The sequence below is a fragment of the Blennius ocellaris genome (assembly GCF_963422515.1).
Source record: "Blennius ocellaris genome assembly, chromosome: 20".
In the NCBI taxonomy this organism is placed as follows: domain Eukaryota; kingdom Metazoa; phylum Chordata; class Actinopteri; order Blenniiformes; family Blenniidae; genus Blennius; species Blennius ocellaris.
This window is the reverse complement of record NC_137669.1, coordinates 9,306,283-9,357,566: the sequence shown is the minus strand read 5'-3', so window position 1 is coordinate 9,357,566 and position 51,284 is coordinate 9,306,283. Positions and strand designations below refer to the sequence as shown.

At 40.6% G+C, this 51,284-nt stretch overlaps 1 protein-coding gene across 1 annotated transcript; it reads left to right on the top strand.

The window, feature by feature from the left end:
• Window positions 1–10,655: 10,655 nt before the first annotated feature.
• On the top strand, window positions 10,656–32,640 carry angpt2b (angiopoietin 2b; the record flags this gene model as incomplete). Its single annotated transcript, XM_080515657.1, has 9 exons — window positions 10,656–10,973; window positions 17,828–17,983; window positions 18,794–18,915; window positions 21,209–21,441; window positions 21,770–21,894; window positions 25,267–25,368; window positions 28,921–29,087; window positions 32,084–32,214; window positions 32,480–32,640. 9 exons carry the CDS (start codon window positions 10,656–10,658, stop codon window positions 32,638–32,640), a joined length of 1,515 nt encoding a protein of 504 aa, XP_080371783.1.
• Window positions 32,641–51,284: the final 18,644 nt, after the last annotated feature.

Sequence of the window (51,284 nt, the reverse complement as noted above, 5' to 3'; positions counted from 1 at the left end):
CAACCGATGCTTTTAGATTAAAAATGATAAAGTGTAATTATCTGAACAGATGGTTTTGATGGTAATTATAAAGGTATTGACTAATATGAAAATAATACTTTTGTGAGACCTATACTAAGTATTTTTAGTTAGCAATTTTATTCATTCTTATGTACAGTCTACATTATTTAATCTATTCTGTGACTGAGGCTTGTCAAGTTTTGAAGACAACGGTGCGAGGAGTCACCGAAAATGCACCTTTTTGAAAATGTTTCCCAAGGTAGAACTTTTCGAAGAAGCTCCGTCTTTGTGTAAGCGGGGGAATAGGCAACTTTACGAGCATGTTTCAATTCCATCTCCATGGAAATATGACAGTGTTTTCTGCATTTCTGTCGCCTTTGTCTAAAGAGACGTTGTCATAATGCAATCTTGTAAATGCAAAAACAATGCAGTTCTGCACTTGAAAGGCTGTTGTGTAAATATGTCCTGAATATACAAACAAATTGAATGAATATATAAATAATTCAATCTGAATTATTTTCGTCTTTTTTAATTTTTAAATTCCTGCCATAGTGTTAATTCATTTCAAATTATTATTAGTCTGAGAAACATATATATTCAAGTATAAATTCAGGTAAATACAGGTAAATGAAATGAAATGTCTATTATTCAGAGTGTGATTTAATGCAAAGTAACTATTATTTTGAGTAGTTAATACATTAAAAAAAAAAAAAAAAAAAAAAAAAAACAGCAGTACTTTCTTGTATCACTCATTTGTTTCACTGATTTCACCAGTATAACAGTAATACTAGTATTATATAAATCTTCACAAGTCTAACAGGTTTTGCTAATTGACCGTGTTAGACAATGAAACTGCCACATCACGAAAACATCAACGGATGCACACAAGAACACACACATACACACAAAACAATGAATGCAACATCTCAAGCTCTGTGACAGGCTGCACACTAATGAGATCTAATTAGGTGACCATGTTAACACTTCCAGAGCCAGACACTTGGGTCCAAAACTATATGCATTCACCACATCTGTATACACAAAGGATAACCCCCGGGGTGCAAAAGTGTAAAGTGGAAAACTGCACCCAGGTGCTCATGTCAGGAAAAGGAAACAGACTACTGAGTGTGTTCGGGGTCAGAGATCAGATTACATGTGTTCCATGTGGACGCTAATGTAAGTACAGCCACGCAAAGCCATATGTGGGGATTGCTAGGCTGCTGACATATTTCTCTGCTTCTCTCCCAAACACACCCGGACATTAATAACTAATCATTTCACCGAGCAGGGACATGTGTGTGTGTGTGTGTGTGTGAGTGTGTGAATGTGTGTTTGTGTTTGTGTTTGTGTTTGTGTTTGTGTGTCTGCATGCGACTGCCACACAATGAAACATTCGGTGTCTTTACACTGCCATCATCTCAAAAGAACTCACTCTCAATAACGTTCAGTAAACTAATTCACGCTCACAGAAGTGCAACTATATCTTTTTTTCATTAGCTTGGAAGGTAGCAGCGCCGGGGCAGACTTCCTGAAACTCACAGCACTGAACAAAGGCAATGCAAAAACAGCTGGGGTAAAGCAGCTGCTTCCAATATGCGTTTCATCCATAAAATGCTGTGTATTACCTAATCTCGCTGCAAAACAAGGCTGGTGCCTCCTAATCGTGCACACATCCCACACACACACACACACACACACACACACACACACACACACACACACACACACACACACACACACACACACACACACACACACACACACACACACACACACACACACACACACACACACACACACACACACGCACACACTGCACATTGCAATCGCATATGTAGCGCATTACAGTTCTTTATAGTCAAATAATTGAGAGCTTGTCCAACCTGAGACAGAATGGAAACATGCATTTGAAAGCTGACATGAACTGTGACTTGATAGAGCAGAAGTCTTACCAACGGCAGATAGTCCAGCTTTGTTTAATATTTGTTCATGAGCTCATTCACTGCAATCATCACGCAAGAGTTCCAAGTCATGTTGTTGAAATTGTCTTGAAATTCATCACTGGGCAGGAATCTTTGGTAGTAAATATGCACCCCAATACAACCTAGTCATCATCTGCCTATATTTTACAATTAACTGAGCCGAGGCGTCGAACGGGTTCTTGTGGCGTTTTACAAGAGACAGCTTGAGATGAATAATGGTCTCTGGGCGATGTGTCAGGCGGCTCGCACATAGCATAATATATGTGTCACAGATGGATAGAAATAGCAACTTTAAAGGTAAAATTAATCAAGACAGAGCTGCAGCGGAGCTGAATCACAGAATCTGAGGCATTCATTCAGAGGCGGATCAAACAAGCAATGGGGTTCAATGAGAGACAGACGTGGGTCTGGAGTTGCTTTGTATAATGTTCCTGTTTTTATGTGGGCTATTATATCGTCTGTGTTCGGCTCTTGGCATGTTTGTATACATGAGTGCTACAGTCTCAGAACACTTTACCTTGTCTACTTTTAGCATCTTGCTGAATTTTACAGTTGGATTGATAAACTGTTACTTCTCAAGTGCTCGTTTTTCAATGTCATTATTTTCTGTTCGACGGCATCAAACTCAATCAATTACACACAGCTACATTTCATGGTTGTTTTTTCGTTGTTGTTTTTTTTTCTAATTGCAGTGAGTCGAGTAATGGATTTCTCTTGCCAGTGCAGTCATTTTCTCCTTGGAATTGCCTGGCAGCTTTGATCGGCAGGTCAGCAGAGGTAAAAGTCTCCCGTGTCGTGAAAGAGGACACTGACAGCTCTATTTTGTTTAGTCTCCATGGAAATGAATACAAATCAGTGTGTACAAAATCGAAAGGGTGTGCGGGTGAATCACTCTCCGTGGCATCCGAGTTTCAATTGAAGCTCCGGCTTTTCAACATGGGGCTTTGTTTTCTCTGGACCTGACAGTTCGCGATTATGTCATCATCACGCACCTTTTTGCACAGGGGTTGCGCGGGGGGGAGGGAGGGGGGGGGGGATTTGAATTGAAACTGAGTGAACACATCAGCCCTTTGATTTAGCTGCACCTCATGTCCGAAATGAACATCAACAAAAATATTTTTCCAGCCTTTGGCTTGTCGGACGCAGTTCATTCCAGTACACGTTCTATCCAGCTCACATTAGCAGGGCTAAACTTTGTTTTCTCTTCAGAACGGCTCCCCTGGGTCTGCTGTTGCCTAGTTGCCTTGTTCTTCCAGAAACAGCATGACGGGAGGCAGCCAAACTATGCTAACATCATTATTGCTATCCCACTTTTTCATTACACTGCTGCAGATAGTGACAGGCTGGTCGGAAATGGGTACTTCTCAGATTGTTTCTTTGTTTCCTCACACGTCTTAAACAGCAAAGGTTTTGTGAGTAACACAGAGTGGAGCTCAGATTGGATGAGGGTGTTAAGTGTTTCAGGGAGGCTTTAAAAAGGTGAAACTTTTAAGGGGAATCTGGAGCATTTCTGTTCTTACTCTGGCCTTTCCTCCCTGCCCAGGAGAAAGGTTTAGATTGCTATGTGGAGTGATGGGTCCCACTGCGCAAGGCTGTACCACAGGGCAGATACTCCCCACCTCTCCACAAGAATAACATCGCCTTCAACATAGAAAATATTCTCTACATTTAAAATCAAACAAAAAAAACCCCAATAACAATATAGCTCTTTTTTATTTATTTGCACTTGTTTTTGTCACTATCACTGTCTCTTGGGACAGAGTGAGGTGACAAGTAGTGCAGCTGTGAAAGAAACACAGTCTCCAGGCTAAGAGCAAAGAAAAAGTGGGGTGGTATGGTGAATGTCACCTTCAAATCCAGCAGGCAGATTGATTCAGGGTCCGCAGGGAGCAGTGGGAAATACCTTGGCCTGACAGGAGACACTAAACCAAACAACCGGTGATCTCCCGGGAATGCACTTAACTGCAGTGGATGTCATGAGTGATGGGCCCATGGTGATTTCCTTTTACACCAAACTTTATTTTATGTGGCAGAAAATGTGTTTGTCTTTGAAATGTAGATTTGAATAAACAAGGCACTTAACCTCAAGCATGATATGTTTCCTGGTGTTTCAACATTTATTTGAGAAAGTCTGAGAATTGTGAAAATGACTGATGCAGTATAAATATCCACAATGGCTTTTACTGAAACGTATAAGTCATCACGTAACAAATATGTAATTATATCTGGTAATGCTTATATAGATTTTTTTTTTTTTTTTAAACCAATGTTTTACTAGATTGCAATCTATTAAAAAAATGGAAAGGGAGCATTATTGATGATGGGGGCTGGATATACATTATTGTTTCAACATGACTTCATTTGCAGAATTAAAAAAGAAAAAAGGAAAATCCTATCAGAGGCTTTGTATTTACTCAGTCACAATGACTAACATTTTAATAGCATCTCAGGTTTTGATCCAGCAGGTTCTCTTCCAACTGATGTGGAAAGATGAATGATTCAATAAATACATTTACATATGTTTAAACAATGTCATGTTTGTTCACATCCTTTTACGTGTATTCTAATATCAACAATATCGTTTTGTTTAGGTGTAACATTAGAAAAAACAATATTAGCTTGTGTTTTGGTCTATATATTTAGCATTGATGTGATAATTGAATTGTTTTGGTAATTTGTAAATTCCTTCTTGAGAGTTTTTCAAAATTAAGCTTTCATTCCAAGGGACTAAATGTCATGTTCTCCTTTGTTTCAAGCATCACACTTGTTAATGTGTAAGCGTTGTGATTATCTGTTATAAAGGAGGATGAGGAATTGGCTTGTAATCTGCCACTTTACTATAATAAACAATTGGTTATTTTTGTCTGTAGCCACATTTTACTGTTTTGCCAGTGTCAATGCACTTTAAATTATCAATCACAATCACAACCTCACTCTCATACACCAGTGGTAACAACTGCAATGCAAGGTGCTCGTACTAGATTAGGAGCAACTTGGGGTTCTATGTCTTGCCCAAGGACACTATGACACATGGCTGTGTTGCAATGGTGGACTGAAAGACTGTGCCATCTTTATTTCCCATCAAACCTTGTCAGGTGGGATCGCCTGTCAGCGGCCAAAGAGGGCAGTGAAACACAGGAGTGAATAAAGCATGAGAGAAGGGACTGATTGGATATGAGAAAATGAATAAAAAAACAAAACCAAAATAACAAGGCAAATATGAGACCGTGTATTTATAGTGTCTGCCTGGGCATAAACAGTGTTTGGGAGATAATAATTATGTAACCTTTTAATTTGAATGACCTTGCTGGGTCAGTATGTGTCATAAAAAATAAAAAAAATAAAAAAAAATAAAACCCAATGTTGTGTTTTACTTTTGATAGAATTGCAAAATAATATTAGTATTTGAGAAGGTACACTTCTCTTACATGTTTCAATAAGGGGTGGAGGTTTGGTTTATGAACATATATTTGTTTTATGGCCGAATACTGGAAATCAGTCAAATTCCTCTCATCACCCTCCAATCACCGCTTCTCATATTTGCTTTCATTCAATTGCGTATCTGAAAACCGATTCAAATATCAATATCAAAGATCAAATATGTACTGCTGCGCTGTAACTGAGCCCTGGAAATGTTGAGATGATGCATAACGTATATCTGGACCCATAATAGACCTGAAGCGCTCGTTTGAGCCATCTCCATAAATAATCGCATTGGTGTATTGCTCTCCAGTGTGTCTCACTTACTCTCCCTGTCACTTGGTTTATTACCCCGCTGTCCCATCGTCTGCCAAATAGATTTAATCCCATCTTCATCGTCATTCAGTCTTTATACGAAAAAACTAAGTGCAATGACATTGTTTTTTTGTTTTTTGTTTATTTAATCTCCAGATCGAGGCCACAATGGAAACAACTTTTTGAGTGTTCCCTCTGCATACTGCAGTGTCAGTGAGTTTGCATGAGCTCATTACTCTGTTAGGTATTGCCATGTCTTTTCTTTATTTCGCGACGAGTCTCATGTGTAGCATGTTTTTGCACGTATACACAGCAGCATGTATTTTCTGGTATATAAATCATTTCAGAAAGACAGCCCCAACCTCATTTTCACAATTCTGGAACAGCACTGAACATGAAGTGACATCTTATTATTATCGTTGGCAGAAAGAACAACTGCAGGGAGTTCTTCCTCCTGTGAACAGTAGTTGGAAGTCTTTTTAATTAAATCAACACGCAGGTCAATTTGATGTCCGACCAATATGTGAAACACTGCACGGAATAAAACAGCACTGCATGAGGGAGGTTGAGGATGAAGTAAAACATTCCATGTTTTTCTAGTTTTCCACAGGAGAACATCTCACTCTGACCGCTTTGAATATGAATTAAGCTTAAACATTTATGCAGAGGCAAATTTATTTTCAGCTGGATATAAGCAGACCCACAAATCTAAAGATCAGACACCAGATTAATGCGTTATCCCTTTTACACAAGCCAGGTGCTTGGCCAGGTCTGGCGCTAAAGCTCATTCTTATTTGGCTCAAATAGCAACTTTTGTAAACCATGGAAAAAATATAGAGGTTTATATTTGGCTGATGGTTCATTTTGTTGTGTTTGTTGTATACTTTTGTTTCCAAAGCTGCGCTATTGATAAGGAACATGCAAAGTTGAGTTGAGGCACTTAATGGATTGAATTTTGATGTCTGAAAAAATTAGGCATGTTTTCAATTTAACAAACTGAAGTTACTCCAGTAAGGGAGATGTAGCCCGCAACAATCACACTCTAAGATTTTCTGAGTAGCAATCAGCAGAGCTTTTCCAGTTGTTCTCCAAGCTTTGAACCTATGATCCAAGTGCTATTGGCATAATCTGGACTAGTTTCTGGATGTTCCAATCATCCATATGTTCATGTTCCAGTGCCTGTATTGCTGACACTAAAGCAGATGGGGCCTCCATGGCAAGCCTATGAGTTTGGAGAAAGGCTGTGTGAAGTCTGTTCCGGATTCTCTGGGCAGACAGTCGTCAGCCATATTGTCCTCCAAACCTCGACTGTATATATCCGATAAGGGTTGCCCATGGCTCCTAAGTGCTGATAGCATGAGGAAAATCACTTATTGGGATGTCATTGACTGCCATTTTCCAGCCTAACTCCAAAGTATGAATTTTGGCCTTCCATTTTCAGGTGGTATTGTGAGTCACTGGAAGGAATGACACAACTTCAATCTGGGGAATATCAGCTGGAAGTTGTCCACTCACATGGGGGCAGGCTGATTGTCACTCCTAAGTGCTATCAATCCAGTGCCAGTTAGGGACCTGATTTGGAGGGTTAATAATTAAAAAGGCCAACAGTAACATTTGACATTTATTGTATAGACACTTGTTTCCTGCCAGCTCATAACGAGTTGGTACTTTTAGCTGTTGTCATGATGTGGGACTGTTCTTGTACCATCCAAATTCTTAGAACTGTTTCCAAAATTGTCACAAGGCCAGAACCAGCCACTACTTCTTGCTTTTCTTTCTTTTTTTTTGTACAGTTACTTTGTGAATAACTTACTTGAAGAAGTTTCACCTCTGGTCAATCAAATGCATGAGTATGTTATGAGTAAAAGACCCTCTGGCGTTTCTCACACCATCCACCAACACACAAGGTTATGACCAAGTCTTGTTTAAATTCAATCAATGACTTTTTCAAGGGGGCTGCTGTATATACAGCGTGAACATGACTGAGATGAATATGTGGAAGTGAACCGCTACAGATTCAAGTTATCGGTACACTGAGTGATGTGGCCACACACTGCGCTTTATAGCCGCTCGGTCATTAAGCGTCCACACAACAGTGGCGGTGTGGAATGCTCCTCATGCTTGGAAGATAAGGGTCTAGAGTCTACGGCCCATAAAAAGTATATACAAAATTAAGACTTTCATACTGTCCACTGGTTTTCTCATATAACATGGGAAAAACATTCTGACGAAAAAAGAAGAAAGGGGAAAAAAAGTGAATTCATTGATCACAGGAAGCAAACAACAACCTTCATGTTGGATAAGTGAAAGAACAACTTTCTCCTGCCTTGTGCCTGGAGGGAGAGATTTGTTTTTCTTATTTGAGGGAGTAATGCTTGATAAATGTCAAAAGAAAATATAGAGAAAAAGAAAACCAGAATTTTCCCAAAAAATAATTTGGTGCCTTGTTGTGAGTTTGTCCATTTGGGCTCTTCTAAAAGGATGAGCAGTGGAGATGAGGCTTTGGGAAATAGCAAGAACATGAATGAAGCCGTAGTTCTGTAGATGTTGAAGGTTGAAGGTGACGGATGGCCGATTTGGCACAAGAGAGGGAAAGAAGGAAGGAGAGACAGAGAGCGCTATGGACGGTGTGTGATATATCTGACGCAGAAAACTCAACAAACGGTGATTGCCAAAGCCAAATTAAGCCAATTTCTGTGAGAGCAATAAAATTCTATGAACAATTAAACAGCATTGAGCCTGTTTGCAGCCCTTTGTCACCTACAATGAAGTGAAATTAGAATCTATTGTAGCTAAGGATCTGTTTTTTAGTTTATATTGGTTTATGCAGTTTTTAATGTACACTTTCCAATGGGGAAATGTTGGTACTTTAACAGGACAATAACAAAGAGCCCCAGGACTGATTTTGTCATCCTTGTTATATCTTATTACTTCAGCATGTCTGGAGTTTTGTTCAAATGTGAAAGTGAGACAGCAAAGAGACTTCTCATTTTGACCACAATATAGGACAAACAGTGTGCAGGAGTAATGACGCCAAAATAGAAAAAAAATTAAAAATGCCAGATTTCAAGAACACACAATATGCTATACACAAACTGACATTCCCAGAGCTGCTTTAATGTGCTTTTGAGTTAATACTATTTTCTTATATTACACTTTTTATGAACACCCACCCTGGGACATATACAGTCCAGCTCAGAATGACTTAATCGAATCTCAGAACTATATTTCTTCATTTCCCAAAGCTGTTATTTCACTCTGTCATCAGCTTTGCTATATCTGTTTTAAATCACATCATCAGGCATTGCAAGTGCCAAACAGACTTTTGTGGCAACTATCTTCACTTAAAACGTTCATGAGCTGCTCCAGCACAAACAATTCAATTACTGTGAACAATTTGATTTCTTATAAGAATATGAAATTGAATTGAATTATACAGGACGTAATCCAGTATAACTTCTAACTGTAGAATCTCCACAATCTACAATAGTCCAACCTCTCCAGTCCAAAATACTATAGATATGCAAATGAACAAGAAATAGAAACTGTATTTAACATCTCCTCGAACTGCAGCGGCACATCATTGATGCCCTGAGTAACTGTGAGCTGGTATTAACTAATTAAAGTCATCACTTTGTCTGGACTTGCCCATCTCCAATGAACATGAGTAATTTAATACGAATAATTGCTTCCAATTTTTTCAATGGACAAACAACGTTGAATTTTGGTTTTCCTATTGTCTTACATATTACAGCAAAAACGACCAACCTGTTCAATGCTCGTTTAATACTTTGGAGCCTCTACTGAGCAAGACTTTAAATCTGTCAGGCTTCATCTTGAATAGTAGAAAGAAGCTGTCATTTTTTAGAGAGTTTGCCGGTAACTAATAAAAGTAAACGGTTTTGAAACTCGACTCACAACTAGAACATGCATTCTCTAATTCTATACTAAATGCCTGCCAAACCTTTCAAACCTGCCAACTCAACAAAAGACCGATTTAAAAGGCTACATTTAAACTGACTGAGTATGAGTTGTTTCATGTTTTGGCAAAACAGAATTCATTTATGTTGAATCAGATAAACACAAAGTGGAAAAGAAAGTGAGAACAGGAATAATAACCATGAGCACAAAGTTGTGGAAGAGAAAGTTCCCAGTTGTTGCTCTTGTGGTGAGCATTGAGTGTTTTTTGTTGCTTCCTCCTCTAACCCCCGCAAACAGAAGTATGGTTAGAGGGAGGGAGAAAGTAAAAGAGGGACGGGTGGTTGACTGACTATGTGTGAGGAGGAGTGTGTGTGTGGAGAGGTATGTGCCACTCAGTCAGTCTCTCTCTCTCTCTCTCTCAGTCTCTCTCTCTCTCTCTCTCTCTCTCTCTTTCTCTCTCTGCACTTCAAGAGCTTTACCGCCTCAGCCGATATCCTGAAGCAGGCCACTCTGCTCTCCCCTCTCTTACAGATCAACACTGGGACCCCAACCGCTCAAAGCGACGGCAACGAGGGAAGCAACTTTTCAGAAGAGAGATAAGTGGCAGGAGGGAGGTCTGCTTTTGGCTTCCTGGGCTGAGCTGCACCCGCTGGCTGAGTGTTGGAGTTACAATAGTAAAAACAATCCCCTTTTTCCTGTGTGTGTGTGTGTGTGTGTGTGTGTTTTCTGTCCACACTCACAAAAAAAACAGCAGGAGTACAGACAAGGCTGAAGAAGGCTTCTGGATGCTACAACAAGCTGGAGGATTGGTCAAAAGAGGACAAAACGATAAAACAGAGGGTGCAACAGCAGGGATTGGACTGAAAATTAAGGAGGACTACAGTCAGCGTCTTGAGAGATATAACACAAGACAGAAGAAAAAGATCCTATGAACAACTAATCAACTCTTGCAGCTGGTTTAAGCGCCTTCCTACCTCTCTTCCCTCCCTCCCCTTTCCCTCTGCTTTTAACCCTGACATGGGACGCCTGCTGGCCCTGGTCCTCGTCTACCTGGCTCACCTGTGGGCCACCGCCGTCGGCTCAGAGCGCCAGCAGCACCACGTGCAGCACGGCCTCTGCAGCTACACCTTCATCCTCCCTGAGGTGGAGAACTGTGATCCTCTCAAGGACTTCCAGGTCACCAACACCCTTCAGAGGGACGCCCCACCTGAGGCCGAATTGGATACAAGCCAATCAAAACAACGCACGGTCCAGGAGGAAAGGCCTTCCTGGCAGGAGAGGAAGCTGGAGAGTCTAGAGAGTGCCATGGAGAACAACACTCAGTGGCTGCAGAAGGTAAGAACACAAACAAAACCTCCTGCTCATCCTGTCAGTTTACTACTAGTGGTCTTTATAGATGCTAGCCTGCAACCTTGAAAACAAAAACGCTGTACAACAAAGTGCAGGATGTCTGAGAAGCCCAATACCTGATAACATCTGTTGACAAGCTTTCATTATTGATAAGTCCAGAGCTTAGCTGGGATTTCCTTGATGCTCGGTGTGTGCATGTCAGGCTGCATGACAGACATTGTTTGAGTGTGCGTCTGCATTCAGGACCGCTGGGATGCCTGGACCCACTGTTCCATGCAAGAGCAGAAAGACAAGATTGAATAAGTTTACTAATATCAAGTTGTGCCAAATACGTCTGAAACTGTTAAACCTTCGAAACGAGCCCGCTTTCACCACCACAGACAAACGCGTACAGACAACAAGTGAACTAAAACTTCATGTCAGACTCATGTTTTAAGTCAGTTTGATGAGCCAGAGTCATTTCAAAGTTTCCGGTGCAAACCTCACTCAAAATATAATGTGATGTTTATGTGGTTATGACATTTTTATCTGCGGGAGACACATTTCAGAATCACTCCTCGCTGAATAGTTGGTCTTTCCAGCTCCATTTAGTTGAGCTCACGACTGAAATGATGCGATTAAAAGTGGCTTTACAATAGAGTTTCAATTGCTAAGGTCATCTGGGTGCAGAATCAGTGTCGAGCCATTGTCTGGGAAAGACTGAGTGACTGACGTGACGCCCACACCCCACCCGTCTCGCTATTATTGTCTGCATCCATCTCTGAATATTTATGGTGTACACTAATCCTTATGCTGATTATGAATATTTGTGTTTGGATTGGCCAACTGAGAGCAAACAAGTTGAATCTATTTCAAGATTTGCAAATGGAGCAATATGAATGCCAAAATTCCTCCTGTGCTCCTGTCACTTTCTACTCACGCAACAAATTCTCCCTCATTTATATGTTTACTATCTGTTTGGTTTCCGTCTCACAGCTCTTCTCGATTCATCTCAGTCAGGTGTATCTGCTCCATTGTGCTGTGCCAGGATGATGAATGAATCTTATCGACCAGCTGATCTCAAAATCTTTGTCTATCCTGCTCACGCTCACCTGACATGCAGTCGCAAACACATAAAAATACACTCAAATCCCCCAATGTGCACACTGCTGCTCAGTCTATGAACCAGAGGCCTTGGTTCCATGCGATGAATCCCACGAGATGCCCAGTGTGTGTGTGTGTGTGTGTGTGTGTGTGTGTGTGTGTGTGTACATGAGTGCCAGAAAGATACAGAAGCAATGAGGAAGTGCAGAGAAACAGGTTTCCTCACGCGTCTGGTACATTATTCATGCATACAGTTTGAAAAGCACAAGCTAAACTGTGGAATATAAATCACAAGTAGTCTTCCCGGGCACGTCCCCACTGTAGACTCTCACCTCCACTGGAGAGGCAATATAGCCAGCTGTAAAGGAGATGCTGTTTAAATCACCCACACATCGACAGAGGAAAAACTTGGCTGACACACATCTCGCTCCGTTGCCAACTTTCTCTACATAACATGTGGAATGAACACAAAGATCTAACTTTTCAACAAGTAAACCCCGCCAGGCTAACGCCATGCATTAATGATTACACTGTAGGTGGGATTTCCACATAAATACAGCATGACCCCAGGGAGCCTCTTTCAGTTATGTGATTTGGTACAGTACCCCTTTGACCCCAGATGGCAAAGCCTTTTCACCACCTTGTGGAGCTCATTATACCTTATCTGCATAAGTTTTGGGAGGACTTATGGGTGTGCATGTAAAAGACCTTCAGGCATGTGTGTGTCGGCGGTTTCTGTGAAACTTTGCACGATCCCACTGCAAGCTCCCCCGGGACGCCTCGACCCTGTCTGTGAGCCTTCCAACCAAACCCCTTGAAACAAAACACACACCCACACAACCAGAATCAGGAGCGAACACACTTCATGCTGCACAGAGGGGAGCGCAAAGTGGATGAACGCAACACGGTCATATTAATGCCAGGGATTGATTTGCTGGTGCGTCTAAGAAGAAACTGGTGTTGGGTTTTCTTTGGACTGACCCCCCCCCACACCCCCAGCACAACCCCTTGCCCTCTTTTCTCTCTGTTTCCCTGAGGCTTTTGCAAAAGGGATGTGAGCGTGCTTTTTTGTTAGTGATTTTACAAAGCTGCTCGGATTATGCTAATGCTGATATATTGCATGGAGATCAAGGTAGCTCAGGTACCCCCGTTGACCTGATTTTTTTTTTAGCCCCATAATACTTAATTAAAACTAACACTGAAGCATGTCCCCCACATTAGTCACATTATTCAGAGGATCTACATTCTTGTTCCAAGACATACAGACTTGACACATGGTAAACTATATATAGTGCTATATAAATAAAGTTGACTTGAATGAAACTTGACTAGACTTATATTTTGTCTATCTCATGCATGCTTTCTCTTTTCTGCACTTAAATATGATTATAATGAGCTGGTTACACGTGATCACATCAATGATTCTCCCTGATGCCACTGTTGCTGTTGTAGCTATAAACAAATAAAATGGTTTTTAAAATCATAGACGGTGCTTTTTGCTTGGGTCGGATAAAGGAACTCTCCCAAAACTACTCTGTGTGTTCCATCTTCTCCTCTTCTACTTTATTTTTTAGTATGGGGCACATTAAATGCATCTCCGCTAATGAGACAAACATGTCAAATAAAAGTGTTTTAGAACATAAATTAAACACAATATCAGTCATTGTTTAGTCTTACAGAAACACAAAGTTGTACTCTGTTTTTTTTTAAATGTATATCATTTATAAACTGTATTTATTGCAAAAATTTTGAAAATGGACTGCAAGATACTACCAGTAAAACAATTTGACTGAATCGTCATGGTACAAACAGTTTTTCATCAGGCTTGTACACCATTCGAGAAGAGAATTTAAAAATAAAATGTTCTGCTATTTTGAAGTTCCTTAGTGGGATAGCACTATATTAGTGAGGATAGCAGATATCACACAAAACACACACAAACACAAAACTGCCAGCTGGGAGGCCAGTGAACGCTGACTAGTCGTGAAGTAGCATTTGCATCATAGCCAAACTGTGAAGCTAAATTGTTTAAGACAAGCATGATAAAGATACATAAAGGTACATAAATTATACAGCCTAACAATAAAATGATCTCATGCCACATGCCTGAAGAAAAACCCACAGTGGCATTGCTAAATTTTCACAGATTTGTCAAATAAAGTACTATTTAATTTGTTTGCTGCATTTTGGATGAAAAGAAAAAAAAAGAAAATAATACCTTCACATGGAGGTCAGCATTTTTGACCTCAGTTTCTTCAAAGATTTTGACTTGCACATTTGTTAAGCATTAAATCAAACATAGGCTTTTTCAAGATGTATCCATGCTTCCATACAACAATTTAAAGAAAGACTTTCAAACGTTGCTGGTATTTGTAGGTTGATTTATTTTTACTGGTCCAGTCAACTCACTATTGGATTTTGCCGCCTGGCCTCTAAAAACGACGGTTTAACATCCCTGAATTGAAGTTTAACATCACAAATGTATGCATTTATTTCCCTGACAAGAATAAGAATATCGCACTTCACAGAAATGCTTTTTTTAATTATAAAAAAGTAAAATATGGAAAAGAAATTACCTGATATTGATAAACTCAATTGTTGCCATTCAAGGACAGAAAATGTTTTGTTATTGTGAATTTTAAACTTGCAGTATGACACTTTTGCATAAAAATCAAACAGCTTCAATTCATAACCTAACATTCGTATTTGTGACCTGATTGCCTTTTTAGCAGTTGGGCAGGCTGAGAAAAATGTGCACTTCACGCATACCCTATGGAAAAATGTTCAAATTCTCAATGATTTTGTTTTTGTGGACCTTAATATGACATTGAAGAAAATAAACTCCAAACACGTCAGCAGATCTGGCCGGTATAAGCCGGTACAAAGTGAATCTGTTCACCATTAAGAGTTTTGCATGTTATGATGTTGACCTTGGCAAGCCAGTGCTTCACACAAAGTACAGATAAGGATGATGAGGAATGTGATAAGTTTGCCCATAAAGCAATATAACCAGAAAAGCTGAAATTTGGATTTGATGGGACAAAATAAAACAGTAGCTGTCGGCCACACCAACTTCGATAATTCAGATAAAGAGGAGAGGATGGATTAATGGATTGGGTAAATATGGAGAAATGCAGGATCCAGGATTATGACAGTTGATTCTAAAGGCTACATGAATTTTTAGAGGAATTTGTTGTAAGCAGTATTTCTAGTTCACACCAATCTAGTAATCCAGTGTGGAAAATCTAATTAGATGCTCTGGAATATTTCATTACGCCATCATGTGCAACATTTTGTATTGGTGGCACGAAAGAAATACAAACAAATTAAATCCCAATATTGTTTAAACAGTGGCAGCTGGCCTATAGAGGGCGCCAGGGCACCCCGAGCTCCGTGATTGGCTTAAAGTCAGCTCTGGTTTGTTCTGTCTGCTTAGAGATGTTGAGATGAAGATAACAAGCTGTGACTCCCTGATTATTGACTCTGTTACATCTCTTCTAATTTACTGTTTGAAAGCAGAAGTTTGGCTGAAAGGTTACAGGTCAAGTTACAGGTCAGGTTACAGGTCAGGTTCAACTTTCTCCATTGTAGTTATTTTTAAATGCACACAGATGTATTCAGAATTTTGCAAATGTATTCTTGTTTGGTAATGTTTATACATGTTAGATAGACTCATATTTATGAAAGATTGAAAATCCAAGAGCTAAAAAAACAGTTTATTTAGCAATTCTTTTTGAGGTTCCTTTCAAAGCATTCTAACATGCTTTGAAAGCTGGATTGGTGTATTGTTTGAAAATATACCTGTTATACCTTTTGTTTTCCCTCAACTCAAACTAACTGTAATTTCAAGTAAACCAGCCCCAAAATCATTTTCTAAAAATGACTAATGAAGCATCTGCTTGTATGTTTAGAAATATATTAATAAAAGAGTCATCTTAATAAGTGCTCTCTATTCACAAGCCATTTAAAAGTACAATAATTTTCATAACTAGGGGCCTCACTCAACCTAAAAAAGGCAAGATTGTTATAATAATGGTTTACAAATGCAATTTATTTAAGTCAAGTTAAAACTGGCTGATATTAAATAACAATGAAGACATTTACCACCAGCCACCACTGTATTTAAAAATATTAAGCAAATGGGTAAAATAGTTAATGTATCTCGGGAGACAGAACTGTAGCTGCATTAACACCCATAAATCCATCAGAATATTCATCCAGTCATCGCTATCATTTGCGCTAACAAACTGCAGTGATAACTGAGAAGAAATGCATGGATTGGCTCAATAATTAAGATATCAAGTGACACAACTCCCCTGATTTTCTCAGCCCTGATCCTTGCTCTGCCCCTCTTATACACAGTAAAACGGAATTATGCTACATCCCCATAGCGACTTATCTGGCTGCATGCTAAAGCATGTGACAGACAATTAATGCAATTGGCACTGGGAGACGGAGTGTAGCAAGACTTCTGGATTGAGCTCTGGCACAAAAAGCTGTAATAGGAACGCTTTGGACAGGCGGGTGATAGCAGCTTGAATGTGTAAGGCTGATTATGATGCCGGGATCTTTGGTTCTTCCTTTGCGGTTGGCTTTAATCCGCTTGGTAATCTCTTCATAAACTTTGTTCTGAAGAGAATTTTTTACATTTTTTTTCTGCTGTCTCACTCTTCCTAAAGGAGCAGGATGTGAGAGCTGGATTTGCAAAGTAAGAACGGGGGACACTTTTAAAAGAGGGAGTTATGAAGAAGGTTTAAGAGGATCAAAGAGACAAAGAAAGGAAGATTACTGGCAGGCGAACAATTTAATTGCAGCCTCATCTCTATTAGACCACTCTGTATTTTTGAACCTCATTTAAGAATACGGGAAAAAAAAGGACATCATCTCTTGTGGCAAATAATTATCATAACCTAATTTTTCCCTGAATTGTTCTATTGAAACAATAAAAACAAAAGCCAAAAACAGACAATTGTCATCGGATTTTGAATTCTCCTTGATTTTTGCAGATAGCCACTCATTACCAGACTAATTCTGACGGCTCGCTCCTGAGAGTTCATTTTTCAGTTGTGTGGTTTAATGAGTAGAGTCTGATCTCCCTGGAAAAAGTCATAAATATTAATGTCACGTTATTACAAAGGCCCAGGCCATTGCCCATTAAACATCAAACTGAGTAGTATTGTTTGCGGCCCTGAAATGCAGGATTTGACTTCCAGATGGCATTTCCTCAGACAGTCCACCTTTATAAGAAATTCCATTTATTGGAACAAGATGGATGCCGTCCTATTTTTACTCCTGGCGTAACAGTTGATGTTTTTTTTTTTGCTAATGCTTATTTCTTGGGGCTTGTGATTGATTACACAGCATTGGCGACTGTCCCTGAAGTTCTGCACATGAATACCGCGACGTCAAACTCCAAGTATATACTTTCTCTGCTGTTTCTGAATACCCAGAGAAATGATTCTGTATTTCATCATTTTATTAATGTAACGGGCAGTATTTGCCTGAGGTAGACCTGCAGATGGATAGATAAATGCGTGGCAAGACACATGAAATGCCCTGGGGATACTAAATCCAGTGACTCTATCACAGTGCCGGTGAAGACTGAGGTGAAAAAGACAGATCACTTGAAGGTTGCCTCTTTCACACCACATCACTACACGGGGACGCCACCTGCTAAAATATGATCATCACAACAATGCAGGCAGAGAAACTGACTGACCTGAATGCAACTCTGACTTTGCCTATCCTCCCGCCAGCTGGAGAACTTCATCCAGGAGAATGTGCGCTCAGGGATGGAGGAAATAAAGCGAACAGCAGTGCACACCCAGACCGCCGCCATGTTGGAGATGGGAACCAATCTCCTCAGCCAATCAGCGGAGCAGACTCGCAAACTGACCGACGTGGAGACCCAGGTGAGGGCGGACATGAACCGGTCCTGGGGAAACACATTTACAGCCAATCTTAGACAAAGTTTCAATTGAAGAGCCCTCCATTTCCAAGTTGCATTTTGGAAAGCTGCTTTGAAAATCGTGAATTTACAGTAGCTCCGTTGTCATTTAAATGGACACCCAAAACGCAACAAAAGCTTTGTGTTTTCACCTGAAAACACAGTATAAACAGGGCCTGTTTGCAAAAACAAATAAAAGAGCAGGAATAGATAAATAAATGTAATTTAGATGGATCCCGCTGAGAAGCTGTGCCCAAAAGGTGGCAGTGAGCTCTTTTAAACAGCTGGTATTTGGTTCTACAGACTGATCGACACAATGAGCGGAGCTTGGTGTCTGAGGACAAGCCAATTAAAACATAAAGCTCAGCAGCCCAACACAGATGTGTCTTCAATTATGCCACAAAGTTGTTATTACAGACCGGTCCGTCATGCTTTCTTTTTGTCTTATCACCGCCGATAGAGGAAAAACTGCAACCTGTGCAAATATCCAAGCTGCTTTTTTTAAGCCTTTGTTTCATCGCTGACTTGAAAACATGTCACAGGTGTGGATGGAATCATCCAGTTTTAATTGGAGAATCAAAGGAGGTAAATGATGAGCTATGTGATGTGCTGCACGACACTGTTTATCTCCAAGGGGCCTTTTTATGGATTCATCTGGTGGACACCCTTTTTTTTTTTTTTATTCCCCCACTTTTTAATATCTCTCCTAAGTCTTATCTATCCTTTCATCTGTGCTCGCTAAGATGATTATTCTTTAGTTTTTATTGATCCGTAGGTGTTAAACCAGACAAGCCGCCTGGAGATACAGCTGCTGGAATACTCGCTGTTCACTAACCGGCTGGAGAAACACATTCTCCTGCAGACTCAGGAGATCTCACGCCTCAGTGATAAAAACAGGTGAGAACACACACACACGCACACGCACAGGCACAGGCACAGGCACAGGCACAGGCACAGGCACAGGCACAGGCACAGGCACACGCACACGCACACGCACACGCACGCACACACACACACACACACACACACACACACACACACACACACACACACACACACACACACACACACACACACACACACACACACACTTCAAAGGACCATTGGACCATTCAGGCAAGTTTATTTTTTAAGCACCACACGACTTCCAGTGTGTGACTGTCGGAGGGACTTTCAACAAAGTGCAGCCACTTCATTTTCACATCCATTATGTTAGTTTAAGTGCGAGAACAGCGATTAAGGTAAAGGTTAGTCACAAGGTTAGTCTTGCAAATCACAAGATCTTGCCATGCAATTATTGCCGTGATTGTTTTCTCTCCTCACTTCCTAGAATCACCATTCTGTGTAAAAGTGCACCTACTCTAATAGGTTTTTGCCGCCTTTCTCTTTATTTTCATTAGAGAGGCTTTACTTACCGATGTTGGTGCCATTTTATTCACCCTCTCTGCATTTGCTTTACTAATGAAATGAGCAGCTGTGGGGAACATAAAATGCACAAGAGTGCTTTCTCGGGAATTAAAAAAGAAAATGCTGCTTCACACTGAGCGGCAACAAAAAAAAATCCTTTTCATAGTGCATTGTGCTGTGTATGCACAAACACAAAAGTAACCCATCAGATACAATAATTGAAAAATAGTATGACAAATGACCTCAGCGGATTAAAACAACAAGGCATTTAATGATGAAATAATGTGTATTGTGAGGGCCCGTGTGTGTGTTTGCCAGTCGACTGGGCAGAGTCCGCTAGGAGGGGTTTCCCATTCTTCTCTCGAGGAACACGGGGTCAAATAGAGGCTAGGGGAGGGTTAAGGACTGGGCTCTGTTTGGTGTTAGAAAAAAACAAATAAAAAGGGGCAAATTGTTTTCTTTCTCTCTCTGTATCTGGTTGTTTATGGTTCCATCTGTCAGCACCAGGCATGGTCAACAGAGTGCACAGTGGCTCAGCACAAACACCTGTTACACATCTGTCCCGATTGGGCCCCACTCTGCCCCGTAAGTCCCCCTTTCATGGAGGCAACAAGGGCAAATAATTATATGCTAACAAGGATATACTTCCAGAGTGGATATGTGACATTAGGAGTGTAGCAGCCGCTACCGAGGCTGTGAGATGAGAGTGAAACAGGGACTACAGAGGTTGTGGGAGGCAACTGCTGCTGTGCCTCGAGGGCATGAAGCCAGTTTTTTGAATGGCCGCCAACCCTTAAAAAAAAAGGGCAGAGTGGCTTGTTTGTTTTCATAAAGATTACATGTAAAATACGATTGGCAGAAAGCTGAGCACACTGTGGCGAGAGCGAGAGCAGACGAACAGCAACATACTTGTTACAATGATAATAAATAACACAGTGTCACAAGCATAGAGATTTAATTTTCCAGGATGTAATGTGATCTTAAATGCTGTATTTGTTCTGTCATCTCTCCTCGCCGTTCAAACATTACACGGCTGGTTCCACGTCACGTTCGATTCTTTGACTGTTCTCCAAAATAAAAAAAACAAAACAACCAAACCACTCAATAGGGAGCAATTTGTTAGTTCGCTTTGCCACTTTTAGCAAGTGTTTCCACGTAAGGCAAATTTGAAATTGAAGTGATATGAAAGAGAGAAAAAAAGATTTAGATCGATTGAGTTTTCTTTCTATGGAGGCCACATAGTGAGCCGCGAACTCAAGTGGGGAGAACGAGGATCCATCTTTAGTTTAGTGGCTGTGCGCACGTCGAGCTCAGAAGTAGCTTGTTCAATCTGGGTTGCTGGATTGTTTCAATAAATAACTGCTGCGGAGTCATTAGTCAAAGCCATAAAAATCAAGCTGCAGGGATTTATGATCTTCATTTGGAGGCGGGGGTGTGCCACTTGTGCAGGCACATGCACACACAGTCAGGTTGTTGCGTCACAGTGATGATGGAGCGGCTGAGCATGAAGGGCCATCTGTGAGTGCTGCTGTGATACAGGTGTTTATATGATGTTTGCCCAATGAGACTGTTGCGCCGATGTCTATGAATCATCTTTGTGAGAACGTGCACGTTTGTGCAACCTCCGCTGCGAAAACGAAATGCTGAATGGATGATTCTGCTCCTGCATCCACCATAATTAGAATTTTACAACGCTTTAGGATTTTTTTTTTTTTTTACATTTTTCATTCTCAACTGCACCAAAGAGGAACGATTTTTGTGTTGCTTTGTTTGTTGTTGACAGCTTTTTGGAACAGAGACTCCTCGCTCTGGAGGCTCGGTATGGGAAGGAGTTGCAGGGCCTGCAGAGTGAAAAACAGCAGCTTCAAGACGTTCTGGGGAAGCAGAGTGAACTGGTCAGCCAGCTTCAGGGTGAACTGGGCAGCTCCACTCTCAACAGCACCTTGCTGCAGAGACAGCAGGCCGTGCTCACAGACACTGTGCAGCAGCTGCTGGCTGTGGTCAGTCACTGCAATGGTGAGGCTCTGTAAGTTTATTGTGTTTGGCTCCCCCCCCAAAATAATTGTACTGTCAGATCTGGTTATCTTAAACAAAATGCACAAGTTTACATAAGACAGTACTGTTACATCAATAAGAAACACAAAGGGATTGTATTCAAGCAAAAGGCAGACTGCAACAACAAACAGCCTCGAGGAGGTCGTCATTTTATTCCCAGACCCGCTACATGCATGCTTACGCTGCAGACACCCCGGGCTTAACACCGAACACTGCAACACATTTCACATAAGGGGTTGGGAGCCCATAAGGTTGCCATCTGTAAACACACGCTTCTATGTTTTTGCAGAAATCTCCAGTACACCGAAGAAGGAGCCACTTAGTTTCAGGGACTGTGCGGAGATCCTGCGAGCCGGAGTGAAAGAGAGTGGAATCTACAGCATACGTCCTCACAACTCCACCCAGACTGTCAAGGTAGTGCGGCTTTAAAGATTATTGGCCTTTTCTCGTAAATATCCCCAAACTCAGTCCGACGTGAAAAAAAAAAAAAAAAGGTTTTCCCTTTTGTGAGACACTTCATTTATTTGTCTGCCACTATTTAGCAATGGAATCAGTTTCTCTTGCATTAACTTTACAGGCTTTTCCCAGACTGTGTAAGATCTCACACACACATACATACACAATAATGAAATTCAGTGGGCTTATTATTTTGTGTGCTGCATATAAATATTGGAAGGACAAACTGCTCTGATGTCATGATAATTTGTTGGGGCTTTGGTGGAGTGGTTGATGGAGATGCCATGCTGTGTTACTAAAAGCTACGATAATAAACAGCTGAAGCATTTGGCCCTGCGAGCTTCATGATGATTGAATGTGTGCTGCTAAATGCAAAGTCAGAAAAGCTTAGACAGCGCCACCACCGATGTTAAATGTGCAGTATATGCAAATGAGACGTGGCACACACCAGGAGCCGATCCCTCCTTTGAGTCGCTTCGAGCCTTCCGAGTTGGAGTCGTTGCTCTTAGAAAACAGTGAAACAGTTTTCTGTTATTCATTACTTAAAGTCTAGTTTGCTGTTGGCACTGTCTCCTATTGCCTTTGTTCTTCATTTCCTATGGGCAAGGCAGCCAGGTGTTAGGCACTGGTGCCATGTGTTACTTGCCAACTGGGGCCAACGTACGTTTCCACCGATACAAGTTAGTACTCCCCCAATCATAGCTGCTTTCAATCTTTGCCATCTAATTCCGATGTGGCTCGCAAGCCGGGTGGCTGCATGAAAGTGGGGCAGATACAAATTGCCCCATTTTCTAAGCAGAGAGCGGTTTTTCTCACTTGGATCAGAGACAAAAGGCATGTGTGCTTAGTGCAGATACTGGCTGCACATACAGCCCATACATCCGTCTCGCTCACACTCTGAATAATAATGGCAATGATGATGATTACCCAGCAAATAATTCTTTGCTTGAATCAGCTTCTTTTTAAATTTTTTCATAACTCTGTTATGGATATTTTTTGAGAGCACAAAAGCACACTGCTCATCAAGTTAAACCCATTAGAGGTTTTGTTGTAATACACGGGGTATATATATATATTATCACCTCAAATCTCTGAAAATTCTAGTATTCTTGACTTTTGGCCTTTTCAAAGGTCATAATAATTTCTACATTGTTCACATTTTATTGCAATGTTTCTAAACTAAAATACTATTTTGTCTAAAAGGTGAATTTAGGCCCTTAAGTGTGGATCTGGTCTGAATCAGAATAACCGCTGCATTTAGAAAATGGCTTAAAATGAGAACTTCTATTTTGAGAGCCTGTTTTAGTATTCAGCGTGATGCCTTTAAGGCCAGAACATTGGCTGAATGTGCCAGAGGATAATCGCAGCATATTTGCCAGTCTGTTTTGTTTTGGTTAGAAAAAAAAAAAGAAATCAGTGCCTTTTGACCTTGATTTAGCTTTGCTTTTTGGGGGAAAGTGCTGAAAAGTCATGTTTAGTTTCTAACAACACACAACAACTAGCCAGTTGAGTCTGTGGAAAAAAAAAACCTTTAGAATAAGGAGAGAAAATCGACATCTATACACCATGTTTCTTGACACAATAACAATTTATATGGAGGATAACATTGAAGCCACCAGCTATGCAGATTCTGTTTTATTGTGCAGTATTCAGATTCAAGGTTGTGAAAGTAGTGTTCGAGGCACGAGAAACGGTATTTGACATCTAAGGCGGCAACATTGAGCAGGTTTTCAAAAATAATGTGCAAGAAAATGGACAACCTATCTTCAAACTCAACAGAAAGGAAACATCTAATCATCAATTATGAACCGTAAGGAGACTGGAGCCACTTTAACATCATTGATGCCTGAAAACAAGTCCCCTAACAAGTCTAGATTTCAAAATCTGTCACGAGACGAGTCAGGATTTATTCTTCCAAATCTATCTACATATGACAGAATGTGCAGCCAAGGAAGGGAAAAAAAAAACCAAGACTGTGTAACCAAAAACTCAGAAGCCTCCTACTCAAGCCCCCTCAGGGGATGAGAGCACATGCTGAGATGTTAGCTTTTCCTCCCCACCTGGGTCATATCATTGCATTACACCCTGAAATTCAGGGTTATCCCTATTCTTCAGCCTTTAAAGACATCCTTACAAAAAATTAAGAAAAGAAAACAGAAATTGTATCAGGTGTTTTATTTCTTTATGTCATTCCATGTTAATTCACTTTATAGGAGGGGGTTTCAAACACAAAATCAATCACATTATATTTATCTATACGCAAGGCTAATTATACTTTGCTGTAAAACAGCACAGCATGAAATGAATGGCTGAATGCCCTCAATGAGAGCTAATTACTACTGCCAAGATGTCTCAAAATCAAAATATCAACAGTGGTGTGCATAAAAATTCCGATCGTTTTCCCAGCAGCCGGTGGACAATACCAAACTAACATTCACTATGCGGTTTGAAAAGAGACTCCACATCAAATTCTAAGTGATTGCGTGAGGATCATGTGATATAAACTATTGGATGTAAAACATTCTTAAATTGTAGAAAAAAAAACATACATACAGTCTGAATGCCAAAGAATGTAGGGATGTATATTTTTCTTGATGATACATGAGTACACAGCCATACATAGCAACAATTCTGGATTATGAAACAGAAACAAGAGAGGGTGAATATATATTACTGTGACCTATACCTGTTATACACACTTAGAATATAAGTACTTGTTTAAAATTTAGGGATAAAAAATAATTTTGAGATGAATGCCTCTTTTAAAATTAGAATATGAGTTATTGAATCCAGGATAAAGGTTGTAATTTGGCAAATGGTAGTTATGGTAGAGACAAAAAATTTATGCTGGAAGTCAATGCAAATTATTTTCGAGTGATGAAAACAGAGGTATGTCCGTGTGTACATGAATACATTATGGTTGAGGACACTTCAACATATTTTATAGGAACAAAAAATAAATAAAACAGGTACCATTAGAGCAAATGTGAATTGTTTAGTAAAGAGTTGTTGACGGGGTAGAAATAAATGTAAGTCAATGCAATGAACACATAGGATGCTGTCTCGTGGTGAGCAGCTTAAAGTCAGATAAGGAACTAGTGTATTTGTTTGCGAGTTAGAAAGGCATCAGGATGAGACAGGTGGTGAATTGAGTCAGCCGACCCTTGGGGGGGCTTTATACTGCAATCATTCGGCACTTTGTGTGTACTCTGAAAGCTGCTAGTGAGTACATTGTCTTTTTGATACACACGCTGTACTCGTAACATATTGATTTTTGTCACCCAGCCCTGAGGAGTAAAAAGTTTTGTTGCGGATGTCCTCTGTTTCCAGGTGTTTTGCGACATGAAGACCAGAGGCGGCGGGTGGACGGTGCTGCAGCACCGCAGAAATGGCTCCGTTGACTTTCACCGCGGGTGGAGAGAATACAAGATAGTACGTTCTGCACCGCATTAGGTTTCGTGGTGGAATGCCACATCAGAATAGGTCGCATGGATCAGCGCTGCAGGACTGAACAGGAGGTTTCAATAACTGTCCATGGGTGGTTTGGCACAGGGAGGCGTGGGAGACCGGCCTGCCTGTGATCCCAGGTGACCTGCGGTTGTTGTATTTGGCTGCCCTCATGTTCTCTATCACCCCCTCCCGTGTTATTGCACCTGCTCTGGCTCCCTCTCACACCCCGAGCACACTCCCACGCACCCAAATACACACAATTATGCACAACTGCAGTCATGTACCTCAATGACTCACATTGCACTACTCGCTGTATCCATCCTCAAGATATAATAGCTTTTCTCCAAAATAATGACAGTAATAGTATCTCCTGCAAGCAAGCCCTCAAAACAAAACAGGAGATAATGCAGTTGTACACAAGAGATGATGAAGACGCCTCAGCACTTCACTCACATCCAGCATGCTTCAACACCTTTGGCTTATGTTTTGTTTGGAATTTAAATAACACTTTTTAAAAATCTCATCACACGTTTTCTCAGTAGAAGCAATACTCTGTTTGTGGGAGCAAAAAAAAAACAACGGAGAAATGAACAATGCTTGCAAACCTTTTTGACTCCCAAATTACACACAGAACAAATGAGGAAGGCTGGTTTGGGTTTTTGATTGAGCAGAGTAGCAATTCGTCTCTCACCCACGCCAGCAAAATCAATTGCCACGACTTGGTTTGGAAACAAAATGCAGGGGACTGTGACTGCAAACAGAAAAGAGGGACAATGAGACACACGCACACACACACACACACACACACACACACACACACACACACACACACACACACACACACACACACACACACACACACACACACACACACACACACACACACACACACACACACACACACACACACACACACACACACACACACACACACACACACAAAGCTTAAAAAAAAAAACCCAACTCTTTCAAAGACAATATTTTTTCAAGTGGATGATAAATATTTGGCTCCAGTTGGGGTGTGGGAGCACAGGGGCCCTGTAGATGGCAGATAACATATGCACTAAAATGAGTCAGTGCACTGGTCCACTCTTCATATTGAGAGTTGATCAAATGTCGCAGATGGGCCTGCTGATTGGATGATGAATGTTTCACTAGTGTCACTATATATGTGGCTTTTTGTTTAAAGCGGAAGAAAATAAATTATCCCTGGATAATTAGATTCTCCTGCTTTTGAAATACAAATAATTAGTCCTAATGAGGAAAGTTTGCGACAAATAGAATAGAAATGCTTTATTAATCCCAGAGGGAAATTCTTTAAAATGCATTTCAGCTCAGGCTGGTCTTGAACCAGCGGCGCCATTTGGCTGAGAACGCCACTGGACTACTAAGGCAGCGCAAAGTGATCAAGTGTGTGCATCCTGACAGGTGATCACCCTGAATTCCAGTCATAAATCATCAAGTCATCTGCACCTAGTCATATCTGTTATTGACACACGCAGCAAACACAAAACAAGTTAAATATCTCCCAATACTTTGAAAGTTTCTATATTTCTTTCAGCAATGACAAATCATAAGGAGCTATGTGTTTGAAGTCCACCGCATACTAAATAGGACTAAAAATCAAATATACATATGAACACAAACACTGCATGTTTTTGTAAATGAGACTAAATTACTACAGTCTGTATTTATTAAAGGGACATAACTAGGCTTGAAAACACAACCTTCTTTTACTGTCTCGGAGCAGCTGCCGGGTGATTCCTTGCTTCCTCGCCTGAAGCAGAAAGGTCAAGAAGATGTATCCCTCATTAGATGATATCAGGCATAATATAAATTGATCCCATTAGGTCTCTGCAGAGCTGCATGTTTAATCGTATTTTAAATACGTTTCCCATTCATTCCTCTATGTGATCACATTGTTAAATCACAATAGCCCTGACACATTTTCCCTGTAGAGACATTGGCTGCATCAAAACAAGCGCTCCTACTTTCAACTCAGCATTACACAATGCGATATAAGACATCAGAAACTGTCAGTAAAGAAGGGCTGCTTCATATTTATTTTATGTGGGACAATTGGGCAGAGGGACATTGTAATGATGGCATATTTTGTGTTTCAGATTGGTGGGTAGAGAGTCCTTTCTGTAATCATGTTTACTGGCTCGAATTCTACCAATAGGCATCCATTCTGGTTAACATCCTGAAACTAGGGAACACATGGCATTGGTTTTATTCTCATCAAATCATTGGCTGTGTGGAGGCATCTGCCTGCTTGTCTCTTTAAATAGTCAAAACTAAAATATCTCTTAAATATAGATTGCAGTCAGCAAAGTTGATACCGAGTATACAAATGAATGGATCTCACCAAAAATTATAATACATTTTTCCCAGATTAGCTACTTATTAGTGACGTTTGCTTAATGAAACAAGACATTTGGTTACACAGTGTTTGCACAGTGTATTCTGCTTGAAAGCAAAGTGTAAAATCCCCAGGAAAGAGTAAAAATAACCTACATGGCATGAGTGAAACCCACCCAGCTTCAAATGAACATATGAAACATGAAAAATATGGGACAAACCTAAACCCATGTGTTGATAAAATGTTTGTTGTCGCCCAGAGACAATTTCTTTAAAGAATACGACACAAACTGTAGAAATACAATTATCCATGGTTGATGGGAAACTTTGAGTCACAGGGAAAGCAATGAATCCTTCACCATGTCAACAACAAATCAATAGAGCAATAACCAAGTGATAATAAAATTTCCCAACAGGAAAATGGCTACTCAGTCCAGATTTGAACAGTAAAATAATGTGGTAGGCGATTATAAGCAAGGGAGACCTTTAAATCTAGCATCTGAAGGCACTTGACATGGTCAAAAAGTTCATCTGATGTTAGAGGATGGTTAACAGTAATTAAATTTCAATGCAAGGTAAATTCTGCTAAAATATACAATATTGGTTTTTGAGGGTTTGTGTTGTTACATTTTCTATACATGCTTCTCTTGCACAATAACTTCATACTTTACTGTGTTGTGGTGGGTTTTTATTGAAAACACATTCATTATTAGGCAGTTTCAAGGAGGATCAAAAGTTGTCTGATGCATGTGTCCATTTTCACACAACTGAGTGTTGAGCTAAACCCTATTGGTCATATTTGCTTACCTTTACCAGAAAGGAGAAAGGAAACCAATGTCCCTGTTCACTTCTGAAGTGGGATCAGTTCACAGAACCAGCTGTTATTTCAGCTTTCAATTTATGGAAGTGTTGCAGGTCCTGGTGGAGCAGCGGTAGGATACCGGGGTAAATTAAAGTCTCCATTGAATGGACCTCAGCTTTGGGAGTGGAGTGTTTCACTTCCTCAACTCAGTGAACTGTCTTAACCCATCAGAATGATAAATGTGACTCCTTAAATTGAGGTCCATTTTCATATTAACTCCCCAAAATACTTGGCAGGTCGCTGGTAAAATCATCCCCCTTGTTAGAATATTTTCCTCTGCTATTGTTTTTCTGTCTTTGTGTCTAATCCAGGGCTTTGGAGAGCCGTCAGGGGAGCACTGGCTGGGGAATGATATCATCCACAAGCTGACCAGCTCCCAGGAATACAGCCTGCACGTCCAGCTAAGAGACAGAGAGGGGAATGAAGCCTTCTCGCAATACGACCGCTTCTACATCGACGGGGAGGACAACAACTACAGGTAACGCAACGGCATTAAATATCTTTGGCACATAAATTGATATATATTCAGGCTCTGAGTATATTTTTCACATCACAGCTCCCTGTTTGAATTAATAAATCATCCAGTTACAAAGAGTGTTTTGTAATTTCCACACGTCAGGACAAGATATGACAGCACGCTAAAGTAAAACACTTATTATGCACTCAGGTTTAAAATTTTATTCTTTCACTTTTTCAGAAATGTGACATGAATAGGACTATAATGAAGGTGCTTCATTTCAGAACTCAGTCTAAGTGTTTTATTAAGAGCTTTCTATTGTAAAAGGCATAATTGCAATGCAGTAACACCCTCTCTATCGGTACCTTCCCTCTGGATGTAAGAGTGTCAGATTAGAAAATGTTATCACCAGTTCGAATTCTGCTCTATTTTCTCGTTTTCTAAGCTTTCTTATCCTTAGGGGCTGAAGTTAAGGCACCACTTGGACCATTTTTAAGAATGTCATTCAAGATGAGCTAAGTGGAGGGCACGCAGGCGCTTTTGCCTGCCTCCATTTTTCTTTTCCCATCACTGTGGCTACTGCTGCCCCCTGAAATTCCCCAAGGGGAGCCACATCCACTGGAGTATAACAGGGATGCTCTGCAAATACCTGCCCCTGCCAGAAACTGACAACTCAAACAAAGCTCCCCCCCAGTAACCCTGCAATCACTAACAAGATTATGTGTGGGTGTGCTGAAGCCACGTTTCCTCCAAAACATGTCAGAGATAAAATACAAACCAAGACAGTTCAGATTAGATTTCATATAAAATCATTGGAATCTGAGCTTGTTTTAGAAAAGTGCTGAAAAACTGATGACAATTCACAATAACATGTTCCAAGATAATAGTGCAACCCCCCCACACCACAAAATTAGAGCAATAAAACATTTCACAATCTGGCTGGAGGCTACACTGTGTGAGGTGAAGCACCTGAGTGAATACAGCTCTTCTGTAGCTAAATCTGAGATCATGTTCTTCCTAACTAGTTCAATATGAAGCAGATTCACTGCGAAGAAGTGGAGACGCTGTCCGAGTCTGTGGATTTATATTGGAGCTCCCAAACAGGATCAGCTGGTCCACCCGAGCAATTCTCATCCTCAACTGCATCCAGCGCAGTCCCCCGAGGAACACAAGGGTCTTCACACTAAACTCAGTAATAAGACTCATGCATTAATCATCCACATGACAGACCACCTTCTCTTCCGAGGAAGCCAAGAATAGTAGCTCTTACAGTTGAGAGTAATGGAAATTCTTCTAATGTAACTATATCTTTGTCATGAGAACATGCAATAACAACAGAAGAAGACAAGTCACCTTGACACGGGTTAGCTTGTGGTCTGTGGTATTAATGGGATAGCTGAATAAACACATCTGGAAGCCACAGCCAAGGCAAATAGCTTGAGGAGTTTGAGAAGCTGGCACCTTCAATCCCCCCATTAGGATATCCCGTGGCCTGTGGTTGCCTTCCTGTCTAACTTAATAATTTCACATTTTCCTCACATCGCCGATCCATCATGAGCAGAAAAGTTAAGTTGCCTTATGAAACACCCCCCCCCCCCCCGTTGCTATTTCTGTTGCGACTCCCGTCCCCTGCACCGCTGTCATTTTCAACTCTCCCTCTTACATCTCTCTATAATGTGTTGTCCTGCTCTGTGAACTTACAAATTCAGGAGGAGAACTCTTCATTTAGTCATTACAGACGGCGTGCCCCCCGGGCTACAGGGGGAGGAGGAGGGTCACATAACTGAGGGGAGACTGTGGCACTAACTAGACAAAATGACAGGGCAGAGGAGAGGCCAGACAGCCCGACTGACCTCCTCAGGCCACTCGACTCCAACCAGTGCTGACACACACACACACACACACACACACACACACACACACACACACACACACACACACACACACACACACACACACACACACACACACACACACACACACACACACACACACACACACACACACACACACACACACACACACACACACACACACACACACACACACACACACACACTATTGTTGGGTCTGCTGTATGAAATTGGAGAATTCAATATATAAAGATTTCTTCCAGGCTGTTTCCACAAAGTACAGTACTGCAGGATCATTTTTGTATCGATGTCTTGCTATGAGAACCGGTGAGCAGCCATTATATTGTATACATACTAAAAAGGCTATGATATCCTTTAGGGCAGGGGTAGGGAATCCCGGTCCTCGAGAGCCGCATCCCTGTATGTTTTAGATGTTTCCCTGCTCACACCCGAATTATCTTGATCAGGGTCTGCAGAAAGGTTGACAATGAGCCACTATTTGCTTTCAGCTGTGTTGATGTGAGGACACATTAAAAACGTGCAGGACTACGGCTCTCGAGGACCAAGGTTCCCTACCCCTGCTTGAGGGGTTCATGCAAGTGCAACATTATAATTTGTGTTGATTTATCACCTAATTGTTGTGAAATTCTATGTGTAAAGTCATTTGAATTTGATACAGCACTAGACAAAAGTTTTTTCCCTTGATCACCCCCCACCCACATCACCTATTCTAAGTGACAAAAATGAGCTGAAAAAGAGAGGAGCACTGGATTGTGCCCTATTTAAGATGCTGTCATTTGCTTTGTTTGCCAAAATGAGTTTGTAAAGTCAGATGTGCCCCTTGGAAACTGACAAATCAAATAAAGAGGAGGAAATTAAAAGTGAGAGGTAAAAGCAGAATGCATGTCTTGATAAGCCTCGTGCATCATATTATAGAACAGACAAGGCAGTTTGGTAAACATGAACATACTGTGTTCAGTTAACCGACATGTTATTGGAAGATTTTAGAGATGTTGGGTTGTTTTCAGGCAGCATTCACTCTCTGCCATTTGCAACTTGCCAACAAGTTGCCCAACACAGCTGTAAATAATAAATAGCGGTGCCTGCGGCTGAGCTTTTCTCTCAAACTCCACACTCTCTCTCTCTCCACCCCATGAACTGCAGCCTGCATGCCGAGGGCTTCAGTGGCACAGCTGGACGGACCAGCAGCCTCACCCACAGCGGCAGCCAGTTCAGCACCAAGGACAGAGACAATGACCGCTGCACCTGCAAGTGTGCACAGCTTGCGTCGGGAGGTACACCAAGTCTGACCGCTGCTTCTCATCCTCCCCCGCCGCAATCCGTCTCTCCTTATAATCCATCCTGTTAAACATCTCTATCCACTCCTCTCTTGTAAATGTCCCAAAGTGCATTTCATTTTCCCTCTGCACCAATATAAAGTTACTGCATGACATACAGCTGCACGTTTGGGTGTTACATTTCATGAGCTTGAATTTGATGAATTCTGACTTCTTTTTTTTTTTTGTTTCCCTTGAACTCTTTTGCACACTTCATCTGCAGGATGGTGGTTTGACGCTTGTGGTCCGTCCAACCTGAATGGCATATATTACCCCGCCTCGTCCAGTGTGGTTCGCTACAACGGTATTAAGTGGTACTACTGGAAGGGTCCAAATCTCATGGCTACCATGACCACCATGATGGTGCGCCCTGCTAACTTCTGATGGCTTGCCCTCGATGGATGTCACTGCAAAGTAATAAAATGAACGATACCCAGGAAATGGGAGGATTTGGGCGAGGAAACTCTAAGAAGACTGTTGTTTTACAGCTTCTGGACATGTTGGAGGGGTGCGTTAGTAATTGCCCAAATACATATTCAGACTCTCAGCAAATGACTCTGGTTTCATCGAATTCCTGAATGAGGAAATACACTCACCCAGTTAATTCACAAAGGTACCGAGGCTATATATTAATAAGGACAGTTCCGTTGCAGGAGGAAGGAGGTGGAGGATATGAGCTCTGCTCAAAAACACAACACAAACCTGAAATTATGTAGCAACACAACTCAAACCTTAAACCACTTTATAACTCAACATTCCATTAAAAACAATATTCCCAAAAATCATATTCTGTGTAGATAAGTTGTCAATCAGTTTTCAATATTAATATGTTCGGCACAACAGAGAAGTAGCAAGTTTAAAATGTATACAATGTCATGTAATATTAAACTGAAAAACATGTAAAAGTGACACATTGTAATTAGCATGGACTGTGTTCACATGTGTTTTACCACTCTGGTCCAAATGCCACGCCAACTGGTGGAGCGTAACGTTTCCATGACTACTGAGCAAGAGGATATGGTGAGCACCATGTTTATGTAGCTGCCACCTGGAAAATTAACAAAAGAGACAGGAGTAAGACAGTTCAGTGGTGCTTTATTATATTGTTGTAGATGTTTCCCAAGGAAGTACTGCAGTTTTTTGATGAAATTAAGTTGAAACGCTGCAGACACCAAGTGATGATATCAGCTCAAATGAGGAGGAGTAGATTAATCCTCCTTAACCATGAAATCTTCATCAGAGGGAGAGAGTGACAAATGATGAGGTAAGTACAGGGTTTAAAGCTCTTTTTAAAAGGGGATGGAACATTCCCTCGTATCTGATATCAACCGGGCTTAGATTAGCGACATAATGACCTATGAATAACCGAGAAAGTCTGCGACTATGACTAAAATACTGTATTTCCAAGACACACTGGAAGATAAGATGCACCTTTAAATAAGTGGCTCATGAAGAGGAAACAAAAAAAACCCATCTGGATTGGACCCCTCAGATGGGCCTGTTCTGATCAATGGGCCATATGTTTGACGCCCCCACTGCTTCAACTCATCTGACTATACAAAGCTCAAACTTGTGGAGTAAGTCAGCTGTTTCACACCCTGGTGTAGCCTTTTCTTTCGGGAGAATATTTGTTGTATTTGAAAGTCATGGCCAGTCCACCCTTTATGCCCACATACAAGAAAAAAAAACTCTTGTTTTTGTGCTTTAGAAAAAAACCAAAAAAAATGTTGAATATGTTTTTAAAACCTTATGTATAATACATTGACAACTTGCTTGTGTTAACCATGGATTTAAAATTGTAATGCAACTCAGAAGTTCAGCTTGAATAGGATTATCTATTCTTGTCAAATGGGTGTTCGTAATATAATGTGGGAATATCCAACAATAAAGCTCATGTTGTTTATTCAGAACATATACATATATTCCCTAACACTAAAGCCACAAGCTTTGGTCCATTGAGATTTGCTCATGTGTAAAGTTTACGTGCAGTTCAGTATGATCATTACACAGAGTATAATCTAGATTTGCTTCAGTTGTTTACCATCATTTATAAATATGCCCCATGAAGATCGTGACTGTGTTTTCCTATTCAGTGTGAAATATCCCACTTTCTTCTCAATCACACCCCTGATAAAATGCTCTTTTTGTGAGAGACCTTGTTTATAAAGTGCACATTGCATGCTTTCACTGGTTCACTTTCAGACATAAAACATTTGCAATAACATCTGGAAACAAAGCTCTGAATTCAAGAGTGATTTTGTTAAAGTGATAAAGCGAAACGCAGTTTGAGGCGATTATAACCCAGAGTGCCAGGTGCTCGTCTCCATGAACCACGCATGCTGCGCTCGTCGAGTTAGATGAGGACTGCTGTGCACCATTGATCTGATGCATCATCCAATAACAGATCCCTGTGGTACCCATTAGAAAGTGGACGGGTTTCACCTGGACTAACACTAACCTGCATCTGCTGACGCTCGGTGGGGACGGCTGCTGCAGTGGGAGATGACTCACGAGGATGTCCGCTGGCCAAAACTACAATGTCTGCTAATTCCTGTGCTTCATTTGCCGAAGGACAGAAAGAGCACACTTGAACATATAATCGTTCTTGCTTTTGCTACTTCTGAATCAGATTCATTACTGAGCACTGACGATTAAATACAGTTGTACAAATGAGATATCAGTTCAGTTGGGTCACCGTGTTCTGACATGTGCTGATTATTAAAATAAGTAGGTATTCTGTTTTCTTTTAATATAAATATTTATACTAAACAAAAGAGGAAATCATCGATTTTCATAAATAAATAGCTTTTCTGTTTGGCTTCACTGAACCTGCTAAAGGATTCACACAAGCTCAACTACCTTTGATTTACTACTCTATTAGAAAAGAGATAACAGCAGCGCTACTGTGTCTGACCATATCTTAAATGTGTGCGTATAAATATATGATGCCACCATGCAGTAATCTTAGGGGAAACTACAAATATCATTACAAGAGGACCGTCAGCAACAGATATACGACCGCATATAGCCCACTTGTGATGATGGACCTGAGCCACAAGCAGGAAAGCGCCGCTGCCGCCCCATGCGAGCACGCACGCCAACATGCACATGGACGCACGCACTCTGCTTCCATGTAGTGACCCCATTGCTAAACAAGTTTATCACAACCTCCAAGGGCTGGACAGGCGATAGATCACAGTGGGGGAGGCCAGAGGTGAATCCATCAAAGCGACTTTAATAAAGACCACTTGATTTGGCCTGCTGGCTCAACAGATGAAATGGTTGTGTTCAGGTCCAGTGAAGCAGGGTGGAGTCTGGGAAGCATTGCTTGCCTACTTGTCCCAGTCCCAGTTTATGACATAGGTGATTTGTTGGGAGAGAGCAGGGGGATATGGGGAGACAGAAATGCAGCTAATATAGTGATACCTTTTCACAAGCTGGAGTCTGTTTACCATGTTTACTACTGTGAGAGATTTTTTTTTAAACAACCTTTAATAGGTCTCCATACATGTGCTCTCATTTTCAAAAACTGTAAATATGCTGTACAGCCACAGTGCTGTGATTAAAGATGTATGCAAATGGCATAACAAACCTTCATTTGTTCTGAATTGTCTCACAAAATGTTGTTTTTGTTTATTTTAAATTAGATTCACATGTTTAGAATTATGTTTATTAATCTCCAACAGCCAATATAAAAATGTAATTCTCGTATGTATACAGTTCATTAGCTTCTAGAAATAAGAATCGAAAAATGTGAATAGATAAACATGCTAAAACAAAAAATGATAACGCAGTATGAATATTCTGTCATCTATTCTGTCTTTCTTTGTTTATTTCAGTCTCTTTTCTCCAAATCAGAATCATTTTTTTCTGATGTATACAATTGCCAATGAAGTATCTCAGTTCAACTAAAATAAAATGGAAAGAAATGAAGAAAAATGTGTTTGTGGGTGGGTGGACAGACAGGGAGCAGACTGGGCGTGCAGGTATTCTCATATATGTTGACCTGCTGTGTATATTAACCTATGTGAAGAGAGCGTAGCCCGGGCAGTTTCTGCTCTGCTGATGCCTTAAAGTCAGCTGAGGATTTATCATCCAACCCAGCAAGACAGCTAGATGCAGAAGAGGAGGGAGGAGGGAAAAAGTACAGACAGCAAGGGAAAAAGAGAGAGACAAAGAAAAGAGAAACTGGGGAGGCAGAGCCAAGTGCTTGTAAGTCTTTGTCTCTCTCTTATGCTCCAGTGTCTTTGATTCATAAGGGGCAAGACAGCAGACCAGGGCATGGCATTTTTGGCAGGTGGGAGAAAAAGAGGAAAGGCCGGGGACTAATTTGTAATAGTCGTCCTTGCTGTGTGGTTTACTGTGTCAGCATGCACCCGGCTCAACAGTGGTCAACGGAAAAAGCAATACCACCTGTATATCAGCTTGTCACGTGCAATACATCAGCTCTGATGTCCCTTTGGTTGCTCTTCATAGGAGAAAAAAAAAAAAAAAACAGCAGTCACGCATTACATGGGAAAAAGGAGGGAGGAGGGGTAATACCGTTTCGGACCACTTGGGGGCACTGGTGGTATAAATAACCCCCCCTATCTTTCTACTCTCTTACATGGAGTGTCAAGCAGTGTGAATCTTTCTCCTCCACCACAGGTCCGTATTATATAACTATGCATTCATTAACACATCTTCTGCCATGTGCTCCCTTCCAAGCAGATGGTTAACTGAAGGCTACACAAGACATTAGAGAAGAGAAGGCAGGAGGAGACCTCAAGAAAATCACATTACAAACCCTCACAAGGAAAAGCACATTGAATCAACTGGTGACTTTGAAAAGGGTGAAAATACATGTTCAATAAAGTATTTTGATGCTGCTATGAAGACATAAAAAAAAATCATTGCTGACTACTACCTAATGAGGTACACAGCTGAATAACTTTGTCAGGTTTTTTCCGCTTTAAAATAAACATAGTAAGAGTGTGGAATCCAATTATAAGTATAAAAAAGGGATTCCAGTAGAACTGTCTGGCATTTCTGTTGTTGTATGAGCTTGCAGGCTCGCTCTCCCTCTGTTTTTGTCTGTCTGCATCTCTAACTTTCTTCCAAAAAAAGCAAAAACCTCACACTTCATGCCATACTTTTATGCAAACAGCTTGCCTTTCCATACTGAGTGATGTGTAAATAAGACATAAGGCAGGCAGACAGAGTGGAGAGGCTCAGTTGCTGTTCAGCTAAATGTCAGAATGGAAGAGACATGAGATGTGAATATGGTATGATCATTACAGACGCGTTGGTTCCAGTATCTGACAATCAGCCATCACAATGGGGCAAATCTGCATCACTGGATTTAGTGAGGGTGGCGGCGCAAACAGTGGAAAAACAAACACAGTGACAGCGGAGGCCATTCCTGGGACAAAAATGCATCATAGACGAAAGAGGTCAGGGGGAGAGCAGCAAGATGTGCTCATGCTAGATGACAGTCCATAAATGCAAAGTGATTTTGAGTAGCAGTATTCAGCCGAAAGATGCCTCAGAACAAAAACACGCACGCAAATACATTACACTGCAGGCTCCTCTTCCAAGGACTTAAAAACTTACAGATAACTTAAAGATAAACTCACAGTGGTTACCTGAACCCCACTAAGCAGAGAGTGGAAAACCCTCATTTCCGTCGCATAGTGCCGACCGAGCATCATCTGAAGTCTGCAGTCCACTCGCAGATTACTGTTGAGCAAGTTCAACCATTTATCACCACTGTCTGGGCTCTTTTTTCTTTTCATTTTTTTTTCTTTTTCGAATGAATGCTTCCAGCGGCATAATGTGCCATCAGATGCATTAATGTGGCCCCGGAATATCTTTGGGAAATGTGTGACCGTGTGATGCTATCAAGTCAGCAGGGGCCAAGAGTCCTTTCCAGTATCTCGTTGAGTCTGTGCTTGAAGCATTCAGGGTTGTTGTTTTTTTTTTTTTTGGGGGGGGGGGGGGATGCAGCACTGAATTTCAAGAGAAACTTCTCGAGAAAAGAGCTCTCAAAAAGTCGAGAACCAATAACGGATAACATGCACTGGCAGAAAGCTGTGTGTTTATCCTGCAGTATAGCAAATCTATCTGTATGGTTTCACTTTTGATTACCCTGAACAAATACAGCCGTGAAATATAAGATTAGTCTCGCACTCTCTTCTGGCAGCAAGACCATCCAGGTCAGGCTTGGTAGCTTTTCTAAGGTTCTATGTTCTGTCGGGGCGTGTGCTCATTTTCCCTCGGTGGAGGCCTGTTCAGGGTGTACCGACAACCACGTAGGATAACGTGGGATATAGAAGATGGATGAACATATGAGCATGGTCTCAGTAATTCCCAGAGTTTGGATGTCCTTTGTCATCCAAAGACATACATGCTATCTTACAGGTGACTCTACAGTGGATCATTATCTATTTGCATTAGTCGAGTGACTTTCAGCCTGACATGTGTCCATCCTGCCTTTTAAATGGTGATGGCTGTAATTATCTCTAGCTGATGCAACCCCTCTCTGGATATATCATTGGTTGAATTTGAGAAGTTTTAATGCATTCCACACTATTTTCTTGTAACTCCCAACCTCCTTGTCAGATTTGATCTTCCTCATGGCCATACCATTTCAAGTTTACATTTCAAAATGGATGGCCCCGAAACAAAAGTGGGCTTTTCCTCTAGCTCTTTCTGAATAAATGAAGACACCTTGACTGCAATGGCTGCAACTGTTCTGATTCATGCTACAAATGCATCAAAATCAATTCCCAATGCTGTGCAACAGCAGGGGGTTAAATTAGGCCCAATGGGTTGCATGGCTTTCAATACCCCAGTGGCAGAAATCCTGGATGCTCGATGTCTATTGTCAACACTGCTGCACATCAGCTGCCTATAGTTATTATACAAGTGCCTGGTTTATTTTATTATTTATTTATTTCCAGCCCTGTCATACCATATTTCACCCTGGTACAGTCAAAACAGGATCAGTGTTCTCTCGACCCTTGGGTCCCTGTGTGATTTATGGAACAAGACTGGGAGAAATGCAAACTTTAAGGTAATGATTTAATAATTTATAGGAGCTGTCAGTATCTTTAAGCCAAGTATGCGCTACTTCTTGCGGCGCTGCTCCTGTGGGACTACAGCCCTGCATGTTTTCACTGTCTCCCAGGACCAATGCACCTGATTCAAATGAACGGCTCATTATCAGGCTTCTGCCGAGCTTGATCACGAGCCATTCATTCGAATCAGGTGCGCTGGCACAGGGAGACATCTAAAACATACGGGGCAGGAGTCCCCCTGGGACCAGAATAGGGAAATACTAACTTACAAAATCATACAGAAAGCGATAAGGAATAGAATATTTTCAACTTGGGAGGGTGGGGGTATCTGCAGTCTTTCCAAATGCTCTTTCCTGTGTCTCTACACAGAGTTATGTATTGTTACTGATGCATATTTCCATATGACTGTGTTGGTGTACATGCACTTTATTTTCTTGAGGATGTATTTTTAGGTTTATGACAACAGCAGCTTGTCTCTCGGGCAGTGTGTGTCTGGCTGGGGCCTCTTGTATGTGGGTAGAAAACAGAGGAGCTACTCTTTGGAGCCCTGACAGTAACAAGTAGGAAACACTTCACTGTGAAATAACAATGTTTGCGGATGTATACAAACATCCCTATAGCACTCGTCAGGCACTCACTGTGTGTCCCACTGACAGTTTCCTATTCCTCATAATGAACGTTTACATGTATACTTCACTGACTACACAGCTTCTATTGGGAGACAGATGTGTATATGTTTTACGTAAAGACTTAATTGTACAGGGGTGTAGTACTTCATCTTGCCGGCTGTTGAAAAGTTGACTTTTGAAGTTTACTTTTGAAAAATGTTTTCCTTAAGATTTTAAAACCAACGTACCTCACTTCTTTTCAAAATGAAAGATAATAAAAGCAACAATGACAACGGTAATGATAATAATAATAATAATAATAATAATAATATTAATAATAATAATAATAATAATAATAATGCACTTTATTTGTCATGCACTTTACATCATTGAATCTCAAAGTAAGCAACAAAATAAAACACTTTCAAAAGAGCAATAAAAAGTCTGTGAACTAAGAACTGTGAAACAATTTAGTCCGTGTTTTAAATCAATCAGCTGTCTGTGGAGCCCTCAGATAGCTTTCAACTAGCATGGCTCAGGCCCCACTTACATGACGTTTCAACTGAGTTTTCTCGCATTTACACAGAGATAGAGTTTGGATGTTTTAGAAAGGTTCCACCTTGGGAGCCTTTTTCAAGAAGTTGCATTTTTACAGGCTCCAACTGCCACCAAAAAAGGCAACAAAAAGTTTGGCTTTTCGGAGCAGGAGTAAGCAACCTCAAGTATGAAAGCCACAGTTGGCACCAGTGTTGGGAAAGTTCAGTTTCTACATGAAGTTCAGTTCACAAATTTTAAAATGAACTTGTTTAATTCATCCTCCAAAACATGCTGCTTGAATGGTCTTTTTTAAAGAGGAATTATTAAAAAAATTAAAATGGACAGTAGTCCTTAAGGTGCAAATTAAACTATACCAGGCAGGTTCTACAAACAAATTAGAAGTTAAAATAGTAAAACCCTCAAGGAGACCATTGTGAACTGCAGTATACTGTTAACAACAAAGCCCAAAAGATGTGTCGACATAATTTTTGTACTAACACAAACACAATCTGAAGTAGGAGCCAGGCTGAGGTAAGAAACTTCAGCTGTACCTGAATGTGCAAAATTGAAAGTGCAAAATATTTGAACACTATTTATCTATGCCACTTTTCAGTTTTTAGTGAATCGATTTTTCCTGACTTATTTGCCCAAAGAAAAGTTCTAGAACTTGGGTCATAAAAGTGTAATATTCAGATCATTATTGGCTCGCCATTGCCGTGTCTTTTGATGTTTTAGTTTCTCCACACACCTTGAAAGGCTTGCCGGGTGCTTTAGTTCAATGAGCCGTCTCAGGTTTGCTGTTGATGTTGTTGATGTAAGGAGTTTCTTCTTGAAACCTCGTGGGCAAAATTTATACAAAAAGGTACGATTTTTTCCCACCTGGATCATCACTGACCTTTTCAATAATTCTTTTAAGTAATCATACGAAGATGAAGTATTAACCATGGAGGCAGAGCCTGAGGTAGCACTGCTGTCTTCTATTTGATGTTTCCACGACGCGTCACTTTTTGATGACGCATGTGGCGGTGCATCTCCGTGATGGCTGCTGTTGCCAGTTTGGCTATTTTCCCCCTACATGTTAAGGTTTACGGTGTGCTTTAGCTGGATTTTCTAATGGAAGGCTCTGTAAATCTGGCAACCCTCTTAAACAACATTAAACTGTGAGAGCGCTGGTCACAAACGCCAGAATGACCCCGTTCACAGTATCGTTCATCAGGCGGCAATACAGTACGTTCAGTTCACGTTCGCCCAAAACATGAACAAGTTCAGGCACACTGGCAGAAGCCTACTGTTGAAAATTAGTTATCATCACATGAACCACCTTTCACAAAAACAAGATTTTCATCTTAAACCCAAATTGAAACAGACAAGAAAATTTTGTCTACAATCGTTGAGTGTGCTCTAAATAGGTTTCTGTTTACAAGTTAATGCAGCTGTTTCATAATAAAGGCATTGTGAAGAAGAAGTGTCTCTTTTTTATAGTTTCTTTCAGTGAAAACGTGTTTTTAAGCAGTTACTGAAAGCAGTAATTCATTTTTTACCCCCGGAAATTTCTATTGATTAAAAAACACTTTGTTCTGAATAATGATTGATCTATTTCTTGTTTCTTCACTCTAATAGAAGGGCTTTTTTTTTAGACTTCAAACTGTCAGTCTACATTTAAATAGTTGAAGACCCCTGTTGAAGACATACGTATAGGATGTGTTTTGTCCAGCAAATGGGAAAGTAGTAGGAGGAACTTTAATGATTGTCAGGGGTGAATAGATTTTAACACATCATTAAAAATGGGGGAAAAAAATGAAAATGTAGTAATTGCACCATGCTACGTGCTCAGGGCAGTTTAAGAGCATTGTCATGGTTCTCTTGTTTTGCTCAACCCTTTGACATGAAGTTTCACCATATCAGCCATCCTCCAACATATCATCTGATAAATCTAAATATTGTATGCATTTGGGGGAATCTGTTGAAAGGAACAACTTTTTTATTGAAATATCTTTAAACTGAATGGCCTACACATTACCACTCAGTCTATGGTAACATCCACAAGTGCAGCAGATAACTGCAAAATACCCCAGAATACTTCGGTTTGTGATGCAAGCATGAAATTTGGCCACTTTTTGTAAAAAAGGCGTTAGCCACGCAAAATTCCAAGATGGCGAACATTTTTCAAGATGGCAAGTCTTGCTCTTGATCGAAAAGGTCAATTTTCAAGCCAAGCCAAGTATTTGAATGAAAGATTATATTTTGCATGTATATCTAGGTTTTATGGACTAAAGTATCTAAAAGAAAGGTTTTCTGGACTAGAGTACCTAATCAAATGATCAAAGCAATGTTGGCGTCCAAGATGGCTGCCATGAAATCTATGTCTTAACAACTGTGCTGAAGCTACTTCCTATATGCCTTTTGTTCTGTACCACCCTAAATGTCCTGTGGTCTGTAACAGCGGTACTGGTTGTGTACCCTGTGAGGGCTCTGCATGGCAGGAGTCAAGCCCCAGTGTGTGCTGAACATGGCAGGGACACATAGAAATCCAATCCTGATTACGCAGAGTCGTGTGATGTTTGTGGCATACGCGAATAAGACCTGAGACAAATTCTGAATTTTCCACATTGCCATTACCACAGCAACCCCACCGTAGGCCAACTGACCATACGCATATGTTTGTAGGCTTGTGTCACGTTCTGTCATGGGCCAGAACAGTCGCACCATGCACTTTAATTCCATGAGCCGGTACAAACACAGTGCAGACTATATTATCACAAATTGGTGAAAACCATATCAAGTTAGCAAATCATACAAACCCTAATTTAGTTCCAATTGCTAGTTCATGAACAATGGTTTATGGCTATTGTAACAGCCATATTGGACTGCATCATGTTTCAGCAATACACATGATAACTAGGAATCTAGAATGGTGTCCATCTAATGCATTGATCCCCAAAACCTAGTGATAGATCAAAAATGACTATTCTATGTCTATTATTTCCTGAAGTATGAGCATTTTTGGGTTTTGTGGCAAACATTTTGGACGCCATCTTTGTTACAACTATGCTGTGTGGTGTTACATAACAAAAAATAATCCGGCTAAAATGTTAGACACTAGAATCTTTGGTTTTTACCCTTAACGTTGCATTGTGTTTCAAATATTTTGCTGCAGAAGACGAATTTATGGTGCACATGGCGGCCATCTTGAAAAATGGTCACCATCTTGGAATTTTGCATGGCTAATGCCTTTTTTTTTTTTTTTTACAAAAAGTGGACCTCAAAGAGTATTTGTGCCAAATGTCATGCTTGCATCAGAAACTGAAGTATTTTGCAGTTATCTGCTGCACTATACAAAGTCTCCCCACACTTTTCCTCTTTATCCCTTCATTTTATCATGTTATGTCCAGCCTGTCGCTTGTCTTCCCTTATTTAATTGGCAGTAAAATAGCAACTGCCGGTCTCTTCTATGTGTCTGTAGCTCTCTCCACAACAATACAAACACAGGTTGCTTCGCTGGAATGGATGTTTATTGCTACCTCTATTGTCCTCTGACCAGCAGTGAGCCTTTGTGTCTTCCGGTGTCTTACGATCTGAGAATTGTTCAGAAAAAGGTTTTTTTCTTTCAGACAAAGTTCAAAAATGTACACCCTGTGGAAATAATACAAGACTGCCCTTGGCAATAGGAAACACACTTAAACAAGATACCCCGTTGGCCACTTGTTGTGGATTGAAGCTCTTAAGTCCATACAGTCCTATTTTTGATCTGTTTAGTTACAATAACTTTGATCACATGGCAATCGCAAATCACTCTCTTACTGTTAGTGAATGATTGAATGAATGATTAAATGAACGAACGAACGAACGGACTTGCTTAGTGGTGTGTCTCATGTAATGAAATCCTGTTCTTGTAAGAAGAACAAGTTCACATTCTTCAGATCATGGATGTCAAATACATTTACTTTCAATCAATTCTATCAAGTTTCATATCTTACATTTAAATTATTCAATTGGTTATCAAAATGTTGCATTTTTAACACTTAACAAGGTGATACTTATGCAGCAGCACTCACAGTGTCTTTGTTGTTCAGTTTATGTAATATTAATGCACCCTGCACTGTTTGTTCTCCCTCCTTGTTCATATGTAGACACACACTTGTAATTCATGCACCAGAAAGGAGAAAGAAGATGTGAAAAGTTTTAGACTCCTATCAAGTTTTGAATAAAAAGACTGATTAGGGTTTTCATACCTAATTAAATTTGAGGAGGAGTTGTTCCTTTATGAGTACAGATTTGAAATTTGGGTTTGATGTTTAATCCTTTTTTCTTCCAACATACAAAAATTCTCCAATTTGATATTTAACATAAATGGATATCTTCCAAATGAGTCTAATTCTGTCGCATTCCGTTCATTACCTGGCCAAACCAATCAGAACAGGTTTCTCTCCTCATAAGGCCAAATGCCAAGAGCCCTGCAATTACTGCTGTAATTGGCTTGAATTGCCCATTAGAACTCAGCTTGAGCCAGTGTCCAAAACACACATTAGGTGACAGATGTGAATTCAATCAATCAACCTCAGTCCTTCACTAATGCACTGACAAAACCTTTTTTTTTCTTTCTTTTTTTCACTTCACAGGGACTGAAATAGCGCTTTTCTATTCTATCAATTCCTGGATAAAAAAAAATCTGCCTACTACAGAAGCAGTGGTGACTTGTGTCACTTTAACTGTCAGAAATATTTTAAAATTGAATAATGGGGTAGCTACAAAACATGTCCTGACAATCGAGATAGAAGGACAAGGGAATGTTGGTTGTTGATTTCATTCATGTATACTGCCAAATGTTGTTATGAATCCTTGACACTGTTCATAACAGCTAGTTGTTGTAAACACCACGGTTGGGTGTAAATGTGTTGAGAATAGTTGTCAGGGTGAATGGACACACAACAAAAATCCTGAGGTAGACAAGGATCAAACATCAACTTAAACAGAAAAAGGCAACCAAAACCCAAGAGCTAAATAGATGGACTCAAACCAAATCTGTTGATTCATAAAACTAAACTAGACATGGAGGCTATACATAAACACACAGACACTGATACATGGATAGACTAAGACTATTCTACAGAAACAAGGAGTTAAAGCTTAATAGGACATAGATGTCAACAACCGAGGGCAACATGGAAGTGAAAGACATACAGTGTGGACCAACAAGTTGCTCGACCCAAAGGAGGAGCTCATGCACATGAACAAACACCACAGAGAATGGAACAGACATAAATGGAGAACATAGACCTAAATCACAGTAGCACATATCAAACAGGAACTGCATTTCTGCAATGATTCGTCAATGTTGTCAACAAAATTCGACCATAAAAATAGTCACCAATGAATAGAATAGTTGACTTTTAATGAAAAGTCGACATCTTGCAATGTACTGGGGCATCTTGCTGCCATAGAGTTCAACAGTTTTCAACAAAGTGAATAGTGAAAACCTTTGTTGCTTTTATGGATGTTCGTTTACATGACAACAGCTCAAAATGGCTCCCAAGGAGGAATTTCACAATGCTCTGACTCCCAAGTAAATGGGGGGAAAGTGCAACTTTTTGAAAACATGCACATGACAGCCTTAGTAATTACTTCCTCTTCACATGCACAAGTAAATTGTCAATGCCAGCAATGGTGGCCTCTAGAGTGTCATGATTCCCAGTCCATATTCTCCATGTCTTGGTAGCTTTATAGTCAAAAGTCTCTCAGGGTAGCAGTCCAACTTTGTCGTTGGTGTATTTGTCATTCTTAATGTTTATGGTGTATTGTTCTTTGTGCTTGTGTGTGTGGTTTCATTGCAAAAACACACAGCACCACTCACTACTGGCTCAACATTCTATCAATTCTGTAAAATTGACATTTTCAAAATGACGCCATGTAAATGCAAAATATTTCTGAAATGAAAATGCAAAAAAAGATGCGTTTTCTCTGGAAACATTGCATAAACAGGACCTCAATAGAGCCAAATATGTAACAACGAGCTGAATAGTTATAAAATATGTGGTTTTAAAACCCCAAATGTAATAACTCGCCAATAATGTAGCAAAAGTGCTGAAGTTGAAATGCAATTAAAGAAAATGTAACTCAACCTCACTGCAGGAATGAAGAGTTTCTTGTAACACTGAGGCAGACCTAGCGTATCACAAAAGTGGGTTGGCAATGTGCAAATACTTCAGTTGGAGACACCTCGGAAATGTGTGGAGATTCTCTGCCTCAAGTCTAACAAACTGGGAAATCACTCCCATCATTAACTTTTAATTACAGACTGAGTGCATGGATCTAGACCAAATTTAATGTACATTCAATATATAGTACACTTTTTTGAAGCATCTTAGTGTTGAAATAGTAATGTTCCAGCTGTGCCTGACATGGATTATTATATGACGGCCTTGCAGTCTAAAAGCAGCTATGACTAAGTTGGCAGAGCGGGTCGTCTCTCAATCAGACAGTTGCAGGTTTGACCCCTCATCTGTCCATATGTCTAAATGTCCTTGAGCAAGACACTGAACCCCTAAACCCTCGAACTGCTCCCAATGGATGGGATCAGTGCCTTGCATGGCAGCCGCCTGCATTGGTGTGTCAGTGTGTGTGTTAGTGGGTGAATTTGACTAACAATGTGAAGCAGCTTAGGAACCTGCTACGTTAGTGGAAAGGTTTCTATGTAAGTGAAATCCATTTGATTAAAAAAAAAAAAAAAAGTCAAGAATGCCAGCCTGATCAGAGACCACGCGAAACCTGCAGCTACCAGAAGACTTCTTGACCAAAGGGACATTGCATTTTACCATCATGAAATAATATTTGATCAGACTTTCTTTACATTTACCGGTATACTGGATTTTAAACTGCCATACTGCTACAACCATACTTGTCCCAGATTTAAGAAAAAGTATGAGGACGAAAGACATATTTTCCATTTATATCAACACCAAACACTGTACCATTCCACAGAGGACATTTTGTATAACTGGTTAATTTAAGAGTAAAATATATCCATTATGCTTATTAACTGAGTATATAAATGAAACTATTTAACTGAAGATCACTCATTAAATGATTTGAGATACATATCCGGACTAGTGAAACAGTTTCAGTAGTTGTTGATTAGTCAATGATCAAAGCATTATTTGTTTTCGCAGTTGTAAGTACAAGACGGGCAAGGCCGAAAACATGCAAGGACTTCAACAAGGCAGTTATGGTTCAGACAAGCACCAACCAGATATCAGACTAAGATATTGAATATAAACACAGTTTGAACATATATTCAAATAAAACTGTCAAATCCACAATGACCAGACAAGAAACATTAACAACAAGATGAACCATGAGCCAAACTCAGACATCAGAAAGAACAATATACAAAACATAGCAACTGTGACTGTAGTTATAAGTAACATCCAGATGACGTCACCTTCCCTGCTTCATTTTCTTCATTCCTCCAGCTCCTTCAGAGACCTTTTTTCATTACTAAAAACTTGCAGCATCAGACAGCAGCACGAAACCAGATATTACCACTCCCCAAGTTTGTTCCAGAACTTTGTGGATTCCATCTTTGCAGCTTTCAAGCACATCGAAGTGGCGCTGGATATCTCGGCTGTTGTTCATGGCTGGTGAAGCTGGTAATGTGTTCTCAGATTTCAGGTTACCAAAAATAAGCAAGACGGCCCTGTCCACTGCAGATACAGCATTTTATCAAACCGCTATGGGAAAAATAAGAGAACATGATGGATAGATATACAAAGTGGTGTCAAACCTTATCAGCGTTAAGAGGGTTGAACACTTTATCAACCTGCACAGTCTGACCTCACTTAGCCCCCATGACTTATTTTCCTACACTCCATTCCAATTGCATCTGCATCAAAATATATTGTAAAATAAATAAATGAATGAGTACAAATATTAGGAATGTGTCATAGTAAGAAGACTGTGTGACCCTTTATTGCCTGTGCAAAACTACCCCTGAAATGGAAGAGGTGGGATAGAGCAAGGTTGGATCAATATTAATGGTAATAAAAATGAAACAAGGTCTTAAGGATCCACGTAGATGTAAAATGTGGATTCCATGTCGATAAAAAAGAAACCTCTTATTGCCTACTTGACTGCAATGCAAGAACGTAGAAGTTAGGAATCCATCCGTTCATCCATCTGCTATATCACTTTATCCAGTGCAGGGTCAAGAGTGCTGGAGCCAATCCCAGTTAACTGGGAGGGCAGGGTACACCCTGGACAGCATACCAGTCCACTACAGAACAAAGAAAGAGAAAGACATTCACACACACTCGCATTCACAACTAGGTGCAATTTAGGGTAACTAATTAATCACACATGCATGTTTTTGAAGTGTGTGGGAAGAAACTCGCACACGGGGAGAATAAGCAAACTCCACACCAGAAAGGTGAGAGAGTTGTGAGAGTATAAGCTGCTACCCCACGATGCCACCCGAGCACCCAATCATCTAATAACCTAAATATATGTAAACCACTTAGATTCAGGCATGTTACCTTCACAAGTAACTGCAGTGGAAGAGTACCAGGTACAATATGGGAAAACAACTTCCTCTTTTGCGTAAATACAAGTAGAACATCTCTCATAAAATTTCCCATCAATCAACATGCACACATTTGTTTAACTTTCATGGTGTTATCTGTGTCCTTGGCTAATGATGCGTTGACATTAACATTAACATTGCCATTGCATGCTAAATTTCATTGGTGTATGGGTGGAAGTGGTTAAATTCAGACCCAGTGATTTTGATATTTTGAGACGTTGAAGAATACAGTCAGTAACACTGAATGAAAAACATGTTTTTCTATGTCTTTATTTCATCTGAGTCGAGGCAACAATGTGCGCCTGTGGCCTGAGCTGAGCATGCATGGTTTGTTTTTTCCTTTCAGAAATAAGCGTTCACACTTGGCAATTACTATATGTCTTTGTTTATGTTCTGCACACGTAAACAGCTGTGGTCCTGCAGTCCAATTTATGTCAGGTCTGCAAGGCAAATGAGCGCCGTGTACAGGAAAAGGACTTCTCAAAAGAGCTTCTCTAATCTTGACTCGTCCCAGCTGCCTTTGCATGTCATTTCAACCTTTCTCTGCAATATGTGATTTACAAGTACTGGAGCTGCTCCATAGTCAGTTAATAATAGAACAAATGCTGTATTACAGTATGACAACACCCATCCTGATTTACAGGAATATGGGAACATGCACTGATATGGATGCATCTTTAAAAAAATATATAGCTTTACACCAGAAACAGCACTAAATTTGGTATCGCTGTCCCCAAAGAAACCATGGTATACATTTCCAAATAGAATAAATCTTAAAATAACTAAAACGCAAGTCATTTTATCCATGGAGCCACATGAGATGTACCTGTCTTCCTTCTTTAATTATCCCTTTGTTCCTTCAGCCTTTTGTTTTTCTATCTGTATGCCCTTCCATTTCTGCCTTTCTCTCTTCTGCCACACAACCAGAAACACACTCCCAAACACACACTGACACAGTGAATACCACTACACACTTGTGACTTTTCGCAGTGCTTTGTAAAGGCTTTGATCAATAATTGATCAAGAGAATCTTCTAACTGTTCAAAGACTGTAAGGAGCATGTGAAGGCAACTATTTTCACTTTCTCCCAAAGACCCGTGCAGGTCTTAAAGTGGTTCGCCCCAGTAGTGCACCTTCAACATCTCCGCTTGTCTCTGCCTTACCTGTAGCTCCACGGCCAGCCAAGTCATATGCGTTGTAGCACAGACAGTGGGCCCAGGCAACATGTCACCCACTGAGATCTTAAATGTCTCAGGAGCTGGGATCTAAAATGTCATGGCCTTGGGGTTCAACCGCTCTCCGTCCGGATACAATGCCTCGCCTATGCCACTGCCACTTGACAGCTCTATTTTCTGGCCCTTGAAAAGGACATGTCAGGTTGTGCTGCACAGTCTTTGTTTTATCTCATGTATGTGAGCACTGATGCATATGTGACATGGAACGTAGTTGACAGAAAATGGGGAAAACCTTTTGATTCTCCACTTCTTGTTTTCTCTTTTATCTGCCCATATAATGTGTGTGGCTCAGCATAGATGGACTTTCACTACTCAGTGTTGGCTGTCTTGTCAATGCACCTCAGTGACAACAAAGTAAATGCAAAATAGTGTAAAGAAAAGTGCTTTTTGAGCATTAACTAGGGTCAGTCGTGTCATTGTTGATGCCATTGTGCTCTTTTTCTGTGTCTCTTGTGCAAACTTGTGAAAATGTGGTGTGTTCCTCCCCTCATACCCATTCCTTTTTTTTTTTTTATATTTCCCTCGAGGAAGGATCCTCCTGCATTCCCCTGCCCTCTCTCCACTTTCACCACCTGAGGTACACAGAGAAGGAGATGAGAGGATGAAGAAAAAGGAAAGACAAAACAAAATGGGAAAGTAGATGAACAAGCAGAATACCAAGGAGCTGTTTACTCTATATGTAGGCTGCAAAGTGTGTTTGAGCAAGTGTGCATGTTTGTGTGCTGGTGTGTGTGCTCCCTCTTCTTGTACAGGTACCAGGTGTGCTCTTGCAGAGTGAGCAAGGGACAATGCCTGTCAGGGAGAGAGGGAGCGGACAAGCGAGCACGAGAGATAAAGAGAGAAAGGGAGCGAGAGTTGATGGAGGGAAGTGAATGAAAAATTCATACGGCTGCGGGTCCCAAAAGCCCTTCTGTCTTTGCCAGGAGACTTCAGCTTCAAACTGCTGGGCAGGGGTGGTGGGACTGTGCCAAAAGAGATGGCAAGCGCACGCACACACGCACGCACGCACGCACGC